The sequence below is a fragment of the Panthera uncia genome, chromosome C2 (assembly GCF_023721935.1).
Source record: "Panthera uncia isolate 11264 chromosome C2, Puncia_PCG_1.0, whole genome shotgun sequence".
Lineage (NCBI taxonomy): Eukaryota > Metazoa > Chordata > Mammalia > Carnivora > Felidae > Panthera > Panthera uncia.
The window spans coordinates 52,669,360-52,741,448 of NC_064810.1; the positions used below are offsets into that span (position 1 = coordinate 52,669,360).

Genomic DNA, 72,089 nt, shown 5'->3' on the forward strand with positions numbered 1-72,089 from the left:
GTGAATAGGTTTCTAATGGTTTCCTGCCTTCTCTTGCCTTTTTAAAAAATAAAATACCTTTGAAGGGGAATAATTTCTCAAGAATATTATGGCCATATAAGAATTACACCAGATATGATAGGTCAGATATGAAATATGACCAGTTAGTTGAAATAAGCTTTTGAAAATTCCAGAATGTGCACACTAGGTAATGCTGTGTTCAAATGGAGCATTAAAAGTGGGTTGTCTGATTTTCTTCAGGTAGGTTCGCCTGTATATCCAGTGTATTAGCATCTTAAAATCAGGGACTCTACCTTATTTTTCTTTTGACTCTATCTCAAAATCAGTATCATGCTGAGAAGGGGATAGATGGTTAGTAAATACCTGGTGATAATTTTTTTTTTAAATGTTTTAATGTTTATTCATTTTTGAGAGAGAGTGAGACAGAGCGCGAGTGGGGGAGGGTCAGAGAGAGAGGGAGACACAGAATCCAAACAGGCTCCAGGCTCCGAGCTGTCAGCACAGAGCCCGACGCGGGGCTCGAACTCACAGACCGCGAGATCGTGACCTGAGCCGAAGTCGGCCGCCCAACCGACTGAGCCACCCAGGCGCCCCATTACCTGGTGATAATTTAACCACAACCACTGATCAAGATAAATGACTATTGCAGGTACATGTGGCATAACATATCTAAATATACATACATATATGCCAGGACACACATGCACTTCTCAAACACAGAACTAACCCATGGGGAAATGTGACAATCATCTTGTGGTCCTCCCTATTTGTGGGGGTAAAAAAGAGATGAGAGGCAGAATTTGTCTTCCTCCCCAAGCCTCATCTTGATCCTACCATCAAGCAACACCACATTCAATCATTCTAGTTTTGACTTAGCAGAAAAGCATTGCCACAGTCTTATGTTAGGCTGGCATAATATTTGCTTTGTAAATCAGGGGTTTCTTGTTCAAACTTGTATACCCATGGCTTGTTGATGACTGTGCCACATGCTTCAATCCAAAGTAGCTACAGGGGCACCTGGGTGGCTCAGTTGGTTAAGTGTCCAACTTTGGTTCAGGTTAGGATCCCACAGTTGGTGAGTTCAAGCCCTGCATCGGGCTCTCTGCTGTTAGCACAGAGCCCGCTTCAGATTCTCTGTCCCCTTCTCTCTCTGCCCCTCTCCCCCTTCTCTCTCAAAAATAAACATTTTTAAAATATATTTATTTTTAAATGTTTATTTATTTTTGAAAGAGAGGCAGACTGCAAGAGGGGGAGGGGCAGGGACAGAGTGAGAGAAGGAGGTGCAGAATCTGAAGCAGGCTCTAGGCTCTGAGCTGACTCTAGGCTCTGAGCTGTCAGCACAGAGCGTGACGCGAGGCTGGAACTCGGGAAGGCGAGATCATGACCTGAGCCGAAGTCAGACGCTTAACCTACTCAGCTGCCCAGACACCCCAAAATTAAACAGTTTTTAAAAAGTAGCTACAGCATGCCCTTTAAAGGGCATATATCATCATCATATATCAGCCTATAACAGTTAGCTTCTCTATGACAACTTACAATTTTCAGATTAAATATAAGGTTATTAGGAACATGCCAATCAGGATAAAGAAGTAGGATATGTTGGCAAAAATAAGGTAGAGAAAAGAATTCTGGGCAGTGATACTATCCATAAATTATGAGAGACTTCAAAATACCATTTCAAATGGACTATCTTGCTTTCCCCCAAATACACTTTCCTGAGCATCTTTATATGGGATAATATTAAATCTCTCTGCCACAGTTGAACCCAACTCGGGGATTAGATTTGTACAAAGCTATTTGTTTCAACCATTAGGCATAACTTAATTATGGATATTTCTTCCAGGCATCCATAAATAAGTGATCAAAGATGTGCTTTCAGGATACCTTTAGAGTTCTCTAAAACTATCAATATGGGGAAAAATCATCAAAGCCTGATATTTGGGAACTATTAGTTCTTATCACCTTCAGTGTAGAGCCCAAAAGACAGCATAATCTTGCCCTGCTCTTGTGTTCAGCCTCATTGTTTTACTGTGTGAATTTGCTTTTGCTACATTTATATCATCTATATAGCTCAGTTTGGTGACGAGGGCTGGGTTTAGCCGGGCAGTTGTATTGGTCTCTTCTGAGTACACTCCTGCATCTGTGTGAGCTGCCAAGTTGGCTTGTACCAGGTGGTTTTAGGATGGCCTTAGCTGGAATGGTTGACTTTGCCTTGCATGGTCTCTAAGCCTCTAGCAGCTCAGCTCACGCCTGTTCACACGGTGGCTTGAATAAGCTTCCAGGAGAGTGAGGAGAAGTGTCAAGCCCTCCTGAATCTGTGCTCAGAACTGGCAGATTTCTTCTGTTGCATTCTATTGGCCAAAATAAGTCACAAAACCAATCCTGATTCAAGGGGTGAGTCAATTTCCCCATGGAAAAAGCTAAAACGTTATACTGTTAATGTCATGGATCCAGAGAGGGTAACAATTACAGCCATTTTTACAATCTGCTGTACACCCGAGACTCTAGACTACATACTTGGTCATCCTCTGTCCCCCCTCAGACCTCCTGCCTTTACATAGGCAGCGCCCTCCTCTGCATCTTCACTACACCTTCCGTCTACTGACTTTCGCTATTAAGATTAGGTCAACATTCCTTCTATGAGGGGGACTGCCCTGAACCCTAGATGAGGTAGATTCCCCTCTCCTGTGCTCTCACCATCCGCAGCCTATGCATCCTTACCAAAATTTACTATCATTTTTCCAGCATTCAACTACCTCCCATGCTTGAGGAAAATGAAAGTGTTTTCATCTATTTATTATGACAATACAGGGCATCTCCTGTGCATAGAAAATATTCAACAAATATTTATTAACTAGTATTTCCAATCATTGGAAATTCATACATAATCACCAACAGTGAAGGGGCGTATATTTTCTAGGTAGGAACTTGAAATTCTTTCTCTCTGCCAAGCCTAAGAAATGTGAGAGTTCATAAAATTAGTCTAAATAGTCATAGCTTTAAAAAAATTTCAAAGCAACTGAAGTGTTCAATCCAATAACTTCTCCAAAAAATAAAATTGGATCCTTAATGTTATCAACTAATTCAGACACCATAACTTATCCAGTGTGTTAAAAAGTAATGGGCCTGGCAATCAGTCCTGAAGGACCCCATTTGTCACTTCTCCATGAGGATTTGCTACAATTCACTGCTATCCTATATTATTTTAGGCTACAATCAGTCTTTTAGCTAGGTTCACACTTAGACCGAAGTCTAGCATTTTGCTTATTAACTTTTCCTATGATAGACTGTCAGAAGTCCCATCTGAAATCCTGTTAAATTACATCTACTTCTCAACCTAATATAATCACTTGGCCACTGCCACAGCAAGCTACAAATTATCTGGTGAGACCCAATTTTCCCTTTAGTGACCTAAGATACAATTCCCTGTTTTGTTCCCTAAATGAGCCAAATTGTCTGTTTTTGATAAAAGACTTCAAAATTCTAGTGTTTTAATTCAAGTGCTTATCTTCTTACCTTTTGTATATAACACATACAGATAGTACTCTGGCATGATTATTTCACCTCTTTACCAGCTGCCTGCTATCCATTTACTAGTGAGTTAATAGCTCTAATTAGAGACCAATGAAAAGTTTAATAAAGCCATTTTTCCTCTAAGTCTCAAAACAAGCAAAATATATTACATTATCACATCACATCTGATATATGGAATCTAGACCAACTTTTACGATGATTTGATAAGCTTTCTCACTTTGAATTTCTCATAAAAGAATACTCAGTTTGAATGCACAATGGAAGATCTGACATCCCACATGCATATTTTTTCATTGTTTCCGTTTTTGCTAAATGAAATATCTCTACCTTGAAAGTGTTTCAGGGTCAAAGTCTTATGTTAGGCTGATTTTAAGATTTACTATCTTTTTGATGTAGTCCCATATTGTCTCTTTATTTACTTTGGGTTAAGACGATTTATTAATATGTTATCTGTGGAAGCTTGATAACTACAAAATAAACAGATAAAAATCATCTAGTTACCCTGTCTACTTCATAGGTTTGTTCTGAGATTTTTAACAACACAATACAGGTAATGCACTGGACTAGTACCTGGGGCACTGTAGGAACTCAATAAACATTTATTATTATTAAAATCAGTTCCTGCTTTATAGGAAGTTTATAACTTCTCACAGTATCTTTTCACTCTCCTCCCTCTTATTTAATTTGAAATGACATGGTCATCTTCACAAAAGCCTTGTAAGAAACTAGTCTTTCTACAATAATTCTTTGTGACTTTATTTTTTTTTTTGTATTTTATTTTATTTTATTATTATTTTTTTTTAATATATGAAATTTACTGTCAAATTGGTTTCCATACAACACCCAGCGCTCATCCCAAAAGGTTCCCTCCTCAATACCCATCACCCACCCTGCCCTCCCTCCCACCCCCCATCAACCCTCAGTTTGTTCTCAGTTTTTAACAGTCTCTTATGCTTTGGCTCTCTCCCACTCTAACCTCTTTTTTTTTTTTTTTTTTTTTTTTTCCCTTCCCCTCCCCCATGGGTTTCTGTTATGTTTCTCAGGATCCACATAAGAGTGAAACCATATGGTATCTGTCTTTCTCTGTATGGCTTATTTCACTTAGCATCACACTCTCCAGTTCCATCCATGTTGCTACAAAAGGCCATATTTCATTTTTTCTCATTGTCACGTAGTATTCCATTGTGTATATAAACCACAATTTCTTTATCCATTCATCAGTTGATGGACATTTAGGCTCTTTCCATAATTTGGCTATTGTTGAGAGTGCTGCTATAAACATTGGGGTACAAGTGCCCCTATGCATCAGTACCCCTGTATCCCTTGGGTAAATTCCTAGCAGTGCTATTGCTGGGTCATAGGGTAGGTCTATTTTTAATTTTCTGAGGAACCTCTACACTGCTTTCCAGAGCGGCTGCACCAATTTGCATTCCCACCAACAGTGCAAGAGGGTTCCTGTTTCTCCACATCCTCTCCAGCATCTATAGTCTCCTGATTTCTTCATTTTGGCCACTCTGACTGGCGTGAGGTGGTATCTGAGTGTGGTTTTGATTTGTATTTCCCTGATAAGGAGCGACGATGAACATCTTTTCATATGCCTGTTGGCCATCCGGATGTCTTCTTTAGAGAAGTGTCTATTCATGTTTTCTGCCCATTTCTTCACTGGGTTATTTGTTTTTCGGGTGTGGAGTTTGATGAGCTCTTTATAGATTTTGGATACTAGCCCTTTGTCCGATGTGTCATTTGCAAATATCTTTTCCCATTCCGTTGGTTGCCTTTTAGTTTTGTTGGTTGTTTCCTTTGCTGTGCAGAAGCTTTTTATCTTCATAAGGTCCCAGTAATTCACTTTTGCTTTTAATTCCCTTGCCTTTGGGGATGTGCCGAGTAAGAGATTGCTACGGCTGAGGTCAGAGAGGTCTTTTCCTGCTTTCTCCTCTAAGGTTTTGATGGTTTCCTGTCTCACATTCAGGTCCTTTATCCATTTTGAGTTTATTTTTGTGAATGGTGTGAGAAAGTGGTCTAGTTTCAACCTTCTGCATGTTGCTGTCCAGTTCTCCCAGCACCATTTGTTAAAGAGACTGTCTTTTTTCCATTGGATGTTCTTTCCTGCTTTGTCAAAGATGAGTTGGCCATACGTTTGTGGGTCTAGTTCTGGGGTTTCTATTCTATTCCATTGGTCTATGTGTCTGTTTTTATGCCAATACCATGCTGTCTTGATGATGACAGCTTTGTAGTAGAGGCTAAAGTCTGGGATTGTGATGCCTCCTGCTTTGGTCTTCTTCTTCAAAATTACTTTGGCTATTCGGGGCCTTTTGTGGTTCCATATGAATTTTAGGATTGCTTGTTCTAGTTTCGAGAAGAATGCTGGTGCAATTTTGATTGGGATTGCATTGAATGTGTAGATAGCTTTGGATAGTATTGACATTTTGACAATATTTATTCTTCCAATCCATGAGCAGGGAATGTCTTTCCATTTCTTTATATCTTCTTCAATTACCTGCATAAGCTTTCTATAGTTTTCAGCATACAGATCTTTTACATCTTTGGTTAGATTTATTCCTAGGTATTTTATGCTTCTTGGTGCAATTGTGAATGGGATCAGTTTCTTCATTTGTCTTTCTGTTGCTTCATTGTTAGTGTATAAGAATGCAACTGATTTCTGCACATTGATTTTGTATCCTGCAACTTTGCTGAATTCATGTATCAGTTCTAGCAGACTTTTGGTGGAGTCTATCGGATTTTCCATGTATAATATCATGTCATCTGCAAAAAGCGAAAGCTTGACTTCGTCTTTGCCAATTTTGATGCCTTTGATTTCCTTTTGTTGTCTGATTGCTGATGCTAGAACTTCCAGCACTATATTAAACAACAGCGGTGAGAGTGGGCATCCCTGTCGTGTTCCTGATCTCAGGGAAAAAGCTCTCAGTTTTTCCCCATTGAGGATGATGTTAGCTGTGGGCTTTTCATAAATGGCCTTTATGATCTTTAAGTATGTTCCTTCTATCCCGACTTTCTCAAGGGTTTTTATTAAGAAAGGGTGCTGGATTTTGTCAAAGGCCTTTTCTGCATCGATTGACAGGATCATATGGTTCTTCTCTTTTTTTTTGTTAATGTGATGTATCACGTTGATCGATTTGCGAATGTTGAACCAGCCCTGCATCCCAGGAATGAATCCCACTTGATCATGGTGAATAATTCTTTTTATATGCTGTTGAATTCGATTTGCTAGTATCTTATTAAGAATTTTTGCATCCATATTCATCAGGGATATTGGCCTGTAGTTCTCTTTTTTTACTGGGTCTCTGTCTGGTTTAGGAATCAAAGTAATACTGGCTTCATAGAATGAGTCTGGAAGTTTTCCTTCCCTTTCTATTTCTTGGAATAGCTTGAGAAGGATGGGTATTATCTCTGCTTTAAATGTCTGGTAGAACTCCCCTGGGAAGCCATCTGGTCCTGGACTCTTATTTGTTGGGAGATTTTTGATAACCGATTCAATTTCTTCGCTGGTTATGTGTCTGTTCAAGCTTTCTATTTCCTCCTGATTGAGTTTTGGAAGAGTGTGGGTGTTTAGGAATTTGTCCATTTCTTCCAGGTTGTCCAATTTGCTGGCATATAATTTTTCATAGTATTCCCTGATAATTGTTTGTATCTCTGAGGGATTGGTTGTAATCATTCCATTTTCATTCATGATTTTATCTATTTGGGTCATCTCCCTTTTCTTTTGGAGAAGCCTGGCTAGAGGTTTGTCAATTTTGTTTATTTTTTCAAAAAACCAACTCTTGGTTTCGTTGATCTGCTCTACAGTTTTTTTAGATTCTATATTGTTTATTTCTGCTCTGATCTTTATTATTTCTCTTCTTCTGCTGGGTTTAGGCTGCCTTTGCTGTTCTGCTTCTATTTCCTTTAGGTGTGCTGTTAGGTTTTGTATTTGGGATTTTTCTTGTTTCTTGAGATAGGCCTGGATTGCAATGTATTTTCCTCTCAGGACTGCCTTCGCTGCATCCCAAAGCGTTTGGATTGTTGTATTTTCATTTTCGTTTGTTTCCATGTATATTTTAATTTCTTCTCTAATTGCCTGGTTGACCCACTCATTCGTTAGTAGGGTGTTCTTTAACCTCCATGCTTTTGGAGGTTTTCCAGACTTTTTCCTGTGGTTGATTTCAAGCTTCATAGCATTGTGGTCTGAAAGTATGCATGGTATAATTTCAATTCTTGTAAACTTATGAAGGGCTGTTTTGTGACCCAGTATATGATCTATCTTGGAGAATGTTCCATGTGCACTCGAGAAGAAAGTATATTCTGTTGCTTTGGGATGCAGAGTTCTAAATATATCTGTCAAGTCCATCTGATCCAATGTATCATTCAGGGCCCTTGTTTCTTTATTGACTGTGTGTCTAGATGATCTATCCATTTCTGTAAGTGGGGTGTTAAAGTCCCCTGCAATGACCACATTCTTATCAATAAGGTTGCTTATGTTTATGAGTAATTGTTTTATATATCTGGGGGCTCGGGTATTTGGCGCATAGACATTTATAATAGTTAGCTCTTCCTGGTGGATAGACCCTGTGATTATTATATAATGCCCTTCTTCATCTCTTGTTACAGCCTTTAATTTAAAGTCTAGTTTGTCTGATATAAGTATGGCTACTCCAGCTTTCTTTTGGCTTCCAGGAGCATGATAAATAGTTCTCCATCCCCTCACTCTCAATCTAAAGGTGTCCTCAGATCTAAAATGAGTCTCTTGTAGACAGCAAATAGATGGGTCTTGTTTTTTTATCCATTCTGATACCCTATGTCTTTTAGTTGGCGCATTTAATCCATTTACATTCAGTGTTATTATAGAAAGATATGGGTTTAGAGTCATTGTGATGTCTGTATGTTTTATGCTTGTAGTGATGTCTCTGGTACTTTGTCTCACAGGATCCCCCTTAGGATCTCTTGTAGGGCTGGTTTCGTGGTGACAAATTCCTTCAGTTTTTGTTTGTTTGGGAAGACCTTTATCTCTCCTTCTATTCTAAGTGACAGACTTGCTGGATAAAGGATTCTCGGCTGCATATTTTTTCTGTTTAGCACACTGTAGATATCGTGCCAAGCCTTTCTGGCCTGCCAAGTTTCAAAGGAGAGATCAGTCACGAGTCTTATAGGTCTCCCTTTATATGTGAGGGCACGTTTATCCCTTGCTGCTTTCAGAATTTTCTCTTTATCCTTGTATTTTGCCAGTTTCACTATGATATGTCGTGCAGAAGATCGATTCAAGTTACGTCTGAAGGGAGTTCTCTGTGCCTCTTGGATTTCAATGCCTTTTTCCTTCCCCAGTTCAGGGAAGTTCTCAGCTATAATTTGTTCAAGTACCCCTTCAGCACCTTTCCCTCTCTCTTCCTCCTCTGGGATACCAATTATGCGTATATTATTTTTTTTTAGTGTATCACTTAGTTCTCTAATTTTCCCCTCATACTCCTGGATTTTTTTATCTCTCTTTCTTTCAGCTTCCTCTTTCTCCATAACTTTATCTTCTAGTTCACCTATTCTCTCCTCTGCCTCTTCAAGCCGAGCTACCGTGGTTTCCATTTTGTTTTGAATTTCGTTTAAAGCGTTTTTCAGCTCCTCGTGACTGTTCCTTAGTCCCTCGATCTTTGTGGCAAGAGATTCTCTGCTGTCCTGTATACTGTTTTCAAGCCCAGCGATTAATTTTATGACTATTATTCTAAATTCACTTTCTGTTATATTATTTAAATCCTTTTTGATCTGTTCATTAGCTGTTGTTATTTCCTGGAGATTCTTCTGAGGGGAATTCTTCCGTTTGGTCATTTTGGAGAGTCCCTGGAGTGGTGAGGACCTGCAGGGCACTTCCCCTGTGCTGTGGTGTATAACTGGAGTTAGTGGGCGGGGCCGCAGTCCGACCGATGTCTGCCCCCAGCCCACTGCTGGGGCCACAGTCAGACTGGTGTGTGCCTTCTCTTCCCCTCTCCTAGGGGCGGGATTCACTGTGGGGCGGCGTGGCCCGTCTGGGCTACTTGCACACTGCCAGGCTTGTGGTGCTGGGGATCTGGCGTATTAGCTGGGGTGGGTAGGCAAGGTGCACGGGGGCTGGAGGGGCAGGCTTAGCTCGCTTCTCCTTAGGTGATCCACTTCAGGAGGGGCCCTGTGGCAGCGGGAGGGAGTCAGATCCGCTGCCGGAGGTTTGGCTCCGCAGAAGCACAGAGTTGGGTGTTTGCGCGGAGCGAGCAAGTTCCCTGGCAGGAACTGGTTCCCTTTGGGATTTTGGCTGGGGGATGGGCGGGGGAGATGGCGCTGGCGCCTTTGTTCCCCGCCAAGCTGAGCTCTGCCGTCCGGGGCTCAGCAGCTCTCCCTCCCTTTGTCCTCCAGCCTTCCCGCTTTCCGCGCAGAGCTGTTAACTTATGACCTCCCAGACGCTAAGTCGCGCTTGCTGTCGGAACACAGTCTGTCCGGCCCCTCCGCTTTTGCCAGCCAGACTCGGGGGCTCCGCTTGGCCGGCGAGCCGCCCCTCCGCCCCGGCTCCCTCCCGCCAGTCCGTGGAGCGCGCACCGCCTCGCCGCCCTTCCTACCCTCTTCCGTGGGCCTCTCGTCTGCGCTTGACTCCGGAGACTCCCTTCTGCTAATCCTCTGGCGGTTTTCTGGGTTCTTTAGGCAGGTGTAGGTGGAATCTAAGTGATCGGCAGGACGCGCTGTGAGCCCCGCGTCCTCCTACGCCGCCATCTTCCCAATCCCCCGCCTCTTTGTGACTTTAAAGTCAAGACATATTTTTCTTTGGATAAAATATTCTTCATTTCTAAATCTTTTCTGTTGTACAGTGAAACCTTGGATTGCAAGTAACTTGTTCTGCGAGTATTCCACAAGATGAGCAAACATTTCTAACAAATTTTAACTTGATAAATGAGCAATGATCTTGCAATGCTAGTAGTATATGACGCCAAACATCACATGATCACAACTGAGCCAACGGTGCTTGAAATTTGCTTTGATATATAAGTGCTTTGGATTATAAGCATGTTTCTGGAACGAATGACGCTCACAAACCAAGATTTTACTGTATATTCCAATACCCTTGCATTCCTTTTTCAACACTAATATGGATGGCAAGTTAGCTAAAACAGACATTCTACAGATGGTGTCAAATGCCCTCTGCATTCACACAATCAAGACTTCCCACGTATTCACAAGGAAGACAGGCCAGGGATTCAATTGTCTCCTGCTTTTCAGCACTGCACTAATCCTATGTCTATATCACGATGACTGCTCCTGCTTCCTGCAGGCGGCTGTGAGCTGAAGCATCCCCGAAGCTTGAGCTTCATCATGCATTAAAATGACTTTTTAATGATAGCTTTAAAAGCTTTGGAGTTAGTTGAGGTTCAAAACCTGGCATGGTTATTTCTAGCTGTGTGACCCTGGGCAAGTTATGCAACTTTTCAAAGTCTCCCTTTCCTCATTGGTAAAATTATGGATGGCTAGTTATCTTGGAAGGGGCAATGGCAGGGATGTGGTAGGGAAAGCATAATCCAGACTTAGGTTGAAAATCGAATGGAATATTATGAAGGAGATATAAAAAGTGCAACCTAATATTTCCATAAGTTGATGGAAGTACCAAAACAGACATGGTAGAGGGAAATGCGGAGCCAAATATGTTTGTTGTTGTGGTAGTGGTTCTTTCAGTTTCTCTCAGATGGCAGGGACTATGAGTGTATGCATAACCTGAGTGCACATATTTATATTTATCTGTACACACCAATGTATATATAGTTAGAAGGGGGAATCAATAAAAAATATAAATCAGAAAATACAAAAGAGAAAGATGATACCTGGAGAAAGGAGCAAATGGGATCAAGAGCACTAGTGTGGGGATTAGTTCAGAGAGAAAAAGAAATTCCTCTGGCGTACGTATTGGTCTGCTAGCGCTGCCATAAGAAACACCACAGACTGTGCAGCTTACACAACAGAAATTTCTTTTATCAGCAGGTACCCGGCACGGAGAGGTGAACTTGGGGAGCGAAAAGCCATGGGAAGGGAAGTACTCTGGTGGGCAGAGAGAGGAGGGGGGTAGGGTGCAGGGAGAATACGGGAAAAGCACCCCTCCCCAAAAGCAGCTGGAGAGAAAGTGGAAAATTGGAAACAGCCGCAGGGACTAAACTAAAAAGGTAGAAAGGAGAAAGGAGAGGGTTTAAATTCCATTAAGACTGTAAACAAGGGGAGCACAAAGGCTGCAACTCTGCAGCTCCATACCTGGTGGTGCTCTGGTGGGAAGGGCGAATCCCCAGGAACAGAGTGGGGTCCGGGAGGTTCTCAGGCCACATGAGAAAAGCGGTTCCACTGCTGGAAGGACATTTGGTAGAGACTGTTGAAGCTGCCTGGTCCCAGCAGACCCCAGAAAATGGCCACATTCACTGGTGCTGAACAAGGTCATTAAGGGTGAAGACTGGTGCCAGATGTGTGTTGTGATTTTCCATAATCCCTGAAACACTGCTGCCACACTATCTCGCGAACTTTTTCTGGGGTGAGCTGGCACTCAGCCGCAGTCTCAGGCACCAGCAGCAGCAGGGTCCAGCAAGCGTTCCTGGGTGCAGCTGGAATTCGGCTATTGCTCAGTGATGAAGAGGGGCGGGACGGGTCAAAGCTGCAGTCCTTCAGAAGGGGCCGGGAAAAGAGCTGCATCTGAGACAAAACTCAGGAGAGAGGTATTGCCTGAGGCGTGGTCGCGGACAGTGAAAAAGCGGGGAGAAGACGAAAGGTGAAGACAGAGGACGGGTGCCCATTTGCTGATCGATAAAAACAGAATTCTGATCCGAGAGACCGAGTAGCTGAGTGACGCCATTTCCACAGCTCCTGTGCATGCGCCTACGCACCTACAAACGCCACAAGGCTCCACCCCACTAGGCTAGCAGCGCCATCTAGTGGAGAGCGGAGCCACTACACTGAGCCCCGCAGGACTGGGCCAACCTGGCTCTTCAAGAACACAAGTCTCACTGGCTACTTACTTTATGGACTACAAAGTGCTTCATAGTCTGACTTCTATGGGAAAAAGAAGTAATTTCAGTCCTATTTCAAGCTGCTAGCAGGTCCATCTATTCAATTATCTTTTTTTTTCTTTTTCACTTTTTCTTGAATAGAGAAAAAAATTCATTTTTATTTTCAATTGTTGTTAAAATATTTTTCTTTAATTTTTTTACTATATTTTTTGCTTTTGTGTAAAATTTTTCAATTTCTATTTTACTTCCCTAATTTTATTTTAGTCTAATTCAGTGTGTTCACTTTTTCAAATCTTCAAATGATTTCCTTTTCCTTTCTCTTTTTTCTCTTTTTCTTTTCTTTTCTTGCATATGGAAAGAGAAAAACTTCGTTTTTACTTTCAAATTCTATTAAAAATTTTTTTCCTTTTTTTAAATATTTTTTTTAACGTTTATTTATTTTTGAGACAGAGAGAGACAGAGCATGAGTGGGGGAGGGTCAGAGAGAGAGAGGGAGACACAGAATGTGAAACAGGCTCCAGGCTCTGCACTGTCAGCACAGAGCCCGACGCGGGGCTCGAACTCACGGACCGTGAGACCATGACCTGAGCTGAAGTCGGACGCTTAACTTGACTGAGCCACCCACGCGCCCCTAAAAATTTTTTTCTTTAATTTCATTACTATATTTTTTGTTTCTCTGTAAATTTTTCAGATTCTATTTTACTTCCATCATTTTATTTTAGTCTACTAGAGTGTATTCACTTTTTCAAATTTTCAAACGACTTCCCTTTTTTTTCTTTTTCATTACTTTTCTTTTTCTTGAATACAGAAATAGAAAAAATTCGTTTTAATTTTTTAATTTCACTAAAAATGTTTTTAAGTTTTTTTTCAAGTATACCTTTACTTTTGTGTAATTATTTTCAAATTCTATTTTACTCCCATCATCTCATTTTAGTCTACTTAAGTGTATTCATTTTTTCAAATTCTCAAACGATTTCCTTTTCTTTTCCCCTTTTTTTCCTCTAATCTGTCAAACCACTTTGAATACCCAGACCAAAACACACCTAGGATTTAGCATCATTTATTCAATATTTGTGTGTGTGTGTGTGTTTAATTTTATAATTTTAATATTTTTTAATTTTAGTTTTAATTTTAATTTTTTAATTTTTAATTTCTATACCTCATTAATTCTTTTTCTCCCTTCAAAATGACAAAATGGAGGAATTCACCCCCAAAAGAAAAAGCATGAAGAAATGGCAGCTAGGGACTTAACTAACACACATACAAGCAAGATGTCTGAAGCAGAATTTAAAATCACGATAATAAGAATACTAGCTGGAGTTGAAAATAGGTTAGAATCCCCCTCTGCAGAGATAAAAGAGGTAAAAACTAGTCAGAATTAAATTAAAAATGCTATAACTGAGCTGCAAACACGGATGGATGCTGCGGCAACAAGGATGGATGAGGCAGAACAGAGAATCAGTGATACAGACGACAAACTTATGGAGAATAATGAAGCAGAAAAAAAGAGGGAGATGAAGGCAAAAGAGCACAATTTAATATTTAGAGAAATCAGTGACTCATTAAAAAGGAACAACATCAGAATCACAGGGGTCCTTCAAGAGGAAGAGAGAGAAATAGGAGTAGAAGGATTATGTGAGCAAATCACAGCAGAAAACTTTCCTAACCTGGGGAAAGACACAGACATCAAAATCCAGGAAGCACAGAGGACCCCAATAGATTCAACAAAAACTGACCACCAACAAGGCATATATCACAGTCAAATTCACAAAATACTCAGGCAAGGAGAGAATCATGAAAGCAGCAAGGGAAAAAAGTCCCTAACCTACAAGGAAAGACAGATCAGGTTTGCACAGACCTATCCACAGAAACTTGGCAGGCCAGAAAGGAGTGGCAGGATATATTCAATGTGCTGAATCAGAAAACTATGCAGCCAAGAATTCTTTATCCAGCAAGGCTGTCATTCAAAATAAAAGGAGAGATCAAAAGTTTCCCAGACAAACAAAAATTAAAGGAGTTTGTGACCACTAAACAGCCCTGCAAGAAATTTTAAGGGGAACTCTCTGAGGGGAGAAAAGATGAATATACAAGCAACAAATATTAGAAAGGACCAGAGAACACCACCAAAAACCTCAACTCTACAAACATCATAATGGCAATAAATTCATATCTTTCGGTACACACTCTAAACGTCCATGGACTCAATGCTCCAATCAAAAGACATAGGGTAACAGAAGGGATCAGAAAACAAGATCCAGCTACATGCTGTTTATAAGAGACCCACTTCAGACCTAAAGACACCTTCAGATTGAAAATAAGGGGATGGAGAAACATCTATCATGCTAATGGTCAACAAAAGAAAACCGGAGTAGCCACACTTACAACAGACAATCTAGACTTTAAAAAAAGACTGTATTAAGAGATGCAGAAGGACATTATATCATAATCAAGGGGTCTATCCACCAAGAAGACCTAACAATTGTAAACATTTGTGCGCCAAATCAATTAATCGCAAACATAAAGAACTCATGGATAGTAATACCATAATAATAGTAGACTTCAACACCCCACTCACAACAATGGACAGATCATTTAATCAAAAAAATCAACAAGGAAACAATGGTTTTGAAAGACACACTGGACCAGATGGACTTAACGGAGATATTCAGAACATTTCACCTTAAAGCAGCAGAATATACACTCTTCTCCAGTGCACATGGAACGTTCTCCAGAATAGACCACATACAGGGACACAAATCAGCCCTAATCAAGCACAAAAAGATCGAGATCCTACTGTGCATATTTTCAGACCACAACGCTTGAAACTCAAAATCAACCACAGGAAAAAAAATTTGGAGAGGTAACAAATACTTGGAGACTGAAGAACATCCTCCTAAAGAATGAATGGGCTAACCAAGAAGTTAAAGAGGAAATTAAAAAGTCTACAGAAGCCAATCATAATGATAACACCACAACCCAAAAACTCTGGGACGCAGCAAAGGCAGTCATAAGAGGAAGGCCTTCCTAAAGAAGGAGGAAAGATCTCAGATATACAACCTAACCTTACGCCTTAAGGAGCTGAAAAAGAACAGCAAATAAAACCCCCAAACCAGCAGAAGACAGGAAATAATAAAGATTAGAGCAGAAATTAATGCTATCAAAACAAACAAAAAAAAGACAGTAGAAGAGATCAATGAAACTAGAAGCTGGTTCTTTGAAAGAATTAACAAAATTGATAAACCACTAGCCAGTTGGATGAAAAAGAAAAAGGAAAGGATGCAAATAAATAAAATGAAGAATGAAAGAGGAGAGATCACAACCAACACAGCAGAAATAAAAACAATAATAAGAGAATATTATGAGCAATTATATGCCAATAAAATGGGCAATCTGGGAGAAATGGACAAATTCCCAGAAACATATACACTACCAAAACTGAAACAGGAAGAAATAGAAAATTTGAACAGACCCATAACCAGTAAGGAAATCGAAGTAGTAATAAAAACTCTCCCAAAAAACAAGAGACCAGAACCAGATGCCTTTCCAAGGGAGTTCTATCAAACATTTAAGGAAGTGTTAACACCTATTCTCTTGAAGCTGTTCCAAAAAATACAAATGGAGGGAAAACTTCCAAACTCTTTCTATGAAGCCAGCATCACCTTGATTCCAAAACCAGATAAAGACTCCGCTAAAAGGAGAACTATAGACCAATTTCCCTGATTAACATGGATGCAAAAATCCTCAACAAGATACTAACCAACTGGATCCAACAATACATTAAAAAAAATTATTCACCGTGACCAAGTGGGATTTATACCTGGGATGCAGGGCTGGTTCAATATCCACAAAACAATTAATGTGATTCATCACATCAATAAAAGAAAGGACAAGAACCATATGATCCTCTCAATAGCTTTAGAGAAAGCATTTGACAAAATACAACAGACTTTCTTGATAAAAACCCTCAAGAAAGTAGGGTAGGGATAGAAGATCGTAAAAGCCATATATGAAAGACCCAATGCTGATATCATCCTCCATGGGGAAAAACTGAAAGCTTTCCCCCTAAGGTCAGGAACAAGACAGGGATGTCCACTCTCGCCAGTTTTTCAACATAGTATTGGAAGTCGTAGCCTCAGCAGACAACAGAAAGAAATTAAAGGCATACAAATCAGCCAGGAGGAGGTCAAACTTTCACTCTTCATAGATGACATGTTACTCTATATGGAAAACCCAAACGATTCAACCAAAAAACTGCTAGAATTGATTCATGAATTCAGCAAAGTTGCGGGATATAAAATCAATGCACAGAAATTGGTTGCATTCCTATACACCAACAAGGAAGTGACAGAAAGAGAAATCAAGGAATCGATCCCATTTACAGTTGCACAAAAAAACATAAAATACCTAGGAATACATCTAGCCAAAGAGGTGAAAAATCTATAAAAACTGAAAACTACAGAAAGCTTATGAAAGAAATTGAAGAAGACACACAAAATTGGAAAATATTCCAATCCTCTGTGTAGGAAGAACAAATACTGTTAAAATATTACTACCCAAAGCAATCTACATATTCAATGCAATCCCTATCAAAATAACACTAGCATTCTTCACAGAGTTAGAACAAACAATCCTAACATTTTTATGGAATCAGAAAAGACCCCAAATTGACAAAACAATCTTGAAAAAGAAAACCAAAGCAAGAGGCATCACAATCCCGGACTTCAAGCTGTATTACAAAGCTGTAATCATCAAGACAGTATGGTACTGGCACAAAAACAGACACTCAGATCAATGGAGCAGAATAGAGAACCCAGAAATGGACCCACAAACGTATGGCCAAGTAATCTTTGACAAAGCAGGGAAGAATATCCAACGGAATAAAGACAGTCTCTTCAGCAAGTCGTGTTGGGAAAACAGTGACATGCAGAAAAATGAACCTGGACCACTTTCTTACACCGTACACAAAAATAAACTCAAAATGGATGAAAGACATAAATGTAAGACAGGAAGCCATTAAAATCCTCGAGGAGAAAGCAGGCAAAGACCTCTTTGATCTTGCCCGCAGTAACTTCTTACTCAACACATCTCCAGAACAGGGAAACAAGAGCAAAAATGAACTACTGGGACCTCATCAAAATAAAAACCTCCCACATAACAAAGGAAACAATCAGTAAAACTAAAAGGCAACCGATGGAATGGGAGAAGATATTTGCAAACTACATATCAGATAAAGGGTTAGTATCCAAAATCTATAAAGAACTTATCAAACTCAACACCCAAAAAACAAATAATCCAATTGAAGAAATAGGCCAAAGACATGAATAGACACTTCTCCAAAGAAGACATCCAGATGGCCAACTGACACATGGAAAAATGCTCAACTTCACTCATCAACAGGGAAATACAAATCAAAACCACAATGAGATACCAGCTCACACCTGTCAGAATGGCTAACATTAACAACTCAGGCAACAACAGATGTTGGCGAGGATGCAGAGAAAGAGGATCTCTTTTGCACTGCTGGTGGGAATGCAAGCTGGTGCAGCCACTCTGGAGAACAGTATGGTGGTTCCTCAAAGAACTAAAAATAGAACTACCCTATGATCCAGCAATTGCACTACTAGGTATTTATCCAAGGAATACAGGTGTGCTGTTTCGAAGGGACACATGCACCCCCATGTTTATAGCAGCACTATCAACAATAGCCAAAGTATGGAACGAGCCCAAATGTCCATCGACAGATGAATGGATAAAGAAGATGTGGTATACACACACACACACACACACACACACACACACACACACACTGGAGTGTTACTCAGTAATCAAAAAGAATGAAATCTTGCCTTTTGCAACAATGTGGGTGGAACTGGAGGGTATTATGCTAAGTGAAATTAGTCAGAGAAAGACAAATATCATATGACTTAACTCATATGAGGACTTTAAAACCTAGAACAGATTAATATAAGGGAAGGGAAACAAAAATAATATGAAAACAGGGATGGGATAAAACATAAGAGACTCTTAAATATGGAGAATAAACAGAGGGTTACTGGAGGGGTTGTGGGAGGAGGGATGGGCTAAGTGGGTTAGGGGCATTAAGGAATCTATTCCTGAAATCATTGTTGCACTATATGCTAACTAACTTGGATGTAAATTAAAAAAAAAAAGAATATGTTTCTCTTCGTTCATTACTTATGATAAATGCACCATAAGAATATAATATGTTAATGATAGGGCAAGCTGGCTATGGAGTAAATGAGAACTCTCCATATGTGTTTGCAACTCTGCTGTAAATCAAAAATTTTCTAAAATATAAATTTTATTCATAAGAAAAATTAAAAATAAACTGGGGTTATTTGCAAGAATATGTTCTTTGCAACCAAGTAAATTGTTTCCATACCCAAACTTTGAAAAGCATTCTTCTACTCTTGTTTGAACACTTAGCAGTTTTAATTTTTTTCTGTTATAAAAATTTTTGGTAAACATGAATACTCCTAATTAAACACACACAACTATAAATTAACATGATTCTATGTAAGTGTGGGTCTCTGGTCTCCTCACTATACAGATTTATAAATAAATGTATATCAATACAGTTAAGTTTCTTAATAAATATTGCCAAAATTCTCATCAAAGAGCAATATGACCCATTTACTCAATAAATTATTATTATTTTTTGTTGTTATGTCTCTTTTAACAAGTATGAGTCATGATTCTTGAGTCTGATTTCTGGATCACCAACAAGATCAAGTTTTTACACCTGAAAGATTAAGTTGCATCTGAGTTTCTGTAAATCGCCAACATAAAAGTCTCCTTGTATGTCTTCCTGACAGCCAGCCAGTCTCCACACATTTCTGGGAACTTAAAACTGTCACAAATCACCATCAGCCTGGATTGAAAAAGAACATACATAAATGTTTGTACCAACTTGGCAAAAGACTTGTTGCAAGGCCTTAAGATTGTCCAAATATGATTACTCCAATCATGACTCAGTCTCCCATTTATGAATGGAAAACAAAACAAATTTCAGTAGCGGTCAGTCGTCTTAAGCATAGCATCTGGATTAGACTTACCTTTTTACAATAAGAAAGATCACCATAAATAACTAGTATGTGATTGAATCTGTGGTCTGAGTAAACTTGTGAAAAATTAACATACTTGTGTGTGTATATCTGTGTGTGTGTGTGTGTGTGAGAGAGAGAGAGAGAGAGAGAGAGAGAGAGAGAAAGAGAAAAGAGAGAGATGGAGAGAGAGTTTTGCTACATTCCTTATCTATCACAATCAGATATTGGTAAGATTAATGAGAAGTCATCCATAAACTATTCCAAGTTGCATGGGGGGAGTTAAGGTGAAAAATATCAATTAAAAATGTCTTTTGGGGCGCCTGGGTGGCGCAGTCGGTTAAGCGTCCGACTTCAGCCAGGTCACGATCTCGCGGTCCGTGAGTTCGAGCCCCGCGTCAGGGTCTGGGCTGATGGCTCGGAGCCTGGAGCCTGTTTCCGATTCTGTGTCTCCCTCTCTCTCTGACCCTTCCCCGTTCATGCTCTGTCTCTCTCTGTCCCAAAAATAAATAAAAAACGTTGAAAAAAAAAATTTAAAAAATAAAAAAAATAAAAATAAAAAAATAAATAAAAATGTCTTTTGCATTTCACTAGTCATTTTGTTTTGTTTTGTTTTGTTTTGTTCCTGATCAGACTGGCCACGACTTGAACAGCCAAGTAGAGGAAAGAGAAGTTCATAATACTGAAAACTCCTGTATCAGGTCCCATTTATACAATTCCTCAAGTTTATTCTAACAGCAAGTTAAAATAACCTGGGAAGCTAGCATTACCACGTTCTTTTTACGGATGAGGAAGCTGGGACACAAATAGGTTAATTTACTTTTCCGGGATCACACAGCTTAACAGTGATGATATGACATTCAAATCCAAGTCTGCTGAACTGTAAAGTCCACATTCTTTTCATTAAACAAGTTTGAAAACTAATATAAGAGAATCCAAAATGCAGTATAAAATATACAGAACTGTTTCTCTTACACAAGCTCCTAGGATAAAATCAAGAATTAGGTTGAAATAAATGTTATTTCTAAATTCTATTTGAATATTTTTTATTTTGATTCCTGAGTGGAAAACATTACCCATTCCTTTGTATAATTTCCAGTCTAGATAATTTAGGGTTATATTAAATGCTCTATTGAGTAAAAGACTATTTCATACATAAAGTTTATTTTCTCTACAACTCAGTTGTAATTGGTCACAATAATTTATATTTAATTCATGTATTTTTCTTTAGTGTTTAGTCAATTATTATGCTGCCTTTGGATTAATCATATTTTTAGGAAAATTTCTCCAATCTAGCATTTGGCAGTGCAATGGATTAAATAGCATGCCCCAAAAGATATGTCCAAGCCCTAACCCCAATACCTGTGAATATGACTTTATTTGGAAATAATGTGTTTGCAAATGTTATTAAATTAAACATCTTGAACTGAGATCATCCTAGATTTATAGTCAGCCTTAAATCTAATGACTGGTATCCTTATTAAAGAAAGAAGAGGTAGATTGGTTACAGAAAGAAGATGATAGGAAGATTGAGACAAGGAGTGGAGTGAGCCTCTATAAACCAAGAAAATCTGTGGCTTGCTAACTCTTACCAGCGGCAAGAAGAGAAGCATGAAACAGATTCGAAGAGCCTCTGGAAGAAATCAACTCTGGTGATGTCTTGCTTTCAGTCTTCTGGCCTCCCAAACTGTGAGAAAATACATTTCTGACGTAAGTCACCGAGTTTGTGGTTATTTGTCACAGCAGCCCTAGGGAATGAATACAGGAAGTTTAGCATTTTCCTTTTAAAACAGAAAAATACATTTATCTGAGCTATCTGCCCCAGTTTATTTCAAAGATGGATCTACAATGGCTTCTTTCTATTCAGATTGGTATTTCAAATCAGTATAAGTTTCATAAGTGACTCTCCTGTTGAAAAAAGTAAATTTCAGCCAAACATAATAAATCTTATGACATAATTATAGGATCTTATGGATCTGAAACCAGAAACTTTCAACAACAAGATCAGTGAAAATGCAAGACAATTATAAATACATTTATAATAAATTCAGGATCTTTAAGTAAATTTCAGAGAAAATTCCAAACATTTGTAATGGTAACATTAGAATATTTATAATGCTTGAAGTTCTTTGCATTTACTGTCTCATTCAGTCCTTACAAGGACCTCGTACAAGCACTCTTATTATCTCTGACATTTTGATGAATAAATTGAAGAAGACAGGTTAATAAATTAGTGCAAAGTTATTAATCAAAAAATTCAAACCTAGGTAGTCTGTTCTTAACCTTAGTTATTTTATTCATTTCACACATCTGCAATACCTGATTTTTCAAAAAGTGGAAAGTGCAAACACCAGTTACTCAGAAAAATTTTTTACAACTTTTTTTTCAGTGTCTATTTATTTTTGAGAGAGATTGCAAGTGGGGGAGGGGCAGAGAGAAAGGGAGACAGAGAATCCAAAGCAGGGTCCACACTGTCACCGCAAAGACTGATGTGGGGCTCGAACCCATGAACTGTGAGATCATGACCTGAGCCAAAGTTGGACGCTCAACTGATTGAGCCACCCAGAGGCCACATTTACCCAGAAAAATTTCTAAAGAGAATAATTCAAAGATGGAACTTATTAAATAAAATAATGCCCAAAACATAAAATGCCACATGCATTTTACAGCTATTTGAACTGAAATAGGGACTCGATGGATCTTCTGAGTAGACTCGAACTAGGTATATGACTTAAAACATTATTTCTTGAGGCGCCTAGGTAGCTCAGTCATTTGAGCAACCAACTCTTAATTTCGATTTAGGTCATGGTCTCATGATTCATGGGGTTGAATTCTGAATTGGGCTCTGCCCTGACTGTGCAAAGCCTGCTTGGGATTCTTTCTCCCTCTCTCTCTGCCCCTCCCCCATTCTCTCTCTCTCTGTCTCTCAAAATAAACAAACATTAAACAAATTTAAAAAAAGATTTCTTAAATGTTTTATTTAGCTTTTTAATGCCATGTTAAATTCTTCTCCTGCTGTGTAAAAGGCTGGCATTCCATGGCAATCATGAAGTCTTTATACCAAACCCCTGAATTGGTGGTGACTGGCATTGAGCCTACCTCTAAATGTATCCTTGATATATGATCACTAAAGATGATGGAGGTATCAGAACAAACTTTAATCTGAAACTGGCTACGAATGCTGAAACTATCACTGGTCACTGAGGTTAATCAGAATGTTCTCTAATATATATTAGGTAGTATTTTACAAAATAGTATGGGGGAGAGAGGGAGGGATAATGGCAATCAGAGTTATGAGACTCTAAATTATTGCATGATGGTGTTAAATTTAAGAGCATATGAATTATCTGGCCTGATCTTCTGCCACCTTCTTAACTCCTTTGTCTCTTTATAAATAATAAACCCATGAAAAGTTTGAACTCATGAAATAATGGCGAAGTGTTGGGTAACTTGAATGCCTTTATAAAGTGTAGGCATTACATATAGATTTTAGCAACTTTTTTTAATTTGAGTATAGTTGACACATGATGTTAGTTTCAAATATTCAACAACTCTGTATGTATGCTAGGCTCACCACAAATTAGCTACCATCTGTCACCATGCAATGCTATTGACTATACTCCCTATGCTCTGCCTTTCATCCCCATGACTTACTCATTCCATAACTGGAAGTCTGTATCTCCTACTCTCCTTCACTCATTTTTGCCCATCCACACCAACCCCTCCCCTCCAGCAACCATCAGTTTGTTCTTTGTATTTATGGGTCTGTTTCTGCTTTTTGTTTGTTTATTCATTTGCTTTATTTTTTAAATTCTACAGATAAGTGCAGTCATATAGTATTTGTCTTTCTCTATCTGATTTATTTCACTTAGCATAATACCGTGTAGGTCCATCCATGTTACTGTAACTGATCTTGTAATCTCCTTTCTCTGTAATCTACCATATTTCTATAAAGCTAAATTTTCTAAAATTCAGATCTAATAAAAACACTGACATTTTAAAATCATTCAGATTTTCCTATTTATGAACAAGATCACTTTGAAACTCTTTAGAGTAGTTAAGTGTGTAAAGTATGAAATCAAAGACTGTGAGTGGGAATCACAACTCTGCATTTACCAATTGAGCAGCCTTGTACAAATTATTCAATCTCTCTAAACCTCAGTATCTTCACCTGAAAAATGGGGGATCCTAATAGTACCTACTACAGAGGGCTGTAGTTATAATCAATAGAGAAAACATATGCTAACTGCTTATCCTAAGTGCTTGCATAATCAGTTCTCAGTTAGTAGTAGTAGTTTTTAATGGTTGTTATTACTATTATACATCATTCACAATCTGGGCTTATCATACCTTTACTAAACTTATTACTCACATTCATCTGCCTTTTTCAAAATAAACCATCTAGTTTCACATTTCTTTGTAGTGTTACCTTTGTCTAAAATTTCCTTCCTCATGACATTCACAGCATTCCTGATGTGTTAAACTTCTGGTGCATTTTTCAAGATCCAATCCAAACATTGCTTCCTCGGAGAAAACTTGACTAGGTAGAATTCCTGGCTCCCTGAATTGTGCTAGCATAGCATTTGGAAATATTTCTCTCTTAGCACTTCTCATGCTGGATCACAGATAATTGAGGGAGTCTGTCCTTCCTAATGTCAGAGAGTCTAGCCTTCCTACTAGACTAAAGCTAGGGCTTGGTCATATTCATCCTTTCCAATACCTGAAACATTTGCTAGCACATTGGGTAGTAAGTAAACATTTAGTCAATGAAAGCAAATTAACCTGTTTGCACTATTCCAAAGCCCATTTTGGTACTAGTTTTTGCTCCAGTAATGGAGAGGTGGTTTATATCAGACTAATCCCCCCACTAAAAACAACTATAAACCCTGAAGCAAACATTTGAAAAACCCCAACTATTGAAGGCATGAGGGAATGTCCAAAGGCAAGCTAGAAGTGGAAGTGATACAATCTAGAAAGAAGAGAATTACATTGAAGGAAAATCTATGTTTATATGTTTTTCCCCCCCGGAGCATTTTGCTTCTGTGTGACTGGAGCCGTCTGAATTCAAACACAGAACCAAAGTCTTATTTGTTTGAAATCTCAGGAGATAGCTTTTAGGACTGCTGGTAGAGCTAGAAATGGAAAGGAAAAGTCCAGAAATGAGGTAGGCACAGAGGTGAAATCCCTGAAATTTTAAACACTGACTCAACCTTTAAATTGAACACCCATAGAACAGACTCCAAAAACACAGCATCAGGGAATATGGGTAAAACTGAAAAAAAATAGCAGGTATTTTAGCTGCTAGCCACAACAAAGGAGACAGAGCTTGAAGTTTTAATCTTGTTCTGTTAGAAGAGCTTCATAAGCAGTTTGGGCATTCCATTAAAGCCTCAGGATAGGTAAGCCTTAAGAGAAAAGTTACCAGCCCAGGACTAAGAATACCCTTAAGACTAAGAGCAAAATCAAAACAAGCCATCTTCCACATAAAACCATCCAGATGAAACTAATCTTTACCCATATAAAACCAATCTTTCATATGTGCAGGATGATCTACTTTTAATTGCCTGCTAGAGCAAAATCAACACTCTTCAAAGGAAGATAATAGAACATACAGTATCTACAGCATATTATCCACAATGCCCAATATACAATTAGCTATCACTAAACATACAAGGTAATGGGAAAATGTGGCCCATAGGTCCCGAGAAAAATAAATCAATAAAATAGACCAACAAATGAAAGCAAGCTGCTATGGATTACCTATAGGTAAATTTTTATTTTGTTTATTTTTAAGGAATATTACCAGAAATAAAGAGGGGCATTTTCTAATAATAAAATGGTCAATCTTATCAGGATGACATAACAATCTGAAATTGATATGCACCTAATCAAAGAGCTTCGAAATACCTGTACCAAAATCTGGTAGAACTAAAGGGATAAATAAACATACCTACAATCTGGGTATGAGGTATTTTAACACTGTTTCTTATTAACTGAATAAAATTACTATTCAAAAATATTAGTAAAAATACAGACTTAAATAATATCATCAACTATTTTAATCTAATTGACATTTAAAGAATATTATACCCAATGTCTGTGGAACATATATACTTTTCATTTGTAGATGGAACATTTATCAAAATAGAATACATGCTAAACTATATGTCCTAATACAGCTCAAAAGAATAAACTTTTCAGCACATGTGATCTGATAGTAAGGAAATTAAATCAGAAGTCAATAATCATAAGTTACCTGAAAGGGCTCCAAATATTTAGAAATTAAACAAATACTTCTGAATAACCATAGGTTAAAAAAGAAATCCCAAGATAAATTGGAAAGTATTTTGAATAACATAAAATAGAACATATGAAATATGCAGGATGTAATTAAATCAGTAGAGAGATACAAAATTATAGTTTTAAATGCTAATATTATAAAGGAAGAAAAGTTTAATTTTTTTAGTGTTTACCTATTTTTGAGAGAGAGAGAGAGAGCACCAATGTGTGCAGAACTGCGAGCAGGGGAGAAGCAGAGAGAGAGGGAGACACTATCTGAAGCAGGCTCCATGCTGTCAGCACAAAACCTTACATGGGGCTTGAACCCATGAACCATGAGATGATGACCTGAGCTGAGGCTGAAGTCAGATGCACAACTGACTGAGCCATCCAGGCACCCCTAGAAAGGAAGAAAGCTTAAATCAAAGTATTTTACTAAAACCACTATCTTATAACCATGTTCAACAAAGTTTTCTTTGTTTTAATAATACCTCCAGGATAAATCCTATCTCTGACTGAATCCAGAGTCCTAAGATTCCTAGCTTCTTCATGGAGAAATCTGTTCTAAGCATAACACTCAGTAGCAGCCATAGTCAAACAATCCTAGATAAGTGAAGCCACACAGCAACTTTATTTTTTTATTACTTATATTTTAGAGCACAGAAATTAATTAAAGAGGTTATGGAACACTTATCTGCACCCCCCTTCCACCATAACACCCGTAAATAATCTTACATATGTGCATATACACACACAAATATGTCTTACAAAGTAACAGAATAAAGCCATCTTTCCCGTTGTGGTTAATAATCAAAATCCTTATCATGGTTGATATTTCTTACATTAGAATGTTTCTGTATCACTTGAAATTTGAAAGTTCTGCTTTCTTCTACTTCTTGTACCAATTGGTACAGGGAAATAAATTTTACTATGTGGATCTCCTTTTAGTTAGGCATTCTGTTATTACTTTCTTATAAAAAAGGTACCAGCTAATAAAAATATAATCACATATTTAGTCTCGGTTTTTAGGCATATTTTAGACTTTCATGTATTCACAAATGCAGACTGAATTCACTAAATTCACAAAAGCATAGCAAAGAGTTTATAACTCAATTACCTATTTGCCTGGAATCTCAGAGAGAGTAAATGAAAATACTTATTACAGACGTTTCCTTTCATGAGTAGAATCAATATTTTTATTATTTTTATATTTTAAAAAATGGATTGGTTATCTATAAAAACAATTATATCCTTAAAACAAAAAGAAGACTTCTAATTCATCCACATCTAGGAAGTCATGATATGTTCTCTAAATTTATTAAAAAAAAAGCTTTCAAGTGCTTAAGGACAAAATATTCTTAAGAATTTAGAGCTTTATAAACATATTTTTTCCTTTGTCACTCTAAAGTTGTGCTATAAGAATCTGTAAAATCATGTTTCAGAATGATTTACTTTATCATCACAGAATGATAAAAATCTAGTCTGTAAACCTACCAGGTTTAACTTGGTAGTTTAAGTTAACCAGGTTTAACTTAATGAAACCTACTTGTTTCATTAAGGATATGTGTTTTCTTGATCTGTTAGCATCTTAGCTGGAGATAGTATTGAAATGTATACAGGACTGCATATTGTTTTATTGTCTTCTATATGCATCTTTGGGCTTGGGGTTCAGACAGACACCACTGTTCTTGTGTAATGAATTAACTAATTTGTTGTTGTTGTTGTTTCATTCTAATTTCCATTCTCTAAGTACTACTATCTATTTTTCCAGGTCCTTAGTACTTGTCAGCCAACTTCGATTTCATCAATATCTGCAAACTATTGGCCCAACTTTTCCTGCTTTCTTACCCCCTCAATGCCCTCACTCCCTTACTCAGGTGCAGCTCAGTGATCCATCATGATCATCATACTTTTAGATTTCTCTCTCTCTCTCTCTCTCTCTCTCTCACACACACACACACACACACACACACACACACCCTCCAGTTTTTTTCTATCTCCTCGGAATATACCCAAAAAAGCACTACTCAAGTTAAACCCAAAATTTAGTAAGTCTTATGTCTGGACCCCAACACATGAGTACAGATGGAAGAAACAGAATCTTCTTGCTTGGACCCACTTTAAATTCTTGAGCCCAGATTTCAAGTGGGCACTTAACATTACATAGCCATGATTGTACATTTCACTAGTAAATTTGTTTTCCCATCTTCAATATAATAATTTAATGTCAAACCTCCTAAATTTTTTCCTTTCTTTTTCAGTCTATGATCTCAATTTGTATTCATTGAGGAAATACAATAAGTATTACCTCATTTTTCCTCTACCAAATATACAAATCTTTTTCTATATTCAGATGCTATTTTCTCTTTTATTTTAATTAAGAGTTGTCCCTGATCCTATATAATATTAACATCTCTACTTGGATACTAGATCCTAGAGCTTCTCATTTGCTTAAGGACTTCATCTATTTTCTTTTCTGTCTCATCAGTGTACTCTTTCTTAAACTTATATCCTCCTTCATCTATCATTCCAACATGTTTATCTTTGTATCAAAGCCCTTTTTTGAAAATATTTTCTGTACACTAAGTAGTAAATCTATTTCTACCATTTCAAACTATTCTGATGTGTCTTTCTTCCTCCTTCTTCACTGAAATTACCTTAATGATTACTACTTCCTTATTGTCCTTATTGTCCATTGTTTCCAATGGAAACATATCTGTTCTCATTCAAATTTCTGTCCCAGGCAAAATGGTTGCCTTCTCTTTAAGCTTTAAAACTTCATATCCTTGTAACTTTTCTTTGTGACCCTTAGCTTTTTATTGCACAAAATACCTTTACGCAAAATATTGTAGTGCCCCGGGATTGGTTTTGAACCCTGTTCTTTTTGTCTATTTTCTTCCGGAATAATTATATATCCATGGATTTAAATAGCACTATATACTCTGACTCCAAAATTTCTATCTCTGTTTTGTTCCCCTCAGCATTACACTCATACATTCATTTGTCTACTTGACCTTTCCACTGTGATTTATAATAGGCATTGTTGGCTTTTGCTTATCTTCAAGATTCATTGTAAATGTTAACTTCTAAGAAAAGTCATTCTATCTAAAATTCTTTCTATCCCATTACACTACTTTATTTACTAAAAGATGCTTATCATGTTTTGAAATAAGCTTATTTATTTATTCTGTCCTTTATTTGCTTACTTTCCTGTTCCATTAAAATACAGTCTCTTTGATGGCAAGGTTTTTCTCAATCATGTTTTTCTCTGTATCCTTAGCACCTAGAAGAGTACTTAACACACAGAAGGAACTCAAAATATTTGTTCAAGGACACTTAGAAAACACATTTGTGAGTTGAATTCTAATATTCATCAATACTAGTATTCATCAATTCTAGTGAGAGTTCTATTGATTCATTAAACTGGAAATGTTATAGTAGATTTTAAATAACTTAAGGTTACAACTTACCTGTAAGCGTAACACTGCAGCATTTATTAGCACATGCCATTGGCTTCAAACTCCCGTCTCTCCACATCTGATGTGGTAGCACAGGTTACTTTTAGGCATAAGTATAAATTGTCTTCACACTGTTTCTTGATATTTTTAAATTTAGGCTACATTGTTTTGATAAGTAATTATATTTTATAAGTTTTTAGACCCTATTATCACAGTAAAGTAATTCTTTTTCATTTATATGCTTCAAACCAAGAGTTTGGATGGGACTGGATTTGATATCCACCAGTCAAGGTGGCTGAAGTGAAAATCAGCTTCTGTGAAGACTTTTAAAAAGACCATGTATGAAAACTGCATAACTAATAAATTAATCAGAATTTGATGGCAACTTCATTTCTATTTGAATACATATGATGGCAGAGATTATGAACTACACAAGTGTTACCAAGCATATACTCATGAAAAAATATGACTTGCAGTATGCAGAAGTATAGTTTTCTGTTTAAGGTACCTGGCTTTATGTCACAAATTTAAGATAATACAATGCCATCAAAGATCCTAAAACACAGTTTACTGTTAAAATCTTAGGTACTTTGTTGTTCTATTTAACTTTATAAACTATATGTTCTGGTTACAATTGATGACTTTGGTATTATTGAAGATTCCGAACAAAATTAAGCACAATCTAAGCAAATGTACTAAATAATAAATAACAATTAATCCCTCTGTGTGGACCAGAGAGTAGAATTTGAGTTTTGGGTTTTTTTAGGGTTTTCCTTTTGTTTTGTTTTGTTTTTTGTTTTTCTTTTTGATTTTTCATTTGTTAGCAGCCTGTTTAGCATCTTACCTACAAACTATCTGGTGAATAATTACAACCTAAAATTTGTGGGGTTAATACTTCCCAGAAGAAGATGAAGGAATATCTGAAAATACGAGATTCAGAAACTATCAGTTTTTTGTTGTTTATTTCAAATTCCATATTTTTCACCTCTTTCAATTCTGATTGCATGAATAGAGCCTTTAACATTCTTTAAAATTAACCCCACATTTCCAAATTTGTATTAGCCCATGGAAATCTTTGTAGGCAGTTAACCTTGAAACATTCAAAAATCACTGAACACTTATACTAAGGAGATGGTCTTGAGACCTGAAAGAAGAAAGTTCAAGACATAAATGGAATAGAATATAATCCAGCTTCATTTTTTTTATTTGTATCTATATAGAAACAATAAAATCTTTCTTTAGTTCTTTGATGTCAAAGTGAGCAGCAATACCTTGTACCAAATTCCCTCCTATGATTTCCATTACTCATACGGATAATGAGGAATTAAGTGTGGTTTCTGTGTATAATAGAATGGTTTCTAAAATGGATCCATCAAGTAAAATATTGAGAAAATACAGATTTACCACACATCTTACCTTGTAATCAACCTCTGCTCATCTTTTTAGTATTATTTTTGCCTTTCTCTGCTCTTCCACTCAATGCCTTGCCTTTACTGAAATAATTTTTATACCTCAACAATATTCTCTATACATTTTCTTCCATTTTATAGCCTATTACCTCTGCCTGACCCACCCCACTCTCAACACACCCCAAATGTTCCCCATAACCCACCTCTTTTCCTGGCTTAGCTACTACTGCTTTTCAGCTAAGGTGTTGCTTCCCTCTCTGTCTCATTCCCTGCCCAGTCGGGGTCAGATGTCCCTTAAGATAACACCTGGACATATCTCTTTCATGGCACAAAGCACATATTATTTTAACCTAATCGTTCTTGTTTCTCTGGATCTGAAGGCAGAGACTGTGTCTCATACATTTTTATTCTGAGCTCCAAACTGTTATGTAACTGTGCAGTGCATGATGATAATTAACTAACAAGTGATTACTTAATGAATGAGCTCAAATGCATAGGTGATAACACAAGCAGTGACTAGACAAAGGACAGAAGCAGTCAATTCACCCAAGAGGAAATAAAATTAATTAAACATACCTTGTTTACCATGCAAACTAAAGAAGTGAAAATTAAAACAAATTTTGTGTTCAGGCACTTATTCAAAGATAAACTATATTGATGACATTATTCAATGATAGTAATTATGAGATAAAATGAGATCGTCAAATATTACTAGTAGAAATATAAATGAGAAAAAAAAATTAAAATTATAGTAATGAATGCTGAGAACCATAAAAATGTTAAACACCATTTGACCCACTTTGGGAATTTATCTTCGACAAAGGAATCAAAGGAAGGAAAATCTCCAACTCACGTCCATAAATTCCAGACACATCTACTCAGCTGTCAATTAAACATCTCTACTAGAGCATTTGGCAGGCATTCAAACTCAACATGTTTGAATTAAACCCATTCTTGCCTGGAAACTTGGCTCCCAGTTATAAGCTAGGGAATATTCTTTTTTAGTTAACAGAACCACCACTCACCGAATTGCTGACATGAGAAATTTGGGAAATATCTTTTAATCCCTCCTCTCTACTTCACTTGGCTCATCCGATAAAACACAAAGCCTTGTCCACTTTACCAACTCCATTTCTTCTTTCCATCATCTCATCTATACCTTACTCCAGGGGTCTAGGCTCTCTAACTTGAATTGCTTCTCTTGCACCCACTCTTAACCAATCAGTTTTGCATAGTACAGATTCTTCTTCTTTTTTAAAAATTTTTTAACATTTATTTATTTATTGAGTTATTGAGTTATTTATCTATTTCTGTGTATGCAGGGGAGGGACACAGAGAGAAGGAGTCACAGAATATGAAGCAGGTTCCAGGCTATGAGCTGTCAGCACAGAGCCTGACACAGGGCTTGAACCCATAAACAATGAGATCATGACCTGAGCTGATGTTGGAGGTATAACCACTGAGCCACCCAGGCACTCCAAGATTCTTCTAAAATACAAATCTTGTAATATCACTGTCCTGCATAAATCTTTCCAGTGCTTTTATGCTAAGTGAAGTAAGTCAGGCAGAGAAAGACAGACACCATATGTTTTCACTCTTATGTGGATCCTGAGAAACTCAACAGAAGACAGGGGGGGAGGAGAAGGGGCAGGGAGGTTACAGAGAGGGAAGGAGGCAAACCACAAGAGACTTTTAAATACTGAGAATAAACTGAGGGTTGATGGGGGGGGAGGGGAAAGTGGGTGATGGGCATTGAGGAGGGCACCTGTTGGGATGAGCATTGGGTGTTGAATGGAAACCAATTTGACAATAAATTTCATATTAAAAAAAAAGAAGAAAAGAAAAAATCTTTCCAGTGTTTTCTAGTGTTTAATGTTCATTGCTCCTTAACTTGGCTTAAGAGGCCAGTTGTTATATAATACAGGGCTCTCCTTTACTTCTATTGCTATGCACCACCCAGGTTCTCTAGTTCCTCTGAGACCTTGTGCTCAATTTACCTCGTCTGTTTGGAAGGGTCTTCTCATCCCATTTCTCCTTCGCCTACTCATCCGTTAGGTTTGGACTTAGTTGTTATTTCCTTCAGGAAACCTTAGCAGACAATATTGCTTATCACCATATATTTTTCTTCTGACAACATGTGTGGCAATAAATAAATTTGTTAATTAATAATAAACTAACTTCCTGGCCTATTGGAATTCAGGAAGGCTGACATTATTTCTTTCTTGCCGGCCACCATATCCTTAACACCTAATGCACTAAGACAAATGAAATATTTATATATTAAATTAATAATGCAATCACCAAAAAGTTAGTTTAAAAAGAGAGAGAGATCAGACAAACAACAATAAAAGCAATCACATTCAATGCTGTAAATGAGACTGGGTAACCATATATTTTTGGTAGAAATGTGAACTGCTACAAACTTTTAGATTAACTAAACTAGCAACATGTACTAAATTAAAAAAAAAAAACATTTGTTTTTCCAAGTTTTTATTTAAATTCCAGGTAGTTAACATACACTGTAATACTGGTTTTGGGTACAGAATTTAGTGACTCAACACTCACATTCAATACCTGGTGTTTATCACAACTAGCGCTCTCCTTAATCCCAACATATTTAACCCATAGCTCCTCCTCACACCCACCACCCCTCTGGTAACCATTAGTTTGTTCTTTACAGTTAAAAATCTGTTTTTTGGTTTCCTCTCTCTCACTCTCTCTCTCTCTCTTTTTGGAATCTTGCCATTTGCAATGATGTGGATGGAGCTAGAGTATTATGCTAAGTAAAATATGTTAGTCAGAGAAAGACAAATACCATATGATTTCACTCATCTGTGAAATTTAAGAAATAAAACAAATAAACATAGGGTGTACTAATTTTTTTTTTAAAAACTCTTCCTGGGGTGCCTGGGTGGCTTGGTCGGCTAAGCGTCCAACTTCGGCTCAGGTCATGATCTCACGGTCCATGAGTTCGAGCCCCACGTCGGGCTCTGTACTGACAGCTCAGAGCCTGGAGCCTGTTTCAGATTCTGTGTCTCCCTCTCTCTCTGCTCCTCCCCTGTTCATGCTCTGTCTCTCTCTGTCTCAAAAATAAATAAACATTAAAAAAAATTAAAAAAAAAACAACTCTTCCTGTTCCTTGGAGTAGTATTCTCAGTTTTGGAAATCTATCTGCAAATATAAAAGCTTCAGTATAAAAGGACCTATATACAAAGGATTTTTGAAAACATTGTATAACCACCAAAGCTAAAACTAAAACTAATAACAGATTAAAATATTAACTTTTGAAACATATGTATGTTTATCATTAAGAGAAACATAGAATTGATATTATACAAATAAAGTATTATTGTACAGTTATCACAAACAAGAAGATAGATGTACATTATTGACTTGTAAGGATATTCCAAGATATACTGTCAAGTGAATACTGCAAAGTTTACTTGAAAAAAATCAACAACATAAAAAATATGGATAAGTATACATACATATATGCATAAAAATGTATAGAAAAATACACAAACAGCATTAGTTAACATAAAGGGTAGGATTTGAGAGTACTAGGGAAAGAATATTAAATTTCCCCTTATAAATTTCTATCATTTGATCTACTACAATAATATAATGGAAGAGGGAAATGCCCAATTTGAGTAAGATGAAAGGTACTAAGAAAATAAATGGTGATTATTCAATTTTTTACAAGTATCTTGAAATGTTTTACATTTTTACAATATGTATTTTGAAAATTGGAAACAAAAGAATGATGTCTTTTCTCTATCAGTCAAAACTGGATCTCTATATCTCTTTGGTCATTTGTTTATAAAAAAATTCATTTCTGTATTATTCCATACCTCTTTTTATCTAACCCAAATCTCAATCTTCCTAAATCCTTCTCCTGACTCTCTAAAATTCCCCTACTTTGGCTTGACTACTTGGTTCTTGAGCACACTTCCCTCCCTGAAGTCTCTCTTCATTATAGGCATTTATTCTTCCACATGCTCCATACTTCATACCAGACAGGGTGGGCCCCTGGTTTTCCCCACTCCTGCTTGTACAGTTTACTTCTTAATGTTGTAAAAGAAGTAACCAAAAGAGGAAAGAAAAAAAAAAGAAAAGAAAGAAAGAAAGAAAGAAGAAAGAAAAAGAAGAAAGGAAGGAAAGAAAAAATAGAGAAAAGAAATAAAGAAAAGAAAACGCTTGATATTCCAATAACTCAGTCCCAACCACACTTTCACTCCAAACATGAATATTCAGTTACTTACCGCTGTATCACTCATCTAAATCTTTGATATATTCCAAACTACAATATTGGTCTCTCACCTCAACTTCCTTTTAGTCCAGTCTCCTTCTATGAGTAAATGGCACTTCCATCTACCCAGTTGTTTATACCAAAAATGTGGGAATCATCATTTATAACTCCCTCTGTCATCCTTCGTATCTAATTAGAAACTACTTCCAAAATATATCACACATTCAATTCATGATAATAATCTCTTAGATTATATTCTTCACTCAATATCTGTTACAGAATTATACATATATACTTTCTTTGCAACATGATTCTGTACCTCTCACTAGAGTAGCTAGACTACATTTCCCCACCCAATGTTTTGGTTGGCCATGTGATTTGCTTTAGATAAAGGAATGCAAACAGATATAATATATGCCCCATCTGACAGGGGCTTTTGGCTTAGACTTTTGCACTTCTTCCTGTCAGCCATGAAAAGAACATTTCCAGGGAAGCTGGTGGTCCCAAGAAAGAGATTAGACACATGGAACAAGTCAATATCCAATGCTCAGGGAAAACCATTGAGTCTTCAGTCTACCTGCAGACTCATGAGTGATAAAAAATGTTGGTGATCTCTGAGGTTGTTGTTGCACATCACTGCAGCAAGATATTCATCTAATACTCTATCTTAGTCCAATACTCTGTCTCTTATCTGGGCTGATAAAAATGCAATAGTCATTTATCTGGTATTCAAAGTCTTCTGCAGTGATTCCCCACAGAATAGCCAGAGTAGGTGTTTTAGATATACAAATTCAATCATAGCACAATCCTTAGAATCACTGAGTGTTTTTTTTTTTATTGCACTAGAATATAATCTAACTCTATAAAGTCCTGATGATCAATTAATAGAAATATACTTCAGATTGCATGTGGAATTGCTAGTTAATTTTAGGGGAAAAAAACATTTTTTTTTCACGCACTAAATTTCAACCATAAGAAAAATGTTCGTGTTTGTTTGGTTCCTTAATTATGTGGAGCTTTTTCCATGTTAGGTCTCCAGTGAAATCTGAAGCTCTGCCTGGGTCTCTGTCTCCTGTCCTGCATGGTCTGGCTTATGCTTAATTATTTACCAGAATTTAGCTCCAATTCTATCTCAGATATTAAATTTACCCCATCAGTTTCATATCACTTCATATCACTTGCCAATATTTGCAATTACATATGTATATTTATTCATAAAATGTCTGATTTGTTTTTCTTCGAAAGATTGGAAGCTTCACTGGGATAGAACTTTTCTTTTGTTCATCCATGTACCTGGCAAATTAATTTGTGTCCGAGTTCTTGAAAGTATATTGTTTTTGTCACATTCTTGATAATATTTTGTTCTTGCTGAGTTTCTGTAATTGTATCCAGTACTGATTAAGGATGGTATTCATTTAAATAATACCAGAAAGATAAACTTGAATGACTTTTTATTTCTCTGGTGGTTAGACCAAGGAATGGGAATGGCTGAATAAATATCTAAAGGGGAGAAAAAAACCATCAAGTGATTTTAACACATATCTTGAAAATATAAAGGTAATAATGATCATTTACTATAGTCAAGAAAAGGAGCAAGCCTTGAGTATAAGAATCTGCATTATTTAATTCTATGATTGCCCCTTCTTGAAATGATGATCTTCAGTCACACACACCTTGGGGAAGTTAGCAATGTAAATGCACCCATAATGATTTATTTGAAAGTTTATCTGGAAATCCTTCCTGATTGAAGAACATCAACAGAGGAAATATTCAGACTTTATTAGGTGCTTGATAGTTCTTATGGTTGGTAAACATTATTAATCTACTCATGTACATGTTGGTTCAAACCTGGCCCATCCTATCTAAAAACTATTACTCTCCCACTGTTATCTGTTCACAGCACACATGGACACTACTCAATTTATTTCCAGACCTCAGGTAACTACATTGCAATCTTCTCTCTCAAGAAAAGAAAGTATTGCAGAATTTATGACCATTAGGATATTACCAACGTTCTATACTTTCACATAGATTCCAAAATATAATGGAAAACACTGAATTAGGACTAGAAGAAATTTGATTCTCTTATCTCCTCTTTCCTCTGCCATTTCCACACTAGGAAGAAAGTTCTTTTATTTTTCTAAGACTCAAATTTCTTTAAAAAAAAAAAAAAGGAAAGGAAAGGAAAGAAAAAAGAAAAGAGAAAAGGAAAGGAAATATTAAGAAAAGGAAAAGAAGAGAGGAAAGGAAAGAAAAAAAAGAAAAAAAGGAAAGAAAAGAAAAAAGGAAAGGAAAGGAAAAGGAAAAGAAAAAAGGAAAGGAAAGGGAAAAAGAAAAGGAAAAGGAAAGGAAAGGGAAAAGGAAAGGAAAAGAAAAAAAAAAAGAAAGAAAAGAAAAGGAAGGAAAGAAAAGAAAAGGTGGGAAGGAAATCTACTTTCTTTACTTATTCTTTTTTATTTATTCAAAAAACCAAATAAATCAGATAACACATGTAAAAGTACTTTGCAAAATTTTAAGACTAGTATTATAATAGAGTGCATTATTATATGCTTAATTACTCATTACTCTTATCTGTCTTGGCCAGGTTTCTGGTCAGACATTTTAACCAAATTGAAATAATTAAAAATATATGTACTTTAGGAATCGATATTTTCTGAAGTTGCATGACTCTAACATGGTAGACTGAAATTTGGCCCATTTTATTAAGAGATTTCTGTCAATTACTACTGTTGTGTGTACACTTTTAAAATTAATACATTCCCATTAAAAAAAAAACTATATAAAAGGGTTCATTTTTAAGAAGCTTGTTTGTGCCTCAGGGGAGCATCTGTCCTGTTTCCCTTTACCATCCTCCCCTGTAGGTAACCTCTTTAATTAGTTTCTGTTATAAATACCCAGGCTTTCTTTATGTAAACACAAATAGGAATATATATATTCCTGTGTGTTCTACAAAAGTTAGCAATATTCACTAAACTTACTTTGGTTTTTTTTAAAGGTTTAGACTTTATTTTTAGAAAAGTTTCAGATTTCTGGAAAAATTGTGAAAATAATAGAGAGTCTCATATATTCCTGTTATTAACATCTTATATTAGTACATTTGTTACAGTTAATGAGCCAATAATGATACATTATGACTAACTGAAGTCCATATATTTTTAAGATTGTCTTAGTTTTTTGAAGGAATTCCCTCATTTTGAGTTTGTCTAAAATGTTTCTAATGGTTAGACTGGAGTTGCCAGTCTTGGGAAAGAAATCCACAAAGGGAAGCTGTCATTTTTATCATATCATACCAAGGATATGTGCCGTCAGTATGACTTACCACTGGTGATGGTAAGCTTTCTCCCATGGCTATGGTTTGCTTGCTGGGTTTCTACATTGTGAAGTTACTCTTTTTTCTCCCCCTTCCATATCATATGTAATTTTTGCTACATGAAATATACTGCAAAGGTATTTGTACACACATATTCTGAAGTATTACATCCTGGATCTAATTAGATTTTTGGATCTTGTACCTTTGCATTACAATACTTTTGGCCTACATTCTACATTGTCTGAGAGCAAGAGCACTACCGGTGATTTTCTTAATTTGCATTTGCCTGAATTACCTAATCCATTTTTTATATTTAACCATTCTGAATCTATTTATTTTAGATGTATCATTTTTCTAGAGTAAAGCATTGTAACTTACCCTAAAAATATTTTTTTTGAGTTTATTTATTTGTTTTTTAGAGAAAGTGAGACAGAGCGTGTAAGGGAGGGGCAGAAAGACAGGGAGAGAGAGAATCCCAAGCAGGCTCAACACTGTCAGTGTGGAGCCTGGTGTGGGGCTTGAACTCATGAACCTGTGAAATCAAGACCTGAGCCAAAATCAAGTCAGACACTTACCCAACTGAGCCACCTAGGTGCCATCCATGCTAAAAATCTTTTGCTTCTAATACTTAAGCCCATTTATGTTTACTAAAAAACACATATGGCAGTATTTCAGATTTTGTCTCATACTATATAACAGGTAGTATTCAAAACAACATATAATGCATTAGATATGAACATTATATAATTTATGTACATGTGAATACATATATAAACATGTCTAAATTACACATGTATATATGTGTGTGTTTGTATGATTTTTTGCCTTTTTTTATAGTTCTGAAATTTTGGAAGTCTTGTATTTTTGTTCTAGTAGTAAACTTTACACTTATACTTTAATACAACACCCTTAGACCCTGCTCTTTAAGATTATTATCTACTTGCTATCTCTTATGAATTGTTAATAATTATGTTACTTACTGAATTAATACTTTTTCTCTTATGTGTGCTAAAGTCTCACTACTTGAATAGTAACTTAAATGATATTCTTTGACCCCCATCCTCACAGATGAAGACTCACTGGGCTTATTCTGGTTCCAATATTGCTCCCCCTTTCTCTCAATTTTTATTATTCTTTATATCATTTCTATGCTTGAGAGCACTTAAAATTTACACTCCTTTTTTTTATTCTTATCATCACTATTTTTTTTTTTTGCATTAGATCTGAAATTAAATATATTCAATGCTTACTGCCAGTTCTTTTGCTAAAATATCCTCGGTTGGCTGGACCGCTAGTATTTTTTTCAAGGAGAGCTTAGAAAAACAATATTCCCAGCATTCTTGCATAAAAATTCTGCATTTGTAGCCTTTATGTTTGAAGAGCGACTTGCTTAGATAGAAAATCCCTAGCTCACATGTTCTGAGAATCCTACGGTGTACACTCTTTATGGGAAAAGAGATGATGGAGTTGAATACTTACTAAAAATAAATTTCACAAGCATGACTTTAGTTCCTATTATATGTCAGGTGCTTAGTTAGGTACCAAGGTTATTTAAACTAAAAAGCAAAAAGCAAAACCATAACTGCCTTTACAGACCATACAGTCTAAGAGAGGAGTATGTCAAAAAATAATTACAATATAGTCCAAGAGAAACTAATAATAGCCAAAAACATGAAATGTTGAGTTAGTACATTTAAATCATCTAAAGAACACATAAAGCACCTAAAGCACAGATAAAAGTACAAATATTTGTACAAATAAAGATAATATGTATTCTATTTAATAGTGAAAGTGAATAAATGAATTTTAAACATCAAATTAATATCAATGTGCAGTGTTCTCATTATAAATAGTTATTTAATATATATGTATCCATTAAGTTAAAAGTGTTATTTAAAAGATGTAGCAATAGGGGTGCATGTCTGGATGGGTAGAGCAAACGACTCTTGATTTCAGGGTTGTGAGTTCAAGCCCCATGTTGGGTGTGGAGCCTACTTGAAAAAAATAAAAATAGGAGCACCTGGGTGGCTCAGTTGGTTAAGCATCCGACTTCAGCTTAGGTCATGATCTCACCATTGGTGGGTTTGAGCCCCACATCAGGGTCTGTCCTGACAGCTCAGAGCCTGGAGCCTGCTTTGGATTCTGTATCTCCCTCTCTCTCTCTCTGCTCCTCCCCTGCTGGTGCTCTGTTTCTGTCTCTCTCAAAAATAAATAAACATTTAAAAAATTTTTAAGTAAATAAAAATAAATAAATAAATAAATAAATAAATAAAAGATGTAGCAATAAACAGCTTTATCCCCCACCCCCACCCCACTCCTCACTTAGTGCCCTTTCAGACCATCTCTGGGGCATGTGTCCTTCCTTTCCTCTCCATGAGCTCTCTGACAGGTCCCATGATTGTTCCAATCACTCTCATTAATTTATTTATTTAAATATCTCCTGAGCATCTCTCACTTGATAGGTGTGGGTGATACAGCAAGAAACAAAACATAAAGCATAAACAATGTTTAAAGCTTTATAATATAGTGGTAACAAGTGATCTAGAGAAATGGGAATAAAGATTGGCTTGAATGTGGGGGTGATTTTATGTGGGCTGTCTGGGAAGTACCTCTGAAAGGTGAGATCTGAGACTGGAAGAAGTCAGTAAGCCAGGAGAATATGCGTGTGGATGAAAAGTATTCCAGATGGAACTTCAAATGCAAATCTCTATGGAAGGAGCAGACTCTGTGTGTTCTTGGAGCCTGTAACTGACAGAGTAGAGGAAAATGACATCAAAGAGGTATCAGGGCCAGATCATGTAGGGCCTTACATGTCAGGTTAAAAAGTTTGGATCTTTCTATGAGAGAAAAGGGAAGTAGTTGAACAGTTCTGAGTAGAGGGATGACAAGATCTGACTTTTACTTTGACAGGATCACCCTCAGCTATTATATTGAAAAATGGACAGTAGGGGGCAAGAATTAAAACAAGAGGACTATCATTAAGAGGCTTTTAAATGAGTGCAGGTGAGAAATGATGGCAACTTGGGGGAGTGTGCCAATGATGAGTTCACTGGGAAGTAGTCAGATTCCCGATATCATTTGCAGATGGAGCCAACGTGATTTCCTAATGAATTGGATAAAAGATGTCTGAGAGCAACTCAAGAATGACTTTAGAATTTTCTGACCTGAACACCCTGTAGATGCTGTATACTGAGATAGAAGAAGACCAATATAGAAACGGGTCTAGTGGACAGACTGAGACCAAGAGTTAAGTTTTGGCCATGAGTGGGAGAGAGCCAAAGCATAAGAGACTCTTAAAAATCTGAGAGCAAACTGAGGGTTGATGGGGGGTGGGAGGGAGGGGAGGGTGGGCGATGGGTATTGAGGAGGGCACCTTTTGGGATGAGCACTGGGTGTTATATGGAAACCAATTTGACAATAAATTTCATATATTGAAAAAAAATAAGTTTTGGCCATGAGAAGACAGTGAACATTCAAGGGAACAAGTTGAATCTATAATAAAGTATATGTGGGGCTCAGGTGATTGATTTAGGATAGTATAGGAGTCAGTTTCAGTTATAAATGTTATTTAAAGTCTTGGGACTAGATAAATTCTCCTAAGAGGTGAGTATAGTTGGGAAGGTAAGTGCAAGGATCAAACCCCAGAGCACTTCAGAATTTAGAGGTAATTTGGGAAAGCTACATAGACTAAGAAGAAATTTGCCAATGTTTGGAAGTCATCTGTGATCTTGATAAGAGCAGTTTGTGTAGAATAATTTGGATGAAAGTTTGGCTGATGTGAGATTCAAAAGAGAATGAGCTGGCAGATAGTGACAGCCCTTCTGTGTTTTGCTGTCAAAAGAAGTAGACAAAAAGCTCTCCAATTGGTGTAGTTGTAAAAAGGGAACGTTTCAGTCACTAGACTTTCATTCTATGTATGATGAAAAACTCCCAGTTCTGACCCATGTTAGCCTTGGAAAGGCTTTGGTGGAACAAGAGGGTATGGTTGATGTCACTCTTCTGTCTATCTCTACTACTCCACTCCATTAAATAAGCTACTTCTAGGTCCAGAGGGTGAAAAAAGAAGTAAGGAGAAGGAAGGAATTGTAAGGGAAAGAAGAGATGATATTTGACCAGCAATAATGGACTCTGACTTTGGTCTTTATAGAGCATGGAAGGTACTTATATTTGAACTGCAGGCTTGAAAAACGTTCAAACTTAGTCCCCATCCCTTCACCCCCCCACCCCTGCTCTGGGATAGGTCTGGTTTCCTAAATTCAGATAATGTCTCTTCCAGCTTGTCTTTTACAAATATTCTCTCTGTACCTTGGTTTTGAGCAGTTTACTACAGACAAATTCTTTTGAGCCAACTTCCCACCAAGTGATTTTCTTTGAACTAAGTTCCTTTAAGACCACAGGATGACCAAGATCTGTGCAGCTTTGCTCTTAAATATCTTGAGGAAAGCAGACTTTTCCTAACTCCAGCTTTCTCCTTGTTCAATCATCAGAACAGCTAAGCAGCCAGGCAGTCTTAACCTTCTAGACTTTTCCAGGCTGAGGTGTAAAGCCAAGGTTACCTTCTGATAACCTGGCCATTTTCTTTGCTATATAATGTTCCAAGGGTAAATTGAAAAGTTCTACTTTGGAGGATGAACTAAATACTGATAACTTATTTATAGTGCATACTATGACAAATACTGTTCTAGAATTTTTATTCGTATTAAAAAATATATTGCTCAGAGCAACCCTTTGAGGTAGGAACCCATTTTACTCACAGGGATACAAAAGGAATAGATAGATAGATAGATAGATTGATAGAATCTCCACTTTTAAAGTCAGAAGAAATTCTCAATGTTTGGTTGATTTTCTAGACTTTTACTTATATTTCAGGCAAATTCCTATCTAATATTGAAATGCAAGTATAAGCAAGATGTACATTACTTAAATGAATTCTTACTTTGTAATTCTATTAAGTAAATATATTTTACAAATTTAAGAAAAAGCATATGTTAGATAATGGAAAAGTATAATGAAATATAGCACTTTTATTTGCAGTCTAAATTCAAGGTATCAAAATATCATGTGAGTCATCTCAGAGGCTAGTATTATGCTAATACCCTATACACTTTAGCAAGTAGATGTTCTGGCTTCAAACTGTTTATCTTTTTAGGCTTATCTCCTGAGGAACACTGAGAAACTTCCATAGTAAATGCTGCCAACACTACTAATGGCCTATCATAAAAAATAAGCAAGGAGAAATAAATAAAGTCAATTCAGCCATCTTCCTCCAAAACTTCAAAGCTTATATCAAAAATTCACAACCAGATATAATTTTTAAAGCAGTAAAACATGGAAGTGTCCAGGAGCAGACAATAAGCATAGCATAACACATTACCTTTTCCTGTAGAAAATCCCTCTAGATCAATGTCAGTGTCAGAGTCACCTCAATGGATTATTTTAAATGTGGAAGGTCATTACCCATTTCTGGAGAGTTGGAGTCTTGAGGTCCAGGGTGGGGTCAAGCTGGTCCCTAGTTGATTCTAATTTTGACATGTACTGAAGCTGTCTAGCAACTAGAATAATTGTTCTCAAGTCTTCAATGTTCTCTGTACCATCTACATGAATACCATTTGGAGGTTCAATAACATTATTACTTTATATTAAAAATAATCTTTTCATTATTATATATATTTTTTCATTATATATATATATACATATATATATATTAGATAAATTGATAATAGATAAGATAGATAGACTTTTACATACCCAGCCTACAACTGATGGAACATTTCATTAGCCATTTCATGGTTTTGTATGCACACATTCACAGTTTTGGACTGCAAACTAAAACACCATTAAAATTCAGCATATGCTTCTCCCATAAAGTACTGCAGTATAAATGATTTACATTTAACAATTAAAAAAATAATGTTTCAGAGTATCTATATTTCCAATGAGGTGTTATAAAAGAGCATGCTGTTATCTACAAGAATACTGAATAGTAAAGAAGTATTAGTATCACTGTACAAAATAAAGAAGAAATAGTTTTCCTTATATAAAACCATAAGAAGCCATGGAGAACATGAAAAATAAGATACCAACCTGGTATGTGAAATCTACACTGAGTCTTGAACAATGAAAGTTGATTTGGAAATTTGGAGATCTGATCAGGATGTTGAAGAGGGAAAGAGAAAAATAAAACAACTTAGCAGAAGACAAGTGTAAAGTTGAAATGTTATTTTAGCACGTGAACTTCTGCAGAAACTCACATTAGCTAAAACTCAATTATGTAATCTAATTGTTTCTTGTGACACTTAGCTTTAAAATATTGATCAGTCATTAACAACTTAATTTGTAAGTACTTGGAACGCAGTAGGTAAAGACCCACACTGCAGGGTACAAACTATAAAATATGTGTGGCTGATCCATTTAGTCATCATCCTTCATGATTATCAAGAAAATGTGCTCAAGTTCATTTGTGACTAATTGGCAAACCCTCATTACAAAACAAAAACTATCCTTCCATTTTGAAAAATTTCCTTAACTGATTTTTCACTGGAACCAATTGCTTCTCTATCCTAAAACCTTTTTTTTTTTTTTTTTTTTTTTTGTAAAGGGGATTGCTTTATTCTTTTTTTTTTTTTTTTTTTTTTCCTTTCTGTGCTTAGGAACAAAAGCAACAAAAAATGATCAATATGGCAATCAAGATAATTCAATAAAACACTTTTTCATTTGTCTGCCACCAGTGAATGCCACAGTGACCACCACAACAGGAAAGAAAGAGGGGGAAACTCTAAGGCAGTGTTTGAGTTAATTTGCCAGTTTTAACATTTCTTTAGAAAAATTTGGTCCTTTGGTTCAGATACACAGTTCATAGTTCCATCAACTGAAGCTGTGCACAGATATACAGGGAGAAAATGTCTCGTTTCAGGTTAACTTGGTTTTAAACTCACAATGTGAATTCTCTATTTGAAATGTAGCTAGTTTTGTCTAGTCTAAATTGGGGATATGTATCATTGTCTCCTTTTGCCTCAGGCCAGGACTGGAAATGAGATGTTTCATTTCAGTGCATTTTTTTTCCAGCTGAAATTGTGTAAATAAATAGATTGGGAAAGATTTAATGAAATCATCAATAGCCTGGAGCCATCTATTGGCCCCATGCTAAGCATTTGGCATAATCAACTGTCTAAGAGATTGAAAGTCTTACGTACTGGGATTTAAGGTTATCATGAGCTCAGAGAAGGGGGAATCTAGGAAAGGTATGGCACTAGTATCTTCATATACATGAGTTAGGTCAGATGAAGTGATAAGTGATCCAGGGCACTTTAACCAATAAAAAGAAATCATATGGATAATTCAAATATTAAAATTCAAATTTTAACAGTAAAGAAAAGCTACATAAGAATTCAAGAGAACTTACTTTTCTTCTGATTTTGTTAACAACTGGTTACCTTTAGATAAGCCACATGATTTCTCTATGCTTCAGTTTCCTAGCAGGAAAAAATGTTGTTAAAAAAGGACTTTTACCCTGAACATTAAGGATTGCAGACACAACAAAGAAAGAAAGTAATAAAAAATGGATCTGAGCAGTTCATCCTTGCATCAGCTGGAACACTATTGCATTTTTCTACTGCATCTTACATTTGCATTGGAAGGAGTCCAGTTGCTATAAAATGTTTGAAAAATTAGTAGTCTGGAAAAGGATTTCTTTTTTTTTTTTTTAATTTTTTTACACTTATTTATTTTTGAGAGACAGAGTGAGACAACGTGAGAGTGGGGGAGGGGCAGAGAGAGGGAGACACAGAATCTGAAGCAGGCTCCAGGCTCTGAACTGTCAGCACAGAGCACGATGCAGGGCTCGAACCCACAAACCACAAGATCATGACCTGAGCCGAAGTCGGACACTTAACCGACTGAGCCATCCAGGCGCCCCTGGAAGGGGATTTCTAAAGTGACCTCCGTCTCTGATGATAGTATAGGTATTTTAGGTAAGATACGTAATTCTCAATTCTGCCATTAGTAACCTCTTTAAACAGCTTCTGTGACACAAGGATTTTCTTTGACACCAATTTAAATTGGAGAAGGACATCACTAAAAGGGAATGAAGGGAGGGAATAAAGTGGAGCTATACCATAAGGTGTATCACTGTGTTAGAAGAGAAAGAGAAAATCAGCATGAGCATTTGTATGCATTCAGAAACAAGCAGAAAAGAATGCCATTTGATATCATTTGACAACTACTTGGTAATTTTTTCATTTAATGGGATAGAAAAGAAACTATATATATAAGAGTGAGAAAGCTTTACTTCTATAGTGCTCTTAACTCAAATTATTTCTAGAGCAATCTAATAGAATTACATAAACCATATATGTTTATAATTATCTTAAGAAACTCCCTGACTAAAGTTTTGCATCAGATGGAATGTTGTTTTATTGAATAATATTTGAAAGGTGTGAACTTTTGTCAGAAATATTTCATTGTTGTACAAAGATTTCACTGGAATAAAATTGTATATATATATTCAAAGAGAGGGGCACGTGGGCGGCTCAGTCATTTAAGCATCTGACTTCGGCTCAGGTCATGATCTCATGATTTGTGAGTTCGAGCCCCACATTGAGCTCTGTGCTGACAGCTTGGAGCCTGGAGCCTGCTTCAGATCCTGTGTCTCCCTCTCTCTGTCCCTCCCCCTGCTCATGCTCTCTCTCTCTCTCTCTCTCTCTCTCTCTCAAAAATAAATAAACATTAAAAAAATAAAAAAGAGAGAATATAAATTTCATAAATTTATTTTTCTAAATGAATAAAGGAAAGTAAAATGTCATTCTATTGAAAAATATTGCATTTTATGACATTTTGACAAGGTAAGGAAAACTGGAATTACATGGTGCCTCATTTATTCAATTTCCAACACATTTGATGGGAAATATTTTTGAAACAACCTAACCCTTAACTGGAATCTTGAAAATAGTATTCTCCCCAAATATTCTGTTTGTGTTAGGAAATATTTTATAAAAGAAATGAAACATTTTTTGGAAAACAACAAATCATGCCTAAAATTCCCATACATTCTCACATATTCTTAGTAACTAAAATGATACAGAAGAGTCCTCCCTACTTGGCTACTTTGCTCTTCTCACTGATGGCAAAAGGTCATATGGTTTTATAAGGGCACCCATGTAAGCACAAATGATTGTGTTTTGCTGAAAATAATTAAAGATGGTGAAAGTATTAATTTATTTAACCAAGTCAATCAAACATTAAGATATATTACAAGACCAATCGGAAGTGAAACTTTGTTTCTAGGTGCTTGCACCCAGAAAGATTCCACATCATTTTGTGAGAAAAAGCTGATTTCCATTTAATCAATTCCCCAAGATTAATGTGGGTGGGCAGAAAAGAGGCTTTTAGAAAAATCCCTAATTAGAACAGACTCCAGTACTCTGAGAATCTTGTTTCTAATTGAGGAAACATATTAAGCCAAATGAAACTCTTAAATATTTAAGGCTATTAAAAGGCAGATATAGTAAACTAAACATATAAAACATGATTTCAGTTAGGTATAGGAAGAAAAATAAAGTATTTACCTGACAGCAAAGAGGAACAGTCAGACCACATTACCTAATAGTATTTCCCACCTAGTTACTCAGTGCACATGGCCATTTCATAGTCAGAAAGGGCTTCATTTTGTCTTCTTAGAGTCAGAAGATTGTGACCATCCTTGGTTGTTGTTGAACGTTTAGAAATGTTGTCTCACCATAGGTGAGCGATTAGAAAGTCACCTGATGAAATAAAAGATTTAAAGTATTGTGACACACCCGTAGATTAATATAATAAACTTTTTGAATGTTTCAAAAATTAGATTTGAACCAAGAGAGAACAGCTAGAAGTTGAAAACCAAAAACAAGTTCATATTAAATGCACGGGTGTAAATCCACCTATGGGCTTACTATTCTCTCTTCTGGATATATTTTAAATATTTTATACTTTGAGATGGCTGGAGGTTTATTTCAAAAGAGAATTCGATTACTTATTAAAACATTAAGAAATCAGTCTCACATATGACGCTGTAATATTCTTCTGACTAACCACTAAACTTGCTTTCTTTTCCTCCCACTCACCTCACCCCGCATAGGATCCACAAATTTCGAGTTAGAATCACATCTCACTGATGTGCTCCCAAAGTGACAGAAAAGGATTTTCCTTCCCCTAGTTGAGTCAGTCTCTAAGGCAGATGGTTAATTCATTGCACCTGTAACCAATTAGCCATTCAAAACAACCGATTCTTCACAGCAAATTGTTGCCTTGCCAATCTGAGAAGCAGGTGCATATTCAATGGCGAAATAATCCAAATACAAAATTCTTTTAGATTAATGTGCAGAAAAATATGACCAGTTATAATAATTCCATTCTAAATTAAGAATTTAATTATTTCAGGTTTTGAATTACAGCTTTGAGGTTTTTCTTTTTCTTTTTTTTCATTCTGATATTTGGCTACCAAATTAACCAGATGTTTTTTCAATGAAAATTAACTTTCTTTTTCCAATAAGACTTTGAATTTTATTTTTCTTCTTTCTTAAAACAATGAGTTTTGATTACAATAAATGTATTGAAACATATTACAGTATATGCTAATCCATCTAAATCATCTGCTTCAAAAGAGTTACCTTTATATGGAAGATTTAACTCCCAGCCAGGTACCATAACTAACTCCATGGAACTGGGTACAGCATAGCCACTCTGGTGTGTTATACAGTGAGAATGTCTGGAGATTGTTCTATCACTACAGTGCCAACATTACACTTCCATAGACTTGAACCATTTTATTCTAAAAAATTATCTAAAAATTTTTCACCTTTCTCAGATATATTATTTGAATATGGGAAAGGGGTACACTGACAATTTTTCTAGGCTGCAGATGCCTAAAGTATCAAATCTAAACATCTCAACTTCTGGCTTCTCTCTTTATCAGAATCATGGTATGATAAGGAATCACTCCCAAGTGGAGTATCAGACCCCATTTAGTTAGCACCAGGATCTCACATCTTCCCATCCGGGAATCAGCCTGCAGGGGACATATAGGAGGAGACCATGAACACATTTCTAAAATTAGTAAGAGATCTCCAAACACCTCAACCAGAAGTTTCATACAAGGAATATATTTGGGGGCACCTGGGTGGCTCACTCAGTTAAGCGTCAGGTCATGATCTCATGGTTCATGGGTTTGAACCCCACGTCTGGCTATGTGCTGACAGCCCAGAGCCTGAAGCCTGCTTCGGATTCTGTGTCTCCCTCTCTCTCTGCCCCTCCCCTGCTCCACCCTGTCTCTCTCATTCTCTCAAAAATAAATAAAGATTTTTTAAAAATTTTTTTAAAAAAGGAATAGATTCTATTTGATAGGATACAGAACTCTGACTGCATAATTGTAGGACAGCATCACTATCCTACCAGACACTCAGGCTGGACATAGCTCCCTTTGCACATCCCATGAGTCTCCAGTCCTTTGGATAGTAATTTCCATGTTTCCCATGATTTTCATTCTTATTGCCACTATTCTGATTCCCTTGTTTTCCATCTGATTCATTCAAAGTATTCACACCTTTTTTCACTTAATTATCCAATAAATATCCATTAAGTATCTACTAGGGGCCAGGCACACAAAAAAGAAAATGGTAAATGAAGAATAAGGCAGATAAGATAAACTGTTTTAATGGCCTTGATGGTCTAAGGCAGATACTGACAAATCAATATTTACAATTTAGTCCTAATCCAGACCTGAGGATCATTAAGGCTTCCTGGAATAAATGAATGTCTAAGTCAAAACCTAGTGGTAAGCCCCTTCTCTAATTTAGCAAAGAGGGGCAAGGGGAATAATCTGTTTCTTGTCTCTTGAATCTCAATGTCAACCTGTTTAACAATGCTTGCTTACAGATTTATGTCCTTAAAAATACTTCAGCTCTAGGGCGCCTGGGTGGCTCAGTTGGTTAAGCAACTGACTTCGGCTCAGGTCATGATCTCACAGTTGGTGAGTTCGAGCGCCACGTTGGGCTCTGTGCTGACTGCTCAGAGCCTGGAGCCTGCTTTGGATTCTGTGTCTCCCCCTCTCTCTACCCCTCCTCTGCTCACCCTCTGTGTCTGTCTCTCAATAATAAATAAAAGTTTAAAAATTTTTAAAAATACTTCAGCTCATGGCCACCCTCTGTAGTTTCCCTGTAGTCTGAAGAAATTACAAACCTAAGATTAAGTTTCCAGTTTCATCTTCTCCAACAAAGAGCATGATAGTGCAATTTCACTATATTAGTATTAGTTCTTTGCTGAAAAATAGGAACAGTTAACCTATTTTGTTGTTTGCACTATGTCCTTATACTGGAATGCCTCACACCATAATGCCTCCTCCATCACTTGAAATCCTACTTACCTTTAAATGTCTGTTAAAACATCATCTTCTCTGTTAAGTTTTATGTAGCCCCTTCATTCACAATTAGTTGTTTATTTTTTTTCTGAAATTCCACTGCCTGTTCTTTGCTCTTCTATCATATAGTGCCTATTTTATTGTGTTTCATATGGCAGTCCTTTGTTTATAACTGAAGCTTAGGCTATCCTTCCCACATGGAAGGCCCAACCCCAACCATTTAAAATTCCTACTTCCCATTCAAGTCTAGAAAACTTCTTCCCTGCTAGCTGCTTTACTGCCACTGTGAAAACAGAATTGCCCACAATTTCCTGTCTCTCTGCAGGTAGCAGAGGTAACTAGATACCAGACATGGTAATGGTATTTCTATCCCCCTTAGCATCTAGAATTCGACTTTGCTTATGCTTTATTTCTTCTCTCCTCCCTAGTGCTCTAAGCTTCCTGGTATCACTTTTCCTTTCCACTCTCCAGCATTCTGGATGGACTCCCATTTAGAATTAGGGCCCTTACTGCCATAGGAGAAAGAAAACCATCCTACAAATATGACAGAGCTTTCAAAGGGATGGATTTGCCTCGAAGAATTCTGGATTTTTAAAAATCTCCTAAAGAGATTTGCTTTTTTAAATTTAAAGCTCCTTAGATAAGAAAATCATACTAGGCTAACGCAAATATTTTCTTCTAATATTCTTCCCCTCTCCAGTCTTGTCTCTTAGATATACCCTAATATTTAGGGTTGTCACAGGGAACACTTTCTAAGGTTGGGTGGACATCCTTCATCTCAGACTTGGGTGAGGATTTTAATATTTGAAAGGAACCAACTCCTGGTCATAATATCCCCTTGAAAGTTGCCCCCCAAAATACCAGGTGCCTTTTGTAATGTGAATTCCTGGGAATCCTATGATTCTTGATGCCCTGGAGTCACTGATGTGGGCTCTGGTTGCACACATCTCCCTCTGCAACTAGATTATACCTAATTCTATTTTGCAAGTTTCTCAACCCTATGGAAATCTTGCCTAGGATGGTGCTTTGTTCACAGTGGGTACCTAATAAATGCATGCTGAATTTAATTTTCCCAGGAACAAACATATGGCATAGATGACTAAAAAGTGAAAATCCTCTATAACATATTGCATTGCCATTTAAGGGGGGAAAATCTTGTTAATGTTCATGGTGACAAGTTTATGTCCTGAAACATGAGATCTGATTAGCTTTTTTATTTTAGCTCTCATAACTACTAGTTTTATTGCTGGTCATAAAATTATCCAGCTCATTTTGGAATTCAGCTGCAAAATAGAACACTTTGACCTCCTGTGATTATACCAGTTTCTGTGAACATATGACTTCATGGCAGGGGTTTTACTCAAACTAGGGTTTGGGAACCTCAGGAGGTTATGTTGAAGAAGTCTCACAGGGGCCTTGGGGATGAGAACACATTGGGTGTAGTTAACAGTGTAGAGGTTTTTTTTTGTTTTTGTTTTTGTCAAGATTTTATCTTGTTAACTGAGATCTTATAGTCCTAATGGCAAGATCATGGATTCTGTTTTTGTATATCACTTCCTCAGCCTTGGACTTCACCCTTAAACTATAGTTCACAGACACCCATCATTTACTAAGAACATCACTAAAGCATGTAACACAGGATCGCCAACTTGAAAGTCCATCAATAATTTATTTCATGTATATGTTTTGAGCACCTGATAAGTGTTCTGAGTTTATTCTATAGATAATAAACTAGCAGCAACATTCTATGATTAAAAAAAAAAAAAGTAAACACACGAGAACTTTTAAGGGTAGGGTTTGACACTCCTAAGATATTTTTAGGGTCTAGCTTGCTGCCTATCAGATCTATGGCCATTTAAAAAAATGATTGAAGTATAATTAACATATAGTGTTAGATTAGTTTTAAGTGTACATTATAATGATTCAATGATTCTTAGTGTTCATCAAAATCAGTGCATTGTTAATCCCCTTTTTGTTCACCTATCCCCCCAAATATATGACCATTTTGGAGAAAATCAAGCACTAGGAAGGATCCTTACCCTGGGTTGAGGTCATCTGGCTTCATCAAGAGAAATAAAGGGCAATTGGAGTCTCCAGGCTTATTTTAGGTCAATTCACTTTACTAGGCACCAGGACTCTAGGCTCTGGTGACCATAAAGTGGAGTTTACCCTATAGTATAAAACAGATTGTGTTGGAGGCACCCAATAGCTCAGTTGGTTGACCATCTGACTCTTGATTTTGGCTCAGGTCATGATTTCCTGTTTATGAAATTGATCCCCACCCCACCCCACCCTCTGTCAGACTATGCGCTGGGCATGGAACCTACTTTAGGTTCTCTCTTTCTCTCTCTCTGTCTCTCCCTCTGCTCCCCTCCCTGCTCTCTCTTAAATACATACATACATACATACATACATACATAAATACATAAATAAATACAGATTGTGTCAAGATACTTTATGAAATGCGAAGGGAATTGGCTTCCCATCCATGACTCCTGGCACAAATATTGGGAAGTGGTGGCAAACTATCCCAACAAGTAGTGAGAGCAAGCTGCCACCATCCCATACTAAGAACTGCAGAGAGGTTGCCTACAAAATCAGGAAGCTCTGATTTTATAAAAGGATATATTCACAAGGCTGGGAAAATGGGTTTGGGAGGGTAAGGACAGCCAGTGCTAAAGGAATCAGGCAGAGTTCCACATTATCAAAGCTTTTTCACTGGTGAGGGAAGCTAGTAAAGAAAAACATGATTCTATTCAGTTTCTTTCTTAATACAAATAGGGACGATGGAGGATGTGTCACTGTCCTTCCTTAGAATCTGCTCAGACCTGCCCCAGAATTGCCAGCCAAGCTTACTACAGTCTCCAACGAATAAAGGAAAGGTATTCTTGACAGAAAGATGTTAAGTGTGGCAGGATTACTGGGTTTTACACCAGAGGCCACTTTTTGTGAAAGCTTCTCTCTTTCAGCTGTGTAAAAAATGATATGGACACTAAACATTTTTTCCATCTTTAAAGGTAACTACTTTCATTTTGTTTTGTTTTTGTATATCTTAATTTAGGCATCCTTCATTCCTGCACTGTGTTCTTAAGAACACAAGCAATCTCAGGGATAAATCGCCAACTCAGGATTACAGAGCAGATATGCATGCATGCATGCACGCACTCACACTCATAAACACACAAAGATTTGGTGCTTTATTATTGTAAATAGCTCTTTGTCATGCATACCTGTCTTCTACCATATTTTGCCCATTAGGATTGATTCGCTGCCACACTTAGAAATAGAAGGGTTTAAAATTGACAAACCTCTAGCCAGGCTTCTCAAAAGAAAAGGAAGATGACCCAAATAGATAAAATCATGAATGAAAATGGAATGATTACAACCAATCCCTCAGAGATACAAACAATTATCAGGGAATACTATGAAAAATTACATGCCAACAAATTGGACAACCTGGAAGAAATGGACAAATTCCTAAACACCCACACTCTTCCAAAACTCAATCAGGAGGAAAGAGAAAGCTTGAACAGACCCATAACCAGCGAAGAAATTGAATCGGTTATCAAAAATATCCCAACAAATGAGTCCAGGACCAGACGGCTTCCCAGGGGAGTTCTACCAGACGTTTAAAGCAGAGATAATACCTATCCTTCTCAAGCTATTCCAAGAAATAGAAAGGGAAGGAAAACTTCCAGACTCATTCTATGAAGCCAGTATTACTTTGATTCCTAAACCAGACAGAGACCCAGTAAAAAAAGAGAACTACAGGCCAATATCCCTGATGAATATGGATGCAAAAATTCTCAATAAGATACTAGCAAATCAAATTCAACAGCATATAAAAAGAATTATTCACCATGATCAAGTGGGATTCATTCCTGGGATGCAGGGCAAATCAATCAACGTGATACATCACATTAATAAAAGAAAAGATAAGAACCATATGATCCTGTCAATCAATGCAGAAAAGGCCTTTGACAAAATCCAGCACCCTTTCTTAACAAAAACCCTTGAGAAAGTCGGGATAGAAGGAACATACTTAAACATCATAAAAGCCATTTATGAAAAGCCCACAGCTAACATCATCCTCAACGGGGAAAAACTGAGAGCTTTTTCCCTGAGATCAGGAACATGACAGGGATGCCCACTCTCACCGCTGTTGTTTAACATAGTGTTGGAAGTTGTAGCATCAGCAATCAGACAACAAAAGGAAATCAAAGGCATCCAAATTGGCAAAGATGAAGTCAAGCTTTTGCTTTTTGCAGATGACATGATATTATACATGGAAAACCTGATAGACTCCACCAAAAGTCTGCTAGAACTGATACATGAATTCAGCAAAGTTGCAGGATACAAAATCAATGTACAGAAATCAGTTGCATTCTTATACACTAACAATGAAGCAACAGAAAGGCAAATAAAGAAACTGATCCCATTCACAATTGCACCAAGAAGCATAAAATACCTAGGAATAAATCTAACCAAAGATGTAAAAGATCTGTATGCTGAAAACTATAGAAAGCTTATGAAGGTAATTGAAGAAGATATAAAGAAATGGAAAGACATTCCCTGCTCATGGATTGGAAGAATAAATATTGTCAAAATGTCAATACTACCCAAAGCTATCTACACATTCAATGCAATCCCAGTCAAAATTGCACCAGCATTCTTCTCGAAACTGGAACAAGCAATCCTAAAATTCATATGGAACCACAAAAGGCCCCGAATAGCCAAAGTAATTTTGAAGAAGAAGACCAAAGCAGGAGGCATCACAATCCCAGACTTTAGCCTCTACTACAAAGCTGTCATCATCAAGACAGCATGGTATTGGCACAAAAACAGACACATAGACCAATGGAATAGAATAGAAACCCCAGAACTAGACCCACAAACGTATGGCCAACTCATCTTTCACAAAGCAGGAAAGAACATCCAATGGAAAAAAGACAGTCTCTTTAACAAATGGTGCTGGGAGAACTGGACAGCAACATGCAGAAGGTTGAAACTAGACCACTTTCTCACACCATTCACAAAAATAAACTCAAAATGGATAAAGGACCTGAATGTGAGACAGGAAACCATCAAAGAAAGCAGGAAAAGACCTCTCTGACCTCAGCCGTAGCAATCTCTTACTCGACACATCCCCAAAGGCAAGGGAATTAAAAGCAAAAGTGAATTACTGGGACCTTATGAAGATAAAAAGCTTCTGCACAGCAAAGGAAACAACCAACAAAACTAAAAGGCAAGCAATGGAATGGGAAAAGATATTTGCAAATGACATATTGGACAAAGGGCTAGTATCCAAAATCTATACAGAGCTCACCAAACTCCACACCCGAAAAACAAATAACCCAGTGAAGAAATGGGCAGAAAACATGAATAGACACTTCTCTAAAGAAGACATCCAGATGGCCAACAGGCACATGAAAAGATGTTCATCGTCGCTCCTTATCAGGGAAATACAAATCAAAACCACACTCAGATATCACCTCACGCCAGTCAGAGTGGCCAAAATGAAAAAATCAGGAGACTATAGATGCTGGAGAGGATGTGGAGAAATGGGAACCCTCTTGCACTGTTGGTGGGAATGCAAATTGGTGCAGCCACTCTGGAAAGCAGTGTGGAGGTTCCTCAGAAAATTAAAAATAGACCTACCCTATGATCCAGCAATAGCACTGCTAGGAATTTACCCAAGGGATACAGGAGTAGTGATGCATAGGGGCACTTGTACCCCAGTGTTTATAGCAGCACTGTCAACAATAGCCAAATTATGGAAAGAGCCTAAATGTCCATCAACTGATGAATGGATAAAGAAATTGTGGTTTATATACACAATGAAGTACTACATGGCAATGAGAAAGAACGAAATATGGCCCTTTGTAGCAATGTGGATGGAACTGGAGAGTGTGATGCTAAGTGAAATAAGCCATACAGAGAAAGACAGATACCATATGTTTTCACTCTTATGTGGATCCTGAGAAACTTAACAGAAACCCATGGGGGAGGGGAAGGAAAAAAAAAAAGAGGATAGAGTGGGAGAGAGCCAAAGCATAAGAGACTCTTAAAAACTGAGAACAAACTGAAGGTTGATGGGGGGTGGGAGGGAGGGGAGGGTGGGTGATGGGTATTGAGGAGGGCACCTTTTGGGATGAGCACTGGGTGTTGTATGGAAACCAATCTGACAATAAATTTCATATATTGAAAAAAAAAGAAATAGAAGGGTTTAACTAATTTTTTTCCAATGACATTACCCCTCTCACTGATAAGATCCAGAATGCAGAGATTGTCAGGGGGTCCAGGGTCATGGAGGAGTCTGGAGGCTTTAAGAAGACTAAAGACCACTGTGAGTTCCTGGACCTCTAGGCATTGATCCCGAGGATACACTCTTCATTGGATTGGTCTACACCAGTTACACATAAAGTCATGTGGTAAGTTTTTCAGATTAGCTTACATTTTAAAAGAAAACATCCATACTCTTCTTAAAGATATAACATAAATCTCCAAAAAATAACTCTTCAGAATTCTGCACATTCCAGTTACTTTTCTGATGAATTTATGAGATAAGACTGAATGGGATAAGGGCCCAATTTCTTGCCTTCCTCTAGTTGCAGTAAAGTGGTAGCTAATGGGGAAAAAATGATGTTTAGTTGACATTGGTGAAATCTATGCACACTGGCCAAACTGCCATTATGGTGGCACAAATGCAAGGTCATGCACTTGTCACATATCGCTGATTCTGGTTTCCTGTCTCTCCTAAATTATTTCATGTTATACTGTTATAACTTTCTAAATTTCCAAGAATTTCACAAATTTTTATAATTGGTAGGTTTTGGATAGGTTAGGTAAGGTTTTTCCAAATATACCACATTGGTTTTTTTCCCCCAGATTTCCTTAGGGATTTAATTTTTTTAGACCTCTTAGATATAGAACAAAACGTGATGGGAAGCTTGAACAGTAGGCTGTGTATCACACAAAAGATTTCTGAACTATGAACCAGGTCACAACTCCGTTCAACTTGGGAAAGGGCTTTAATCTTATCTTCCTCTTCTTTTATTTGCCTAATTCCTAATTTGCAGTATGTGGGAGACCTCCTTGTTTTTTAAGTCCTTAAGGATTTCTCCTGCTAGTTGAAGAAACCCATGTCAAAATGAACATTTGTCTAATGGAAGAACTCTAGGTTGTCTATAGCAGATAAAAGATTGTAATTTTATATTTACGAATATAAAAGTATACTTTATGGACAACCATTATTTATGTGGAGGGAGGAGAACACAGGGCAAACCAATCTATATGTTCCATAAAGTTTATTTTTTCCTGTTCGTTTTTTCCCCATTAGCTACCACTTTACTGCAACTAGAAAAAGGCAAGAAACTGGGTCCTTAGCCCACTCAGTCTTATCTAATAAATTCAGCAAAAAAAAAAAAAGTTTATTATCTCCCTTCATTTTTGTAAAGTAGAAAACTGAGCTCCTTTTATAACAATTGGGTATTTCCTTTAAACTTCCTTTTTTCTCTCCACAGGATATACTCAGAATAATAATTGAGACAGAGAGAGAGAGGACTGAAATCACTTCTACTCACCTACATTTAATCAGGATAAGCTAGGTGAGAAAACAAAAAATAATCGTATGGCTTAACAACAAAGACCAATTTCTTCTTCACAGGAAAATCTCCAAAATAACAAGTCTACCTGAAGTAAGGGGGTCTGCCATCCTCATCTGGAACACTTAGCCTCCTTGATCACAGAACAAGGAAGACAGTATTAGAGGTCTCACCCTCACAATTCAATGCTATGGCCTGCAAATGACACAGACCACTTCTGCTAATAGCCCTTGGCAAAAGTTGGCCTCATGAACCAGATTAAATGCAGGGACAGATAAGTTTATTCTTCCTATGTGCCCGGAAAGAGGTGTAAAAGATGTATAGGTGAGCACTCCACACCCACACTACCCAACAATGTTTTCCCAAACCCCCTTTTTCTGACCATACCCAAACTTACCTTAGCTAGGAAGGAGATCAGGGAAGAGGATATGGAGATATTATTGTCAGGAGAAGATGTTTGGGGTGATGTCAAGCAATTTTTACTAGCTCAGATGTGGTACAGAATTAACAGCATCAAAAGTACTAAAACTATATTCCTGCTGCCTTTCCATTTCACTTCCCTATGCCCATGTGCTTCAGACTCTTAACCTATAAGGCACCCTATTAAATATGTTTTATAGGACCACAAGATTAACAGCACTTGCATGTGAGACATACTGTTTAATATTTGCATTTTAATTTGTAATATGTAGTCCTCAATTATTTCTTGAATAATTACTATACTCACTACTACTCTTATTATTACTACTAAAACTATTACTATTAGTTATTATTTCTTGATAACCTACTGAGCTAAGCAATTTACATATGTATAATTTTCAAAACAAGTCTATGATATAAGTATAATTATCTCCATTTTATGGTAAATAAATTGAACAAAGAAATTATGTAACTAGTTAAAAAATGAACCCGGATCTATCTGACTCCAAAGTCCATGCTATTACCCACTAAGGGGAATGGAGAAAGTATTGGAGAATTTATCCTCATGCTGTCATGTGTAATGACCTATCTTAATACCCAAGATCCTAGTGATGGGGTTTTGGTAGGGGGTCCAGAGCCAAGAAAGAATTCCTGAGACGTCTTTGGTGCAAAAAAAGTGATTTTATTAAAGCACAGGGACAGGACCAGTGGGCAGAAACAGCTGCACTGGGGTTGTGAAGAGTGACTGGTTACATACTATGGAGTTGGGGAAGGTAAAGACCAAAGGGAGGGCTCCAAGACTTTCATATGCTAAAGAGGACTCATAAGACACCGGAGGCCTGACTATTGTCAAGTTAAGGTTGTTTTCCTTCTAGTAAGGCATTATCATTAGGATGGTAGGGGGTTCCTAGAAAAATGTGATACTCTGTATTTGCCTCAAGTATTTGTCAATGGGGTGCAGGTTATAAAGAAACTTAATTTTACCTGCCATTTCTTTTTTGCCTTTATTCCCTACATCACTGTGGAGGGGAGGGTGATGTTGGGGATCCAGGAAACTGTCTGTAGGTCTCTGGAGACAAGGCTATTGATAAGATTGCCTTTTTCTTGTAATTTACTAAGATATTTGTAAACTGATGGAGACTCATGTCTTGCGTGACTGTTATCTCTATCAGTTAACCATTTGTTCTTCCCTTTTCTTTGTTCTTGGGCAGCAAGAAGTGCCTGAGAAATATTACACATATCCCACCTGCGGGCTGGGGAAGGTGTTTGCTAGCTTGTGGCTGGCCTTCAGCTTTCCTTATGGTCCCTCATCACTAGGGTAGCTGTGTCAACTGATGAAAATGGCTTGCACAAATTTAACTTGTTATGAGGATTGAAATGTTTAATACTACCAACATCTAACATCTTCTTAAATAGGATGAAGATAGATCTTAAATATTGGTTTGAAATTTGAATCTATTTTCTGAATCTCAAAGCAACTTACTGGAAAGATATTATCTTTCCAGTACAAATACTGTATTATCATCGTATATTGCCATAGACAACAAGCCACTTTACTAATTCAGGTATAAACTCTAATAATTCATAGAAGTTCAAGGAGACCAAGCCATATCTGTTTATGCCAAATATATATATATATATATATATATTTTTTTTTTTTTTCATTTTGAAGACAGATCTTTTAAATCTTTTTAGTGTTTATTTATTTTTGACAGACAGAGACAGAGCATGAGCAGTGGAGGGGCAGAGAGGGAGACACAGAGTCCGAAGCAGGCTCCAGGCTCTGAGCTGTCAGCACAGAGCCTCATGTGGGGGTCAAACCCACGAACGAACCATGAGATCATGACCTGAGCCGAAGCTGGATGCTTAAGTGGCTGAGCCCGACCCAGTGCTGTGCCCCTTGAAGACAGATCTTTTAAATCACATCTTACTTACAAAGTGTATGAAATTCTGCCTATGACTTCCAAGATATGCTCATGTTGCTTGTTCATTCTCTAGAATTTAGCAAACCAATTTGTTGTTATTATTTAATATTATGCTAGATTATTAGCAAATCTGTTATAAAATCAAATAGAATTGTAGTCATTTACTATTAAGCTAGACTTGATGGAATGCATAACTTCTTTTCCTTTTCCACTGATCTTTCTCTGAACAATCTTCTAATTGTGCTCATTTTCTTATGTTATTTGCTCAAAAGAAACATGTATAAGTATCAATAAATGATTATGAGATGTATCTCTAATGAAAAAACATCGAAGTGAAGAAGAATATAAATATTTATACCCAACTTTCTTTTTCAGAGAGATTTGAAATAATTTCAGAAACTTAACTTACTGTAATACCATAGAAATAGATCATAAGAATGAACAAGGGGAAAAATGGAAAGTTAGATTGAGGTAAAGTTTATCCAAAAATGCATACTTAATTTCTTCAAATGTTATTAATTTGGCTGTGAGCCTCCTAATAGCCAGAACAAAGTGAAAAATATTACCATTTTTAAATTAGTGAGTCTATTAGAAGATTAAATATAGTTGGTGAGCAAAAGTACAGTTGCTATATGCATAAAAGTGCCAATTTCACATGTACTTATTTAAGCCACATTATCAATTAGAAAAATATTTTTATTATTTGTTTTTGTAAGAGGGACTGATTTCTAAGACATATAAAATCATTTAACATCTCACTACTTTTGAATCACATATTAGTTTTATAATAAAACTATACTAAAGGATCACCCATAATACACATCAGACTTGTCTTTCAGTGGCATTCAGGCATGGGTGTTTCCAACACCCAAATCCAACTTCAAAGACTGCAAATATGCCATGATATAGGATACTCAAAAGCTGAGTGACAGACTTTGAAGGCAATTTACAAAGAAGTGTTCAGAAATATTTTGAGAGATGTTGATTTCATAGGAAGAGTCATATAAGCTCTTAAGGTGAATATTTGAGGGAGATAAATGCTTGTTAAGATAGTTTTCATTTTTTATGTGGTTCAAATAATTTTATTAGGTTGTGATTATACAATATATGGCAGTCCAGGATAAGCATGATATTTGTGTAGCCTCTTACTTAGTTTGGGGGTGCAAATAGTCCTTGCCCTCAATAAATATATTCTTAGGTTTTTATATGCTTTTTTTAAAAAAAAATTAAGTGTTTATTTATTTTTGAGAGAGAAAGAGATAGAGCCTGAGTGGGGGAGGAGCAGAGTGAGAGGGAGACACAGAATCCAAAGCAGGGTCCAGTCTCTGAGCTGTCAGCACAGAGCCCAACGCAGGGCTGGAACCCCCGAACCATGAGATCATGACCTGAGCCAAAGTCAGACACTTAACCGACTGAGCCACCCAGGCACCCTGAGGTTTTCATATGCTACTTGTACACATGTCCTTTTTTCCCCTTTAACTGGAGAAAGAGATCCTTTAGCAAAGGAAGAATAATTGCTTTTTGCTTTTACCCTTGGCCACTAGCAAAGCTCCTGTTAGGTGCCAACACATATTGTTGGATAAATAAACTACTCTCTGATACCCTGAAACACTAGCAAACTGCCCAGCTTTCTCGTCACATGCCATGTATTAAGTGTGGCCTTGGAACATGTTCCCAGATATCTTTTATTGAAAATTCAGAAAGTTAATAATAAGGAGATGTGAAATATATCAAATGCCTTTATAATCTCTTTCGTCTATGCCCTGGGTAAATGCTAATCTGAATCCTGCAATCTGAGTGACTGGTACAGATGAAGGCATGCGTAATTTGCTGATAGTACTTTCTCAGGCTATTAAGCTCTGCCCAACCTTTTAAGAATATTGAATTGGAAGATCATGTTCCCACCATTTCAGGAAATTGGTAGCGTCACAGCCCAACAACTTGAGAAAATAACATTATTTTAGAGGGGAGGTAAAAAGAAGAAAAGGCAACAAAGAAACTATCCTAAGTGCCCAGACTGGAAATACCTGTCCAATGGACCCAAAATTTTGTCATTGTAAAAAAAGGAGCCAAAAAACAAAAACAAAAAAACAAAAAAATAACTACTGTGATTTATTTAAATAATTAGCTCTCCCCTAAAGGACTCTGGCATGCCAAGTGCTAACAGTAAATGTTAACCCTTTAGTTGTTCTCCTAAATGAACAATTTCCCCTGCATGGGGCGGGGGAGGTTGGGGGAACTGCTTTGTTCATAATGGAAAACTGCATAAGGAGAATTTAGGAAATGCTAAGTGAAGTGGCAAAGGATGAGGTCTCTTTAATGAAGACAATTTAATCAAGATCACAAAGGAATGTATTACACAAATGGTTTTTGAATATAAAGAAGTGGAAAATGCTGGAAGTGTGGTCTTTAGTCTCAGTGACCTTTCAGAGTGGGAAATATGGGAGTTAAAACTGTGCAATCTGATGGCTCTTCCTAATTAAGGGTGTGACTACAAAAGAGATGGTGAAGCGGCTTCCAAATAATACTGGTTTCCTAGCAACCATAGCTCCAGTGGTTTAACTAGATTTTAAATGCAAACAATAAACCTCAAGTATTGAGCTTGAAAGGGGTGTTAAAAACCTTGGGGCAAGCAATGTAATTCTTCAAAGGAAATGCTCTTCTGAGGTGGTAGGCAGTGTTACCAGTCTGTTTCAAAGCCTTCCCATGCACTCAGGTACCTACAATGCTGTACATGAGCACTGAGTTACATTGTGCTTAGACTACTCCCTGATGCACTGTGGGCCCTATTTGTTTCCTGGTAGGAAACAGACTTTAATAATTGGATGGCTTAATAATTGGATTGGATGTGCACCAATACAGTTTCTTTCCAACTTTGTATTTTGCAGCCTAATTTATTAGATTGTGAATATATTCTTCATAAGTTTGTTTTTCCTCCATTTTTCAATTTCATTTAGTATTATCTTTTCCATTTTCTAAAACACAGCCTCAAGAGAGTCAATCTAAGAAGATCCTATAGAATACCTTTAAATAGCACAGCTCTCAAAAGCAGCATGTACTTTAAAAGTAGGTCTCATTCATATAAACTGATCCATATGAGCAAATATTAAAAATGTGTGAATATGAACTCCTTCAGAACTTCTCAGTTAATTGCATAATATCCTCCAATACCTTATGGACATATATGGAGGCTCTCGAAGCATGACTGGAAAGCAATTGACTTATCTACAGTTAAGTCTCTTGCAGAAGAGGACCCTGACTCTCCTCAAGGGGAAACTGAAACAACAAACAAAGCCATGTAAAAGGCCCCAGAGTCTTCAGTCTGAATCCAACTATGATGAATCATGGATGGATAGCCATTTAATACAGAAGACACTTCCCAGTAAAAGAATAAACTTATTCTGTTGGGGGAGGAGAGCTAGAAATCCTATTTTAGGGGACTTTTTAAAATTAAATGTTTTATTTCAAGACAATTACAGATTGACATGCAGTTGTAAAAAAATAAATATGGAGAGATCCTATGTATCCCTTATCCAGTTTCCTTATGTGGAAGTACTTTTAAGCTTTGATGCAGTCAGTTTATCCAGGAACATCACTGGAGCTGTAATCAAGCAAGTCAGCCTCCACGAGAACTCTTCATTTTGACAGTTCCACATATGAACAAAGACGGTGCTCATTAAATCATCACTAGCACTCCCAGGTGCAGTACTGTTAATTGGGAGTCCATCAGGGAGCACTACATTAAAAACAGACCAGCAGATTCAAGAGAGGAGGCCTCTGGCATCAGGAGGGAACTCTTGTCATTTCTTTGTCAGATTTGAAGCAAATTATTTTGGGGGCTTGGTAGACATTTATATCTCCCTGCTGCAGGTAGGATTCCCTGTCAATAAGATTTTGTGATTGGATATTAGGCAGGAAATTTATTAGGGAGAGCTCCTGGGATCAACACTTGGGGAAAGGAAGGGATGCGATGGAAAGGAAGGATAAGAAGCAGTACTGGATAAGGAAGAATATTAGGCTGCATAGGATTTCACCAAGGGACCTTTTGAAGTTGTTTTGCATTGTGATGAGGGTACCAGTCCCTATACACTCTTGCATTGACCAATTATTGGATGCTTGGATGCAAGCTGCTCATTAGAGGGAGATGTGATTTTGGACTAGGAAGCCCAGAGCAATCTACAGACAGGACCAAGAGCTGAGGTTTGTTAGCTGGTCATATCTCCAGAAAGTTATAGCAATAAATACCTCCATTTTAAAGCAAGATCCAGGTCTTACAGAACAGCACCCACTACAGTATATCCCTTGTACTGGTCATATTTACTCCTTCATAAGTATTTTGACTAGAGCAGTTAGATTTGTGGTTATGATGGGTCTCTTTTACTGCATCAGACTTGTAAGAAAAAGGTTGGTGGCATGAATAAAACCCATGATATTACAGCGGTGATCTTAGGGCTAAATGATGCTTACCATCTCCCTCCTGCATAATCTACTCTAGATTCCCCTCTCTTCAGTTAGCATTTCTGCTGGTCTTGGATCTGTGGGTACTATGCCCTTCCCAGACTGCCGCTGTTGCACTTGTCCATTTATTGTTAAAATAAGGTAAGGGAAACTAAGAAGTATACAGGTAGGTCACCTGGCAGCCAAATACAGACTTCCTTGTTCTAATTGAGTAACAGCAACTTTACACCCTCCTGATTATGTGAATCAGTTCATTGCCAGGATGCTGACTGCTCCTCCTGTGTACTTGTCTTTTACCCCAGGTGAAAGCCCAGGTGACACCCAAGGTGATAGCTTATATGCAAAGGGCTTTTTATGTGTCCCCTCATACATGTAATCCCCCTTGGGTATTAAGACTTTTAAATCTATAAAGCACGGAGCCATGCAAACAGAAAACACAAATTCCCAAGATGATCACCAGGAGTGATCATAATGGGGCCACACTTACTTCCCTCCCTTGATCTTGAACTCATATATTCTAACTATTAAGGACACTGATTGAGTGTAGAGGTTGGCAAACTATGGCCCTTGGGTCAAATCCATCCTGTTGCTTATTTATGTAAATAAAGTTTTATTGGAACTCAGCCACACCCACTCATTTACAGAGTATTTAAGGCTACTTTCACAATAGAGTGGCAAGAGAGACCACATGGCCTGCAAAACCTAAAATATTTATTATCTGTTTCTTTCCAGAAAAAGTTGGCCAATTCACGATTTCATCTGTACACTGCATCCTGGAGGATGGTGCCCCAGCCTTCAAGGAATCTTCTAGCTGGCACTTTAGTTTGTCTTCATAAGTCCTTTTTTTGCTCTGTCAGAATGACAGCTTCTGGGTAGTATACTGCATAATGTGGGCAGTGGATCTCATGGGAATGTGTCCACTCCCCTACCTCTTTTATTACAAAATGAGGGTCTCGATATGACATGATATTAAGTAAGATCCTGACCTGGTACATCACTCTGTAAGCCCTTGGATAGTGGTGCTATATTGACATCCTGCAGTCAGGAAAGGCAGGCTCATACTCAGAAAATATTTCTGTTCTTGCTAAAATGAGTCACTGCCATTGCAGAATAAAAGGGGTCCAATATGGTCAACACACCACCAAGTGTCTTTGTTTTCTTGAGGGGTGGTGCTATATTAAGGACTCGTTGTCTCCATTGCTGACAGGTTGAGGTTCAGTAGTGGTAGCAGCAGGATCAGATTTGATGAGTATGAGTCCATGATCCTGGGTCCATGCATAGCTTCCATCCCTGAGATCATGGTTTCTACATCCATGCACCCATTGTGTAAGCACTGGAGTGGACAATGACAGAGGTTGGCTGACATCAATTGGCTAAGTCATTTTATCTACTTGACTGTTTAGTCCCTCTTCCATGACGGGTGTTGTCTCTCCGGTGGTAACAGCATGCAATGAAAAAATTTTCAGTCTGTGCCCACTCCCCTAAGTTCACCTAGTAAGCCTTTGCCCTAGAACTCCTTGTTCCCTATCTTCCATTCTTTCTCCTTCCAGACCCCTGGCCATCTAGTCAAGCCATCCACTATTGCTCATGAATCTCTATATATTCTAATTCGAAGCCACTTCTCTTTCCTCATAGAGTGGATGAATAGGTTTACCAGCTTCAGCTTGCTAATCAGGTTTTCCCTAACCACTGTCTCCATTGGCTCTCACTTCTTCCAATCCCCAGAGAGGGATTGTAGCAAAGCTATGGCCATTTTTTTTGCTCAACCAACACATTAAGCCAACATATTTATGAACCAAGCTCTGCTTTTTCCTGTTCCAAATTCCACGTGTCCACAACCGTAAGCTGACTCAGAGATTCTGCTGCTAAAGAGAATGACATGGCTCATGAGGGTTTGGGGTGGTGTGGGTGGTGGTGATGGTGTAGTAAAAGGTTTAGTAGTAGTGGAGTCAGAGAAGGTCTCAGACATCTGCTTAAGACACAGGCTGAACTTGTGTCTTTGGGCATTGCTTATACCAGATTTCAGATGTTCTACTTCCATTTTATAATGAATTCCTGATGAACCTACTTATCTTTCTTTTTTAATTTTATTTTGTATTTTTTAAAATTTACATCCAAATTAGCATATAGTGCAACAATGATTTTAGGAGTAGATTCCTTAATGCCCCTTACCCATTTAGCCCATCTCCCCTCCCACAGCCCCTCCAGTAACCCTCAGTTTGTTCTCCATATTTATGAGTCTCTTCTGTTTTGTCCCCCTTCCTGTTTTTATACTATTTTTGTTTCCCTTCCCTTATGTTCATCTGTTTTGTCTCTTAAAATCCTCATATGAGTGAAGTCATATGATTTTTGTCTTTCTTTGACTAATTTCACTTAGCATAATACCCTCCAGTTCCAGCCATGTAGTTGCAAATGGCAAGATTTCATTCTTTTTGATTGCCAAGTAATACTCCATTGTATATATATACCACACTTTCTTTATCCATTCATCCATCAATAGACATTTGGGCTCTTTCCATACTTTGACTATTGTTGATAGTGCTGCTATAAACATGGGAGTGCATGTGTCCCTTCGAAACAGCACACCTGTATCCCTTGGATAAATGCCTAGTAGTGACATTGCTGGGTCATAGGGTAGTTCTATTTTTAGTTTTTTGAGGAACCTCCATACTGTTTTCCAGAGTGGCTGCACCAGCTTGCATTCCCACCAACAATGCAAAAGAGATCCTCTTTCTCTGCATCCTCGCCAACATCTGTTGTTGCCTGAGTTATTAATGTTAGCCATTCTGACAGGTGTCAGGTGGTATCTCATTGTGGTTTTGATTTGTATTTCCCTGATGATGAGTGATGTTGAGCATTTTTTCATGGGTCAGTTGGCCATCTGGATGTTTTCTTTGGAGAAGTGTCTATTCAGGTCTTTGGCCCATTTCTTCACTGGATTATTTGTTTTTGGGGTGTTGAGTTTGATAAGTTCTTTATAGATTGTGGATACTAACCTTTTATCTGATATGTCGTTTGCAAATATCTTCTCCCATTCTGTCAGTTGCCTTTTAGTTTTGCTGATTGCTTCCTTTGCTGTGCAGAAGGTTTTTATTTTGATGAGGTCCCAGTAGTTCATTTTTGCTTTTGTTTCCCTTGCCTCCTGAGACGTGTTGAGTAAGAAGTTGCTGCGGGCAAGATCAAAGAGGTCTTTGCCTGCTTTCTCCTCAAGGATTTTGATGGCTTCCTGTCTTACATTTAGGTCTTTCATCCATTTTGAGTTTGTTTTTGTGTATGGTGTAAGAAAGTGGTCCAGGTTCATTCTTCTGCCTGTCGCTGTCCAGTTTTCCCAGCACCACTTGCTGAACAGACTGCCTTTATTCCACGGGATATTCTTTCATGCTTTGTCAAAGATTAGTTGGCTGTACGTTTGTGGGTCCATTTCTAGGTTCTCTATTCTGTTCCATTGAGTAACACCAGCATTCTTCACAGAGCTAGAACAAATAATCCTAAAATTTGTATGGAACCAGAAAAGACCCCAAATAGCCAAAGCAATCTTGAAAAAGAAAACCAAAGGTGGAGGCATCACAATCTCAGACTTCAAGCTATACTACAAAGCTGTAATCATCAAGACAGTATGGTACTGGCACAAGAATAGAACCTACTTATCTTAACCATAGATCTACTCATGAGGGAATCTCTGACCACACGGTCATTTGATGACCACATGGTGAGGCATTCTATCTCTACCAGTGTCCAGTGACTTAAAAGAAGAAATATTTCCCAAAAGGCATAAAATATTGTGCAGAGCCTTGCTCCAGAATAAACAATATTGTGTTTCTCCTACTAGGACTTACCAAACACTCCATGTGACATCTTTTTTTTCCCCATCTGACATTTTCCTCCCCACAGGTAACTCCAAATGCATCATAAGGCCCAAGACGCAGAGCTGTTTGTCCTACAGCCTAAACTGACTACAGAAACCTTTTTTTATATCAATTCAAAGCTAGAAGCTTTTCATATCATACTTTATATGGGGAGAACAGTTTTTCAAGATGTGGAATATGCTGTTTCTAGAACCTGAATAGGCCTACCCAATGTTGTGTTTTCTTATTCATGGGGAGAGATATCAGAGACAATAATTTGTCCTTTACTTTATATATATTAACATATGTCTGGCCATTGAACCCCTCAATATTGATATGACAAACCCCTGAATCTTCCCATCCTCTGGAATAGAAACACATATAACATACTTGTTACTCTTGCTTTTACAATCTGATTAACATGATGTCACCAATATAGGGTAGTAGTGAAAGGTTTATTATGATGTCCAGATGATTCAGGTCTCATCACACTTTATTATAACAGAAGGTGGGGACTTTCACATAGTTCTGGGGAAAGACATTAGTGTATATTCTTTTCGATTTGAAGGAAATAAATTTTCTGATAATGTTTTTTTGAGAGGAATGAAAAAGAACATATTTGCCAGACCAATGGCCACATATCATGTACCTCGGGCCAAGTTAACCTATTTTAGCAAAGGTACCACATCTGACACAGCATCTGCAAGTGAGTCTATTATTTGGTTGCATTAGTGATAGTCTATGCTATCCTTCAGGATCTAGATGGTTTTCCTAGGGGCTAGGCTGGTGAATTAAATGGAACGAAGAAAGGGCCTAATACTCTGTTAGGTGTTTTAAGTTTGCACCAGTGTCTACCATTCCTTTCATGTTGCAAAAGTGAATTTCATTTAGCATTTTGTCTGGGAGGAAGAGACAATTTCAGAGACTTCCATTTTCCCTTCCCCACTAGAAGCCCTCTTTCCCTGCAGGCCAAGAAACCAATGTGGACATTGTGTCCACTAGCAAAACTATCCCTGTCAATTATACATCAGGGGCTAGGAAAATGACAGTTAGGTAGTTCCATGGACGAGTGAACACAATGTGAGCCAGACCTGCACTAGAGACTCTATTATTTTGCTTCCATATCCTTACACTCTAACAGAAAGGGTATGGAAATGCTTTGGTATCAATGTCAACTTAGACCCTATGAACACAAGTCCAAATGGTTGGGTATTCCCCTTTCCTGAGTAAATAGTTACCCCCAAAACAAATTATATACAAAGACCTACAAGCACGAAGTTTACTGGGGATTGCTCTCAATATCAATGTCTATGGAAAAGTAAAGGATACAGGATTGAAAAGAAGGAAAGCTTGGACTGTGATGCTGTCTCACAAAAGATCTCAGCTGGTCTCACAGGGAGCTCTGAAGCTTTGATAACCCTTCAGAGTCATAAGTTTTAACAAGAACCACGACTTTCTATCTCTGTGTTGACTAGTCATTGTATACAAGCTCCTTAGAGTAGGAGATGAGATACTGGGTAAGGTAGGTGGGTAAGGAGGGGTCACAATGTCTACCATACCCTCACAGTTGGTACATTATACCATAAAAAGGACACTAGTAAACTGAAAAAGAAGTTCAGTGTCTCTCCATAGAAGCTGAATTTAATTAGGATCATGTTTTCCCATACTCTAGTGCACACCAAACACTAGGCATACTTCAAACTCTAAGTATATCAATAAAGGATAGATGCATATGTTATTTTCAAACTCATGTAGAGTAATATATCAATAAACTGTATAGCACAAATTACAGAAATTTGAAAGCAAATACTCTCAATTCTTAAAAACTTCCATGGGAGTGCCAAAGTAATCAACACTAGGGATGTTTTTCCTTTCCCAGTATTCATGAGAAGCAACTAAAATATATTTTGAAAAGATCACTGGTCTGGGAGTGAGAATTCTAGTTTGTCTAGGGTGTCTTCTAATTATATGATGTAGGGCATGATCTGTATGTCAGTTTCTTACATGTGCATATGGGTGTGTGCATGTGTCTGTGTTATGACTTCCTCATAACATTGTGAAAATGGAAAAATTTTAATATGTAAAAGTGTTTTCACAAGTTACAAATTAGTAAATGAACATAATATAATTTACTGATCTGTGGTAATTCAAAATTATTATACTTGAGTTATTACTATATATCTTTCTGACTTTAAATGGCATATGAAGTTTTATCCTTCACCATTTTTGTGAGATGATAAGATAGTAGATGAACATGCATACATACATAGCTCAGAGACTAAACCTCAGTAGGTACTCAGTAAATAGTCAATGAATGAATGAAACTCCCACATATCATAATGAGCATTAGTGATCAATCCACAGGCATTAAAACCTTACTATCTAAATAGAACCTACATGAGAATCTACTAATCATATTGACTCCCAAAGACACTTGGCATTATAGAGATGTAATATCTTAGGGCTGTAAGGATACTCAAAAATCATCCAATTTAGGTATTTTACAGGTGAGTAAATAAAGGTGCATATATGGATAAAGACATGTTTGAAATCAGGTCCAGCTTGTTGCATCAGAATCCAAACCTCTCAGCAAGCAGGTAAGCCTTTTTTTTTTTCTTTCGCATCCTTCTTTATGTCATTATTCTATTATTCTGGTTCTCTAAAGAAGTAAACCTTTTTTGAAACAAAATGTTTTCCTTCTTTTCATTACATTTTTATTTATTTATTTTTGAGAGAGAGAGAGAGAGAGCTCATGCGAGGAGCAGAGGGGAGAGACAGTGGGAGAAAGAGAATCCCAAGCAGACTCTGAGCTCTGTCAGCACACAGCCCAATGCAGGGCTCAATCTCATGAACCTTGAGGTCATGACCTGAACCAAGATCAAGAGTTGGGCTTAACTAACTGAGCCACCCAAGCACCCCAGTAAAATGTTTTCTAGCATAATACATCATCTTAAAGTGATTTTTCAATGAAAGCTCAAATTAAGCATATAATATTTGGAATATGGCAGAAGGAGAAAACTCAACAGTCATTTGAAGAAAACAAAAGTTTTAAAAACTAACATGACCTTTTTACAGCACTTAATTGAATTTCATGTTATTTCTACCTTCAGATACCATTCTGAGTTTCCAACCAGTACCCAAAAAACATTAATTCATTTTTCTCTT

General features: G+C 37.2%; 2 long non-coding RNA genes across 3 annotated transcripts in view; both read right to left on the reverse strand.

The window, feature by feature from the left end:
• Positions 1-18,943: 18,943 nt before the first annotated feature.
• Positions 18,944-44,836, reverse strand: LOC125920914 (uncharacterized). Of its 2 annotated transcripts, none has more exons than XR_007457245.1 (3): positions 44,369-44,836; positions 21,172-21,266; positions 18,944-19,407 (listed from the first exon to the last, which is right to left on the reverse strand). It is a non-coding gene; the product is annotated as an uncharacterized LOC125920914 (long non-coding RNA). The 2 variants fall into 2 exon arrangements; XR_007457244.1 differs by having other exon boundaries at positions 21,172-21,327.
• Positions 44,837-67,188: 22,352 nt separating this feature from the next.
• The window catches only part of LOC125920915 (uncharacterized), a 162,024-nt gene continuing 157,123 nt past the window's right edge, over positions 67,189-72,089 (reverse strand). The window contains exon 4 of the long non-coding RNA XR_007457247.1: positions 67,189-68,552. This is a non-coding gene — a long non-coding RNA (uncharacterized LOC125920915). The remainder of the gene's footprint in view (positions 68,553-72,089) is intronic.